Below are 72089 nucleotides of genomic sequence, written 5' to 3' on the forward strand. Positions count from 1 at the left end.
TGTTCAAAACGATTTTGTTTCAATTCTATCTGCCTTGGTGTCATCTTATCCCTCAGTCTCTCATCTCCAATCATGTGAAATGCAAAATCATAAGAATAAGAAAGGGCACGCCTTGATCCAAATAGCCTAATAGGATCAATTACTGAACAACCCAGATCAAATGCTCTATTGATTTGTGTTCATATTTTTCTCAATATGCCAAAACAGAACAACTCTTAATGACCTCCAATGTCTAAACTACTTCAAATCTTCAGAAACCCCACAAACTAAACTGTAATGAACCAACCTCAATCAAGGTCCACCTACATTTATTGGCATTAAGCAACGTGTGACCTAAAATCACATATGATTGAATTGGGTGCAGGCCTGAAGCACTAAACAACAATCCCAAAAGCTTCAAATTACTAAAAAACTGAATATTATGACTGAAATTACAGGAATGTCAAACGCATTTTTTTTTTTTACTGTATGTCTTAACGCTTCTTAGTGTGGCACCCCAAAGAGTTCTTTGCTTCTGTCCAGCCGAGCTATTCCAACCACACCAATTTCCCAGCTTTGTTCAACAACTCAACTGTGGAAGAATTCTATCATACCAATATCCCAAACCATATTTTAGAGATACTGATAGCCCAAGAGTGCTTGTCGAATGAAGTTACAAATGCCTTGAAGTTTGAAATCCAATAAGAGAGCTCAGTCTTACACTAGTAACAACTTCTATGGAAGAAACTGATGATGTCTCGCTATTCTCAAAATCAAACAAATTTTGGCAAGCAATCATTCTAAATTGAATATTAGTTGCAATGTGGAATATTTATTTCTATGTGAAATTACAACAATTTTCTTTGATTCTCATTGTTGATGCACACATATTTCTCGATCAAAGCCAAACTCGCAACAACTTAGAGCAGACAACCGATTGGACTGTGAAGAAATAATTGTTGTTGTAGATGGACTTTCAAACAAGACAATATCATACATATCTGCGAATGAATCCATTCCTTCTGCCACCAATTTCCATAATAAACCACCTCCTCCTGTTCTTCCATTGCATGCAATAGCATAAATGTTTTCATAAACCTTTGAGAAAAACCTGTTCCTTTGAGTTGTGCTATAACCTGGGTCTTTGTATGATATTCCAAATTTAGCAAATAATATTGGTTTCTTTAGTGTCAAACACTACTCCGATTACTTCAAATGAGGATTATCCTTATCATATATGGACATCTATGGGCTTGATAGACAATCTATCTCCCACCAATGATTTGCTAGTTGCCACCAAGAGGCGTTTTGGAAGTCGCCAAGATAAGATCTGACATATTAACAAAGAACAGTCTTCAACCACTACACAGAAAAAAGAGTATGTTGATTTTGAAGAGAAGCTGAAACACACAATTTATCTTGCCAACTTTTCACCATTGGTCACAATACCAATCCTAAAGATAGCACTTGGATTATCTAGATCCAAAGAACGCTTGTTGTGAGTGCCTTCGTGGAAATGCAAAATGAGCGTCAGGCTCAGGAAACAGTGAGAAAGATCAATTACAACGCATTCATGATTGTAGGTATGCCAAGACCAGTTACGGCCACAACACCAGTAGCTGAGATGTTTCCTGGCCATCCAGCACCCCCTAGGAGAAGAATACAGTGCTACTGGATAGAATCTAATGATCTAGATTGGAGAGTTTCTTTGAAGTTGAGAATTTCTCTGTGTAGAAGATTTTCTAAACTCAAATCATTCAACATTCATCACAGAAAAACAACACATACCACAAATCGCTCTTCAAGGTAGAATCCAAAATATAAATGGTCGTGGTAGCAATTTTGATGAGAAAACAAGGTATGACATCAATTTCAATGGGTGGAGGGTAGAACTGATACGTAGGTAAAGGCGACAGTAACACTTTTGAGATTTGAGGTCCGTACCAGCAAAACATTAAGTGTCAGCATTCGGACAAGGTAGCAGTCGAGCAGAGAAAAGTGTCATGGGAATAATGCTTGGCTGAGAGAGGTTTCAGTCTACAATAGATGCACAACAGAGGGACAAATCTGATAGGAATTACAGTACAAAAAATTAATTTGAGACCTACGCGCCTGGGTATGAGGGAAAGATGTCAGTTTTTCTATATCAGGAAAATGGGCAAAGCTGCAGAACAAGCATGCACAGAGGGGCCACAAAAACAAGTGGAACACAGTTGAGCAAGGTAGGAGATCACACGCTCTATTACTATGTGAAACACACACATGGCAACAACAGAATATTAAAGATAAGCAGGAGAGTACATCTATTATTTGACAATGATATACATTCATAGTACATTCATGTGACCATTGGGTTCCACATCCCAAGGTCTTTTGGACTTCCTTAGTCTATTCGGCTTCCACACCAACCCTTAGAGGATTAGGTGTCCAACAAATTATATGACTAAATTAATCAAAATTTCATTATTTGTAGATTGAATGAAACATACATTATATTTTTAATTTATTGTTTCATTGTAGATATTCTAAATAATAAAAATCATCATAATTAAAACATATAATCCAATAACATAAAAATGACTCATAGCTTTTGATTTAACACCATATGAAATCAAAATTTTTATTTCAAGATACAAAGAAAACATCAGTTATATAAATTGTCTTAGACAATTATTCAAAATCACTCATATTTTCTTGCATACCATCAAAATTCAAATCTTCAAATGAATGACTCGATGCAAATGAAGATGTTCCATATTTTTCTCTTTCATCAACCAGTGTCCGTTTTGAGTTCACATGCATGCCCACCATTTCAGGATTTAAAATTCTTCTGGATCTACGACTGGTTTCAGCACACTCCCGTCTCAACATTGTTCCTTCTGGTAACAACCTTTTCAGAATCTCTATTGTCTTGAAGTAAAGAGTTCCTCTCTTTGTTAAATTGAAGTCATAAACAAGTATGTCAACATCCTCTAATTTTAAGAGGTTTGTGCGACGACAATTTATATTTTTACCCTTTCTTTTTATCTTTCCACCAATTTTTTTATCATCTACCATCTATGGCTTATACATACCATTGAATGGGTGTGTATTTGTGGCATACCAATGTACATCAACACCTGTAACATCTTCATTTTCTGTAAATACCTTTATAACCTTAGCAACCCAAAATGGATAGCCATTAGGATCTCCATTTGCTAGCATTGCTATCATGCAACACTCCTTAACATCCTATACTAAACCCCTAAAAAGGTCTTCCATGGATTCATGTTGTGCACGAGATCTTCTGGAACCAATATACATCTCTCTTTCCTTTGTCTGTGAAGAATTAATAATACCTTGAGATTGTTGTTGTTCAATAATGTTTCTTTCCTCATGTTCATTTGACACATTTTGTGGCCAAATAAATGGATTTTTCAAAGGTATATCTTCATTTGTTTTTCTTGAAATGATATCACTTTGATTATTGAAAAATGACGCCCACTAAACTGAATCAAAAATGTCAAAGTACTCATATGTATATCTAATACATTTTTTAATTTCTTCTAGGCAATCAAAATAATTTATATCTCTATTTTTATGAGAGATTTTTTGGCATAAATCACATGATATTTCATGTGGAAGCATTTTGAACCAACCAGTGTAGTTCATCATCAAGATGATGAACCACACTGGTTGGTTCAAAATGCGTCAACATGAAATATCATGTGATTTACGCCGAAAAATCTCTCGTAAACTTAATATGGATCACAGAAGCCTCAATTCAACAATTGAATCTCTATTTTGTCTGCGTGGATTATGAACTTCACCAACTGATTGTAATAACAATATATTTGATGCAAATATTGGATGATCTGGGATGAAATTCAAAAATTCTAAACCTGATGACGATGCCCCATTCTGCAATAGCTGAATACTTCTTTCCCCATATTAATGTTTTCCCATCAATTTTTTTGATACGAAATTGATGTTGGAAGCTAATGTCATTAAGTTTCTCAATGTATTTCTCCTCACCATGCGATCCCAGAATAAACCTTCCCATGTCAACAATTTCTTCTAACACAGCAAAAGTAGGCTCTAGCATGTATGATTTATTAATACATGCAATTAATGATGGCAAGCTCCCAACTTCCTTCCTCCTTAATGTGACTGAAAAATGACTGAACATCTGATCAATATGGTCATGAGTGTGCCTAAAAAGAAGGAAACCAACCTTTACCTTCTGAAAAATTCTCAATTCAACAAGCATGTTTAGATATCCAAAAACAACCTGATTTTTGTTTTCATGGCAAGTTCTGTTCAATTGTAGATACAAAACTTCAGGAAGATTACTAGACCAATGAGAAAGAACATCATGAATTATGGTTATTGTCAGATTTGCATCATTGTGAATATTTGGAGCTGTGAAGTACGCCCTTAGCAACATTTTTCCATTGAATACTATACAACCGACCAAGTGATATTGAATAAAATTTTCCTTCTATAAATTTTTGTGTGTGTGAACAAAATGTGGTAAAAGTGTTTTCTTCTGGTCCATACCATCAATTATCAAACCCAAATATTTATTCAAATTATCATAACACTTCTTTCAATCGTTGAACAACATTTTCCTTTCACTTGTTTATTGTTCGTGATGCTCCTGAAGTTCTTTGATAATGGAATCTACACAACATAAAAGAAAGTCATTAATAAATATGTTTTCATAGTTGATGACTATACAATTTTAAAAGTTAAAGTTATGAATGCTTACCTCTTTCTAACCCTTCACATTTATCCCTTTTTTATTTAAGAGAAGCACATGTACTACAAATCCCCATCCTTGTCTTAAGAATATAGACATTGTTGAATTGTTTCTTCCATACCTTCACAAAATATTGATATTTAATAAATCGACCATGTCCTTCAGAACTTTCTGCATATTCTTTGTATAAGTTGTAGATTTCTCGTCTTGAAAAATTATCTGGAATATGTATTGTCTCTCTATTTGGCATACACTCTCCAAGCTTTGAAAAGAAATCTTTCATCCATGACATTGCGGTATTTGATAATGACCCAAACTGTCATTTATGACGTACTGTTGAATAAAATGTGGGAGGTGTTAACTATGCTACATACTTCAGCATTTGGAGGACCAGATACTAGCTTGGTCGTGTGTTTATGCAAAAAAGGAATTCACAGCAGTTTGTTTCCTTCTTCTCCTTCATTTTCTTTATACTCTCATAGCCCTCACTATCTTTGTTTTCCTCCAAAACCCTGGGTAAACCCACTTTACCTCAGGTCCCTGGGCACAAATTTTAAACCCATAAGACCATGATCGTGTGACCGTGCACTTTTCATAAGCCCTTTTCCATCACAACAATCATTTTCTCTTTTCCTTGCACCGCTCATTTTCCCTTCATCAGCCCTAAAAGCGGTTAATTGCTTTATCGGGTCCGGGTTTAATCGCTATCGCAAACCACATCCATGTGTGTATAATGTTACGCCCCTTGACTTCCACCGATGTGATATTGCGATGCGATCTGATCACAATCACACATCGCCCTACGTAAAGTCCTAAAATTTTCAAAAGAAAAACTCGATCCGACGACTCCCGTTGCGCTCGATTAAGAGACTCATCCGATCACTCCTTCGCCATCTGATCAATCTCGACAAGATCCAATGGCCCATGCTCATTTCACTCTCATATCTCCTGATATCTCCTGCAAACCAATCTCTGCCTTCCATCCATTTAATCCAACAGTATTCGCACCTCCTGCGCCCATAAGCTGCCTGCACATTAACTCACGATCGAAGTGGTTTTCATCATGTCCCATCTACCACGTGTCACCTGATGATTGTGATCTCTCACCCTTGTACGATTACCACTCACCCTCCAAAAGCAGTGCGATAAATACCGCCCACCGCCGAAACTGTTTTCCTCACGCGTTAACTCCCCATGCACCTTTTCTGCCCAATAGCCGTTGGATCTGCCTACCCCAGATCCAATGGTTCACATTCTTTGCTCCCACTTCTGCACGATTCTGCTCCTGCTTCCACTCAATTCTTCTCGCCAACAGATCTCTGTCCTCCCTTCACTTGATCCAACGGCTAATAGCTGTTTCGCCATACAGTCAGCTTGTCCATAGCCTGTCCTGTGCATTCGAATGAAGAAGGTGGCTAGTATCCAACACTCAACGTAATATATCCTCAACAATTGCATTTAACATGAAGAATGGTCGAGAAGGAAAGGACTAGCCTCAAGCAAATCGCAACATTTATTAGTTATGGAACTTCTTTCATACAACACTCCATCTGCTCAAGAAGGACAACGGAGTATCAAAAAAGATCAGATCCATTCATGGAAGCAAGCAGATTGCAGCAGAGACTCTTTTAGACAGTTAAAGTGGTTGGTGGCCAATTATGACCCCTCCATCCCTAGTAGCAGAGCATTTTTTTGTAAAGAAACTCTATATATACCCAGAAAAAAGATGTAATCATGGTTGATGGTTGTTGTTTGATGTAAGGTTCAACTTCTAGAGACTGTGACTGCTTTGATACTTGCAGTGTCTCGTCAACATTTTCAGCTAATACAAGCTTCTTTTGTTGTTAATTTCTCACTTTCCACTTCCATTCTGTTCTAGGCTATGCTTGTTATGCATTTGTTCATGTGCTCTGGATATTTAGCATTAGAAGAGCTGTCATCCTACCTCTGTGTTGAAGCCTAGTATGTATCACTGAATGTGTTATGTAGGTTTCTGTTTATTTAGTGCCAGAGAGCTATCATCCTGTTTGTGCATTAGGAAATAGATTTGAAAACCTTTTTACTGGTTGCAACTGACCATCACATGGTCTTGTGCATCTGCTAGTGTGGTCAGTATTCTCCATATTCACCTGATCTTTAAACTATGAGTAATTGGTGGTCTAAAGCCTTGTAGTCTGGGGGTGTTCACGCATGTCTGGAGTTAAGCATAGTAGAAGTGATTATCTAGATTGAACAAGCATCATTCCTTCCATTCATCCATTTCCAACATTAATTTGAGTTTGTAATGTTCCCAAGCATCTCCGAGATACAACCTAGGAGAGTTTCTTGGGATGATAACATTAATTGGCGTCGTTGTTAGGGAGAGAAGAATGAAGCTCAACTTCCCTGGGAGAACAACATAGTTCCAGATTTTGATTATAGACAAAGTCTGGGCACATTTCTGGTTGTAATCATCTATCGAGCGACTCCACTGGAGGAAGACCAACCTTTGGTGACTCCACATTTCAGTCCTGGCTCAGTTTGTGAGTCATACTCAAAGAAATCCTCAGAAATCACCCGTTGACCTAGTGCCTAACCCTGAGAAGATCGTTAAACAGAATAAAACTTTGCAGAAAGGAGCATCAGGATTAGGTAAGCCTAAAAAATCTCATGTATCTCTGTTAGCGAAGAAATACCTTCAGAGATTCATATAGCTCTTTTTTTAATACGTCCCCTATATAGTCCATCAATGCCCTCTTACTCTGTTGATCATTTCTCAACCTTCTATCATCCAAATGACCAGTACCCTTCCACCTTTCCTAGTCATGGCAGGCCAACAAGCACCCATAAAGATGGAAAGAATTATAGCTGCTACATATGGACCCTTGGTCTTGCATGTTTCTTTGAATGCCATGCCTGCAAGAGATTATCATAAATATATGCCTAAGTTTATTAGTACGGAGGGAGTATCAGCTGAAGAACATCTAGAGTCCTTTTATAGCTATGTTGATAATCTAGATATTAATGAAGATGATGTGTGGATGAGGGTTTTTGTCCAAAGCCTAGATGGAGAAGCTAGAAAATGGTTCAAAGAATTAACCCCTAGGTCTATAGCAGACATTGAGGCCTTAGATGATGTGTTCCTAAAGCACTGGGGGGATAAGAAAGATCTGCTCTACTATCATACTGAATTTGGGAACTTGCAGAGGGAGAATGGTGAGCTGTTGTCTGATTTCAACATCAGATTCAACCATATGTACAACAGAATACCAGCTGAAGTCAAACCTACCCCTACTTCTTTGGTTGATATGTAATATGCAGCCCTGGAAGTAGAATCAAACATCATGGCTGCAAAAAGACTCGAAGGAGATGCTGAAAGGAGAAGACAAAGGGGTGAGTCCTCATCATCCTCAGAGCTTAAGATTGATAATTTGGCCAGGATGATAGAATCATTAACCTCTGAAGTTTCCAAATTAAGAATGGAGCAGCATTCTTTGAAAGCAAGAGCTTCTAGTACCTTTGCTCTACCAAATCCAAATCCCTATAGAGGAGCAAAGGAGCAGTTGCAGATTTTGCAAGAAAAGAAAAATGCAAAACAATTCACCATGCTATAAAACAATTCCGTAATGTTCGCTTTATCATAATTTCCTATACCACCATAACAAAATTTACATGTTAAAATTTATAAAACAAATTAATCCCACATTAACCATACGGTAAAACAATTCTGTAATTTCCCCTACATAATAAATTTCATTATCACTATTCCTCACATCACATCAAGGTTTTCTGAGGTTCATTAAAAGACTTGGAGCGAATTTATGGAGCAACTACATTGCTATCCATATCATATTCAACGGAGGATTATCCCATTTGAAAGGTTAGTTAATTTTTCTGTTGTGCAAGTTTTAAAATTAAATAAGTTTATTGATTTTTCGTTTTTTAGAATTAGAATTTTTGTGGGACAAATTTACCCACTATGTCCACAGTGGGCGTGGTGGGCCCGATCATGTTCCCAATGGTCCAACTGGCATGTGGGTGAGTGGAGGGGAGACCAAATGCACAGCACCCTGCCCCACCCCGACAGCCCAACAGTTGACTGGGGCGGCGAGTCGTTGGGCCGTCGAGCTGGGGCAGGCGGGCTGGTGCCGAGCCCCTGCCTCACCCCGACGACCCAACAGCTTACTAGGGAGGTGGGCCATTGGGTTGTCGGGCTTGGGTGGGGGGTCGGGCGGGGCCGGGGATTGGTAGGGGGGCAGTTGTTGGGCCACCAGGTTGGGGTAGAGGGGCTGGGCCCAACTGCTGGCCCGGGTGGCTGATCGATTTCCGGGGTGGGGTGATAGGGCAGTGTAATTTTTAAATTTCTTATTTATTTTTATTTTTTAATTGTTATGTTTTACAAAAATGATTATCATTTATCATTTTGTTTCTTAATTTAAGCTATATTTTTTTTGTAATTTATTGATTTACATATCTGTCTTTTTTTCCAGGAAAATGGCATCAAAGAAGACTTTTGTGAATCTTTCTGGACCTAATACTATTAAAGGTGGATCTTCAAAAACACTATTGAACGAAACAAACCTAAGCTGATAGCTACAAATCTTTCAAGTGCCTCAAACGATAAGAAGATTTCATACTGGAAGAAATCAAAAGAAGTGAAACTTCCAACAAATGTCTAGTATGTGAAAGAAAGAGAAAGCTAAGATGTGTAGATATATCTATATGTTGATATACCTAATGATAATGGAATTTATGAGGTGCTAGGAAAGGTCAGAGACAGGTGTTCGATACTGGAAAATGAAGTTGTTTACATACTTACAAAACTACCCAAGTCACATGAAATGATTCAATATCAGTTATTATATTTAGTGTATGACACGAGAGAGGTATCTACAAGGTTGTGTAAACAAATCGTAAATGATATTACACAAAATATCGTAAGTATTGTCATTTATATTTGTGTTTTTCATTCTTGTAAATGTCTCATTATATTTTTATAACTTTGTTTTTATTGACATGTGATATTTTGTTTGGCATAATTTTGTTGAAACTGTTTCAATTATGTTGGGAGAAATTCATCACATAGAGCATGATACTATGAAAGTTTTCAACACTTTTTAATCAGTGTCAGAAGAAGATAGGCAAACAAGCAAAATGTAGTAATTCATGATGCTACAAAACTACATCCAAGGGATCAGAAAAAATGCCTCTAGTGGATAAATCTAGAAAATTTACACTAATTACTTTTGAAGATGCGGAAGTTGAAACTGACACTGAAAAATATGTTTTCATTACCGAGGATGACATTGAAACTGATGTTGGAAAGGAGAAGAGTCGTAAAAGACCACAAGTAACAATGCCCAAGAATAAATCTATTCTAGTTAATGATGAGAATGTTATGAGGAAGAACAGTAAAGTTGAACATTCTCAAGTAATCATTACCAAGAGTGAAGATCCTAGTGAAACTTCAAAAGAAAGCAAAGAAATAATTACACCAAGAGTTGATTTAGAGGATGGAATTATTAAAGCAAAACAAAATTCCATTCGACAAAACTTGACAAAGATAAACTTAATTGAGGGTGGTCGTACATTTCAACTTAATGTGAGACAAATCTATAAGGCAAGTGAAAGACAATGTAAATATCAAATCAGAAAGCCACACCACCTACATGTTCACAACTTGAAGACATTGATGAGGTACAATCCATATGCTCATGTGGTTAATTATGTGCTTCTTGTTGATCCAATTTAAGTTCCCAACAAAGAAGCATTTGATAAGTCAAAATTTTTGAATACACTTATTATGATCCTGGGGGAAACCATTCTGTAGAAGCTCAAAGACAATTGATGGAGGAATATCCCAATAACCCATGTTTTGAAATAATGAAATGTATCATTTATTTTGGTTTATCAGATACAGAAGTAAAGTTAGTGGCATGGGATCATAATTCAGATAATAAATATAGGATGTCTATGACTTTCATCCAAAGGGTTATATTTATTCATAGTGAATTTGAAGAAAAATGTGGCGGGGATAAGATAAATCTTACTATATATTTCCGAAATAAATGTTGTATGGAAATAGGCTATCAAATTAAGGAGAAAATCAGTTCAAAAGGCGACAGAGTAAATACTGATTTATTCAGAGGTATTGACAACATTTTCCAGTTGGCATTTAGAACTAGAGATATATGGGAATTGATTAATGAGATTTTTAGCATGTGGGAGAACAATGGCATTAAAAATAACAAGGTCAAAACGTCTAAACCATTGATATGTAGCAACAATAAATCAAGTCTTGAAATGAAGCAGCTTCCAGAAAATATGACTATCACACCTTGGAGAGCATTGCAAGGAGTGAAGGATGAAAAACTTGTCAAAGAAATATTATCTCGTGTGAGGTCAGGGGAATTATCATTGGAAGAAATGTTTGAGGAATTTCAAAGTAAGTTTGTTGAACTAATTTTACTTATTTCTAGATTACAATTTTCTTTTAAATATAACATATTGTTCTTGGTAGTATTTGTTATACATATCAATATATTGACTTTTTTTACTTTATCTATGTAGTCACAAAGTTTACATGAAAATACAAGAACAAATGGCTAAATTGTTGAATGAAGATGGTTGGGATGATGTTGTACGCAACTATCCAAATTCACGTTCTACATCAACATTAATTTTTTTTTTTATCTTGCATTTAAAAATGTATGTTGATTTATACATTCATTTTTATTCATTTGTATACTATTTTTATTTTATAAATTACACATATATTTGTTTATTTTAGTAAAGATGAGGAAAGATGCAAATGGAGCACCAGATAGTTTCAGAACCTTTATTAAAAAAATTAAGATCAAAATACTGAAGAAGCAATGCCTTAGGAATGTTGAACTTGATCCAACTCTCACTCATTTCATTTGGAATGGGATTGACACTATTCAATATCAAGTAATACAAGGCGACTGTGAAAACATTGTTAAACTCATATCTAAAAGGGATTATGCCCTAGTTATTGCAGATATTCCCCATGGTTTCAATATTCCAAACATTGAATATCATAGTGACCCTTATACTTATCAAGCTCTTAGTAAAGTTGTTGCGGGATTTCTAGAAGTCACATCATCACCATTATGGAGATTTGTGACATTTCATTCAAACACACAATTGGCAATGTTATTGTCAAGCTTCAAGGGGAAAACAAACTAAAGAATTCAGCTTACATGGTAAGACATTGAAAATGTATATTTGATTAATGTAAAAAAATTAATTTATGTACAAGTTAATTGAACTTTTACTATTTCATGTTACAGGAAAAAGTCAAATCTTCTTAACCATGAAGATCAACTATTTATAAATGATTGTGAGTTCATCCATATTGATAGTTGGGAAAAAAATGATAGCTATATGTCTATGATTTTTAATCGGTAGATGGAAAGAGTCATAGCCAAGTACTGACTTATGATGTTGTTGTGAGAAAACTAACATATGAAAACAACGAAGAAAAATGAGAGATAGTTAAAATTTATCAAAAACCATAGTTATTGATTAACTATCTTATAGACATATGTTCAAATGAAGGAGATTGGGTTTTGGATTTATTTTCTGGCTTAGGTAAGTTTTATTATATGGAATTGAATTTCAATATCTTCTTTCCTAATTTATATGTCATTGTACTAATTTACTTCATTATTTCTTTTGAGTTTGATAATTAGGTACAACACAAGCATGTTGCCTTAAAAAAGGAAGAAATTACATTGCCATTGAAAAAGATCAAATAAGTGCAATTTTATTCAACAAAGAATTAATGCTCTTCAATTTCTTCTAGATGTAATGCAAGAAATTCGGTTGAAGAAAGGGGACTTTAGTGAATCACGTGTGGCAAAAAAGGCAAAGAAACCCCAACCACCATTACATGGAATGATTGGAAAGGCATACATTGGGAGATTCACAGACATCAAAGATCCATTAGAACATGACAATGAGAAAAATGAAGCAGAAAATATTGTAGAAGAAGACAATGATGAAACTCTAGAGGATGAAGAGTTTGGATTACATGATATTGTTGATTAAATTTAAGTTATGTTTGGAAATCAAACTCCATTTTTGTAACTATTAATTAGTTATACTTGTAATGTTTTGACTTCGACATTTGATGAGAAGAATAAGCATTCAATTATTGTTGTTATGTGTTCAATATTTATATTATGTGAATTTTGCATTAATTTTTATGTTAATCATTATTTTTTGACAAAAACAGTAATTATTATTCTTTTTGACATGAAATCCATAATATATATATATATATATATATTAAACAAAATTCTATTATTTGACTATTTTTAGTTAAAATTTTCCTTAAAAATTTGTGATTTTGACATGTCATTTCTAGTAAAAAATTACAAAATATTATCAAAATATGCAATTTTTTAGTTATATTTATCTTGAAAATGGTTATTTTTATGTTAATTGTTAAAAATTATTGTTTTCTAGAGACAATTATTTCATGTGCATTGAAAAATTAATTAACGATATCTAAATATGTAGACTACCGAAACTTCAAAATATCGACCTTCTTCTTTAAATATGCAAAACAATAAAGACCTCACTTAAAAAAAAACAAGAAAATATGAAGAAGAAGACCACTTCAAAAATTGTTAAATTTAGAAAATAATTATTTACATTTCATACATTAGCAAATTTAAAGTCAAAAAATAGGTTTTTTAAAAAAAGGGCCTGATGCAGAATCACCACTTTTTAAAATCAACATGCAAATCACTAACATTCTAAAACGTAATGTACAAAGTGCCAAAAACTATGCTCTAAAAAAATATGTGTGTTCTGCATCGCCCCTTTTCAAAATTGGGTCACTTTTTTGCTATCTCTATGAAACGGGTAACAATATTAGTTCCTTTTGGATCAATGACCGGAGAATCCACAGTTTTAACATTTTTGTACCAACATTTCAAATCCAAAATGGGATCCATCTTAGTTCCTGTTTCAAAGTCTACATTGTTCAAATCTAAAAGAAATAGTGGGAACCAAGTTCTTACGAATCTTCCAACTATCATCTCTATTTCAGATTTCTCGAGTGTTTTTCAATCTTAGTGGATTCTATGAACTTCCTATGATAATAGTGCCCATTTTTTGATAGGATCATGTAGTGTTCAATGCGAATATGTTGTTTAGTTTTCTTAGCATGCTTAGCTAGAGTCGAGGAATGAGACCTACCATGTCTAATGTCTTCCACATGCTTTAGAATCCTTAGCTTAACATATCTTCATGTCTCGCCAACATAGGGAGCCCCTCAAGAGAACAACATTAAGTATACCCCTTTCATGTTTGAAGGGTCAACAAGATCCTTGATAGATTTCAAGATACCACTAATGTTGCTTAATGGCTTGAAAGAAGTAGGAACTTGATTCTTCCTTACTATGCGAGCAATTATATCTATGGTTCTGTGGATAAAGGAAAGTTGAACATTGGTGATAGGATCAACAAGGTCGCTCTTTTATCTAAAACACTAGCTAGATTTTTGGAATGACTTGGTGCCTTGGTTTTTCTTATAGAAACAAATCATTAAAACTATTAAAAATTCGTTTGTTTTATGAGGAAAACCCAAACCTTCACCCAAGCTCCCATCGTCTCACTACATCCATCCAAACAAGCTCCACCATCATGTACCTTGTAGGTCACCCCACCAAAGGTGGACACCTTCCATTGTTCCCATCCACACAGATTCCACCACCATGTTGTTGCTGAGGTGGCAGTGGCCCATGGCCAACTAGATAGTGGTTGCTTGGATAAACATGGCGGAAGGAATGGGAATGTAGGTGGGGGTGTCACGCAATGCCCATCCCCAAAATACATGAAATTTTTAATAGTTTTAATGTTTTCTTTCATTAATTTTTTTAATTTTAAATAGGTTATTATTATTATTATTATTATGTAATTTATATTTTTATGTATTTTTTAATGTTTGTTTTAATTTCTTTTAATTTTTAATTTAGTTTTAAAAAAATGTTTTGAATTTAGTTTTTAAAAGTGTTTTTTTGGTGTTTTTTATTTGTTTTATTTTGTTTTGTTTTTTAAAGTTATTTTTATGTCTCTTTTTTTTCCTTTTTTTTTTTAAATTTAATTGGAAATATGTTTTCATTTTTATATATAAAAATTTGGGATTTTTATTTTAATATAAAAATTTAGAAAATATTGATTATGGATTTTTGAAATTATTATTATTATTATTTCTGAGAAATTTAAAAACACATTTATGTATTAGATATCATTTTTGGGATTCAACTGCGTTAAGTAAGTCATTCAAACGTATGACCATTTCCATGAGAGGTAGTCGTAACTGACTAATTTCTCATGATTTTTGAATAGTTCACTTAGCACTCATTGCATCGGGTGATGCTCACAGGGGTGAAGAAGTGGGATTGAAACTAGTGAAATGTGGAAAACGAATCACATAGCATCAATCATCACTTCCGTGGCTTGCACCCGTAACCAGGACTTCCCAGGAGGTCACCCATCCCAGAACTCCTCTGGCTCAAGCGCGCTTAACTGTGGAGTTTTCCCCACAATCAAGCCCACTTAGCTTGCTACCCCATTTGCAAAACCTTAGCAAGTATTGTGCCTCATGAACCATTCAAGTAGAGATCCCTTGACTCTTTTTGAATTTAAGTATGTATTTTTTTCTTTTTATATCCATTTAATTTTTTAATGTAAATGCAACACCGTCCTCCCACATCTACCCAAGTAACCATGCTAACCGGGGTAAACATGAGATGAGAGACTACTATGATCAAATTCAACCTCATATGTGACCTTAAGGCAATGGAATCGATGGAATATCACACACATTCATCCAACATCATCAATAGAACCCTAAGGAGACAAGTCAGCCACGTAGATAGCCTGTCTCTAAGCCCCATTGTTATTCTAGACCTCTTAGGCCATAGTTGCTCTCTTGTTTTCGAAATGTATTCAACTGTCATTCTAATTTGATGATATTCTGAATGAAGATCCAACTTGGTGAAGTAAATTGCTCCATGTAATTCATCCAACAATTCATTAATAACAAGAACGGGAAATTTATCTTTAATAGTGAGCTTGTTGAGCTCCCTATAATCTGGACACATATGCCATGATCCATCCTTCTTGTGCACCAATACTATTGGAGCAGAGAAAGAACTTTGAGCAACAAGTGTCGCGCTTGTTGCTCACACCTGTCGGTCAGTCACAATGAGTGTATGTTGTCTTAATGGTTCGAGGTCTTTTCATCAAGTCATGTTGAGTGTGTGTTCGCAAGGTCAGGAATATAGGAAGTCATTCATTCACACGCTTATTCATTTTGTTGAAACTTTGTCGACTAGACCAACCTATAATGGACAGACCTCCACTGAGCTGCACTGCATAGTCTCAACTCTCATTGATCATGTATTGCTGCCCAAAATTGCATTGAGCTTGAGGCTACCTCCTAGGCAGTGTATACTGTGCAATCCTTGAGTCGACCCGACTAACTGTCGACCAAAACAACATAGGACTTTTTCAGCAAGCCATCTAAATTTGCATTTCCCACAAGAAAAACTATCAAGCCTCCAGGTGATCAACCAGAGGGTTTGACCAGGCAGTGACATCGAGCCTCACTCCTACAAAAAGTTGCGTAGAAGCTGGAAAGTAGCAATCTTATGCTGACTAAAGAAATTGCGTAGACATGAAAAAAAAAAACCCGCTTCCTATCACTACGTTGCCCTAAAATATTGCACAATTTTTTCAGCCAGTCACCTTGTCTATCGGCCTACTACTCCTCCTGAAATCTTCACAATTTTCATGGGTTATGTCCCATATTCCCAACATCCTGCTCAGCCCAGAAATTGCACAAGGATGTCCTACAAGACAGCCTCCCAGCTTTGCACAGTTTTTTCCAGTAGCCTCACACAGCATGCTACTAGCCTCCACAGAGAATATTCACAATTTTCAGTGCCTATGTCCCCTTGCTGCCTGCAATGTCTCAAAGAAAAAATTGCATAGATATTCCCTCAACCAAGCCAGATCCCATAGACAGTGACAGCTGACACGGGATGCCCATCTCGGCCTCCCAGTGACCTATGCACAATTTTCATTGATAGTGCCCGAAGCCTGCATCCCAGCCTGAAATGTGCTTTGCAGAGTTTTAGAGCCTTTTCCTCTCTCTCGGTTCTCCTACACCTAAAAACGAAATATGGTGCATCATGGTAGACTATGAGATTTATGGATTTGATGTCGTCTTGTCATGGGTGATTGCAAATACAAGTACATGGATGAGACATGGCGTGATGATGAATGGGATGCACAAGGAGCGCATGTTAGGAGACTTGTTCACAAATGGAAAAACACACGAAGCATACCAAGAAGCAAGCGAAGGAGACACCTGCACATGATGAACTATCAAGAGAGAACTGAGACTATCGAAGACTTCACACACCTTTCCATGTGGAGGTGAAACTATGATACACCAAGAGCACACACATCACTCAATAGTGCTACAGCTCAACATGGACACCACCATCAACATGAAAATACCAGCACTATCATGTTGAGTCATGTCATGAGTCATATCGATCACATCACTACTGTGGACCATAATATTATAATCAATGTAATGTAACGTGGAAGTCCAAGAGACCAGAATTAAGAGTCATGTAAATTTGAAAGGTCATGTAAGTCAGACAATCATGAGGGAAGTCGAACAGTCACAAGCGTCAGTTTCACCCTTTGCTATATATACCCCTCATTTGTACATGCCAAATAATTTTCACCTCAACTCCTCCCACATAGCCTAGTCTGTAATCTTTTATTTAAGTAGTGAGTAGTGGCTCCAACGCCCCACTATCGGGTTTAGTGATGTAATGGTGTATGGATGTGTCTCAGAACTTTAGCTTAATTTAGAAGCCTGTTAACAGGCCAACACGTTTTTACACATGTATTATATTCATTTGTAAGACTATTTTTTGGATGATTGTAATGCCTGTTGCTTTAACCTGTATTAAGACAGTTGAACTATTTATGTTGTTTTAATACATATTCTATTGGAAATGTGTTGTATCACTTGCTAACTTTGTCTCGCCCGTGTGGTCTATCTCGCCGGACACTCAATAGTTTCATTCTTGTAAACTTTTTATAATGCCCATTGCACTCGTGTGGACTATTCCGCTGGGTGTTGTATGTGGTATCTGTTCACCTTGTGTTTGTGACTGTCACATACGTGTGGACTACATCGCTAGAAGTTGTGCATGTCCTATTGTATTGTGTGTCTCTAGCAGAGTTGGGACTATTCCCTTTCAACCTGAGATTCACTTTCACCCTCTCCCTCTGCAGTGAAAGAACTTTGACACAAGTGGCACTAAGCACTCATTAGGCACAAGAACCTTGCTTTTCAAAGACTAAGCAAACCACTCTCACATTCTAACAAGCAAGAACTAAGGCATATCTTTAACATAATGGCAATTGTTCCATCATATCGGATGGAACTCCTACACTGAACGGCGTGAGGTCTTGTTGAGACTTCATATCGTGGATATCTCCTGAATGTTGGCAGGTCCAGCACCATCAACAAAAATATAAATAATTAATGTTATATTAAAAATATTTATTTTACACTATTTTATTCTAGTAAAACAAATTATAAACATTTTAATAAAAATAATTTGTAAGCAAGTAAGAAACTTTATATTAGCAAAAATATGTTACATAGAATACAATCATAGAGTCAATGTGAGGTCTGGAGCCAAGACCAAAATGAGTAGAGCTAGATGTGGACCATCTAGCCATGAAGGGGAAATCAGATGACCACTCAAAGAGAATAGAGGTCTTACAAATCTGTCTAGATTCCTACGCGAGTGACCATCAAAACTAGAGCCGTGTAGTGAACTAAGGAGGAACAAAAACAAATGAAACTAAATAGAAAACCTATTCAAGTTGATTGCTTTCCCTTGGAGCTAGATGGAACTTGTTGTGCTTTGTTGATTCCTCCTTTTTCAATGCTTGCATTTCCTAGAGACTAGCCATCCACCTTTTCCTCAATAATGAGGCATCCATAAAAAATTATCTCTCGCTGAGAGGGATTTTCAATGGAAATATGGGGGGCATTGATGGGGGGCTACTTGAAGTTGCACACCTTTTCTTTAGGCTGATGGTTTGGAGAATCTTTGACAAGAAGACATTTGTCTTGCAATTTTCTTGTTTGGGCATCAAGGAGAGGAGGGGAGTGAGGTTGGTGGGAAGAATTTCTATCCTCAGAACATTCCTAGGAACTGGAGGACACCGAGGATACAAGGATAGGTAGGAAGTTAATTATATCAATGGATCTGGAAATATTGCATAATGAGAGATGAGTTCTACTAAGTTGAGAATTTATTTTTTCCATCCTCCTTTCAACACCTTCTCTAGCTAATTCCATAGTCTAGAGATGTTGTGACAACAAGTTTTAAACAACCTATTGTCCATCACCCAATCTTCTTCATTCCTCGACCTTTAGGGAAGCCACCCTACAATGGATATGGACATGAACATCTTAGTCGAATAACTCCATGTCATCGTCAATCAAGGGAATGCAAGGTGGATACCTGTGACTTCTGCCCCCACCCCATATTGCTCTTTCGTTCTCTCTGTACATGATGGTAGACTGAGAATCGATGAACCCTGTGCATAGATATTTGGTGAGAATGACAAGGAGAGAAAAGGAATGGTTATGCTCATCATCTGCTAATATTTACATAAAGGAATATAGGTGGATACCACAAGGATGGGACATGAGTAGGGGCATTAGCATTAATTGGCACATTAGAGTACTTGTGAGGTAGATCACAAAGCAGACGTTGAAGGAATGAGTTACATAAGTTGTAATAACTCGTGCATCTATCACCTAGGGAGAGGTTATGGCACATGACCGCTAGTTGGAGGTCTTGATCATTTTAGGAATAAATTTTGTCCTGCTCATTCTAACAAGGCTCCACCATCAAGAAAACACCCAGATCCGTGAGAATTAATTTTCAATATAATATTTTTTGACAATTTTATTTCAATATAAAATTAATATAGGTTAAATTCATAACTTATTAGTTAAAAAATAAAAAAGTCATATCAAAATATCCATACCTTACCTATATATTATAGGATTGAACTAGACATGAAATCAAACAAGAATCATATATACAAAATGTTAAAACAAATGGAAAACAAAAATTTGACATAAAATTATTAGTTAATGAACCATTTCAAAACATACTAACATATTTCTTGCATTTCAAAATTTTATATACTATGGATATTTATTCAATACTAAATCAACTATTTAACAAATGTCTTATTTAACTCCTAGTGTTGGTGCTCATAACTGGGGGTACAAACAATGATTAAGTGAGGTAATAGTTGAGGGAGGTGGGGATCTATGATCAACCCACATGGAAATTGTATATGAAGATGGTTCATGCACATGTAGTAAGGTTTCTTTTTGCACTATGTTTTGTCTTGATGATGTGTTTGATGGCCTCTCCCATCATAAATTGTCATTATTCAAGGAAGTGACATAACATATCTCTCATGGCAAGGAAAAGGGTGTTAGTATGGATAGCTGGAATTATCCAAAGGATTTTGGTTAGGAAACTATTTGTATTTAGGCATAGTTTCTCTTTGAGCATTCACTTTTCCTAGGTTTTATGTACCTAGAGAATTTTAAATTCTTTGAAAACAAATCTCTTCCTAGCGGGAATATTTTTGGCATTGGGAGCTTGTATTACAGTGTTTGGTCTCATGGCAGATTGTTTTTTCTAGTGTTCATTAAGGAGGCTTGCGTTCCCTTGTGGTATTTGGTTACAATCTCAATTTTTGGTGACCAGCAATATGATTCAAGTGGAAAATTGGTCAAATAATTCCCTTTTTCTACACTTAGGTTCAACTCATAGGGGAGCACGTGGTGCACATTATTATTTTAATTTTATGAGTAGTAACTTTATTTTTCTAAAGGTTTACTCATTTTCTAGCATGTAACCCTATTATTGCCACTTTATGCCTTTGTTACAATGCTCAGGTTTGTTGGTGTATCATCTTTCATTAACAATTTTCCACAAGGTGTGGGACCTCTGGTAGCATTTGGCTTTTAGTTTGATTTCAAAAGGGAAGGTGTGGGTTTTACTGCATTTTTAGCAGAATTTCTGACCACCTTATCCCTTTGGCTTGGAGTTCAAGGTTGTCCTTAGTTCTCTCTCTTGGCTTGAAATATTCTCTAGTTGTCATTATGGTTCTATTGTGTTTCTCCCTATAGTGATACTGCCTTAGTCTTGTTAGGTTTCAGTCTCCCTAGCTCTTTCATATTTCGTGTCACTATGCCACTTACTATTGGTTTGGAGGGTCACCATGTGAGGAGTTCTAAGCACCCTTCAAGTTCAAGGGAAAAATAAATAGTTGAATGTTCTATAGCAATATTTGTGCAATCCACCCTCTTGATGTGAGAAGAGAAATTCAAAATGCGGAAAGAGAGGCAAGCATAGAAAGATGATTGATATTAGATGCCCAAGACAAGAAAAGGGTAGGAAGTTGGGTTCTAGAAACACCAAAACCTGGAAAATGAATTATATGTAGACTATTGACTTATATCAGTAGCTAAAAACAATAATAGAAAATGTGTTGGTTGGCTACTCAGAAACCTAGCAGGAAATTTTACTATGCATTGAAGAAAAGCAAAAGAAGATGAGGAAGCTCAATGATAGGGTATCAATATTTTATTTTTCATTGCTCAAGTTAACACTGAAATATTGACATTAGTAATGTATATATACCCATGTTATAAACAATTACAAAGACATCAATTTTGGGCTTTATGCCAAGTCAAATTTGGTATATCAATGTCAATTATGAGATCAGCATCTAATGTAATAATTTATTTTTTTATTAAGTTAGTGCTACCATCAATATAAAGAAGTTAGTAATATAAATATATATCTACATTATTGATGTGAAAATAACTAGAATAAAAACGTATTTTTGGTTTGAATGTACGGGTTATACATCAATATATTTACATTATTGCTATAAAAAATATTAGAATAATACTATATTTATGGCTTGAATGTATGGACTAATATTGGTACATAATGTAAGTCAAAATTGTAATTTTTATAAAGTTGAAAGATTGAAAAATAAGAACTAGCATATATTTGTTTTAACTTTCTATTTATCAAGTGTAAGGTGAGATCAAATTATTTGAGGTGCAAATATTTTTTCATGTTTAGCATTTTAAAACATGTTTAAATATCTAAAGTTTGATCTTTTTTGGACTCTTGATAAATCTGTAATTAAGATAGATGTATGAGGGTCTCTTATATATAAGTAAACTTCATAGTAAACATATAAAGAATTACACATCTCATTCCTTTTTAGCAACACTCCAATAAAATGTTTTATCCAAAAAAGACTTTTAATTTTCAATTTTTATATAATGCATACATAATTGACATGTAACATATTTTACTCAACATATGCATTGCAATATTTTATTTTTGTTTCATATTGTCTATAATTAAAATACCCTTAATTAGAAAGAAATTATCAATAGAATAAGAAATACCTATTTCTATATAGATCATTTAAATGATATATATTAACTATGCTTTAAGAATTGAATAAATTATACATGTTTTTCTAGCCAAAAAGTTGGAAGTATTTGAACATTGAAATATTTTATTTATGATTAAAATTAAAATATTTTTTAATGTTTTCTTCTCTTATATATATATATATATATATATATATATATATATATATATATATATATATATAGATATATATACATATACCTTGGAGATCGGTGACCGCTACTTCCATAGAATATTTTACGGGGCAAATCCACCTAAAGGGATCACTTCTTGTGGGCTCAACCACAAAGCATGACCCCTAGGGTTTTGAGAGAACTAAACTATTGAATTTAGGCTTCTATGATGCGTATCAAGTTATTGACAAGTTTTTTTCGGCGAAAATCACATGATAATTCATTTGTCGATGCATTTCGAACCAACAAGTGTGGTTCATCATCAGGACGAGTTCAATTTTTCCTGACAATCAACCGCACTTGTTGGATCGAAACATGTCGACAAATGAATTATGATGCGATTTTTGCCAATAACTCTTCTCAATAGAACTAAACTAGTAACCTCTCACTAGAAAAAGTGTTTTAACCGATAGGGACTCCACCAATTAAGCTAAACTCTCGAGCTATATATACTATTTAAAATTGGTATATATAATTGAAAATTAATATTAAAATATTTTTAAAAATAATAAAGGAAACATTATATAGATATATATAGATATATATATATATATATATATATATATATATATATATATATATATATATATATATATATATATATATATATATATATATATATATATACACATACACACACTTCATCTCTTAATATAAAATAAAATTACTTAATTAAACCTCAAAACAAATTATTTATGATTAACAATTAAATATTTTTTTGTTATTAATAAATATAGATAGAATATACCAAACAAATATTTTTATTTTTAGCTACAATCAATCTATATATATAAACCTTTTTATTCAATAAAGTTATTTTAATTAATGATATGTCAAATAAATTTAAAATTGACATTTATAAATATGATATTTATTATTATATTCATTTTAATTTACCACTGTATAAATGTTGTTAGCATTACAACCATATTATAGGTTTTGAAATTCCAATGAAATTTATATGCATTTTTTTTCCTTTTTAAAAAGTCATTGTTTAGGGTGGCCATAGATGTGATATATCTAAAAACCATGATAAACATTTAATAAGGAGTTTGTATGGGAGAGTTATAATTCTAAATAGTTCACATATTAATTTGGTTATTTTACATTCTTTCGCCATAGTCTAATGATTATACATTTTTCTTTGAAAGTTATAGAAATTTCAACAATATTTTGAAATCTTTCCACCAACTCTATGTCTAGGGTTAAAACTTTGAGCTTTAAATTTTTTGTTATTATATTATATCATGGAAATCAAAAATTTATCTTCATTTTAAAGTAATATTTTTTGATTTTGAGCTTTAAATTATCTTTATTTTAAAATAATATTTTTACCATCAATTTATTATAAAATTTAATTTTATTATTATAATTTATACTATAAATTCAATATTATAACTTTTAAATAAACTAATTAATTACTCATACTCAACAAAATTATTTTGATGTATATTTAACAAAACATCACTTTTAAAGAAAGTAAAAGTACATAATACTTATTTTATATTTGAAAATTGAAATTGATATTTGAATATCCTAACTATACATAAAATCCATTTGAAAACATAATATTAATATTTAATATATTATTCTTATTATGGTGATTGAAAAAGATCATAATAATTATTCTTATTTTATAATTATGGTACATTAACAATGTAAACTTTGAAACGGGAACTCTCGCCAAAAAATCCCGAAAAAAACATAAAAAACAGTGCTAAAAACAAAAAGTGTGTATACTGGAACTATGGTTTTTTTTAGGGTCAATTTTGAACAAGTTTTAAAAAAGGTAGTGAAAATAAAATTTTCGTGCAAAAAAAACCTTGAAAACGAAAAAGTATTACTACTAGAACGAAGATTTTTTTTTTAGGGTCAATTTTCAACATTTTTAAAAAATGCTAGTAAAACAAAACTTGTAAAAAACAAATTACATGACTAAATGAATGAAAATGTCATGATTTGTATATTGAATGAAACTTACATTATATGTCTAATTTAATGTTGCATTGTAGATATTCTAAACAATAAAAATCATCATAATTAAGACATATAATCCAACAACATAAAAATTACTCATAACCTCTGATTTAACATCATATGGAAATCAAAAATTTTATTTCAAGATACGATGCAAACATCAGTCATATAAACTATTCTAGACAACTATTCAAAATCACTAATATTTTCTTGCACACCATCAGAATTCACATCTTCAGATGAATGACTGGATGAAGATGAAGATGTTCCATATTCTTCTCTTTCATCAACTAGTGCCCCATCTGAGTCCACATGCATGCCCACCATTTCAGGTTTCAAAATTCTTCTAGCTCTATGACTAGTTTCAGCAGACTCCCATCTCAACACTGTTCCTTCTGGTAACAAACTTTTCAGAATCTATATCATCTTGAAGTGAAGAGTTTCTCCCTTTGTTAAATTGAAGTCATAAACAAGTATGCCAACATCCTCCAATTTTAAGATGTCTCTGCGGCAACGATTTATATTTTCACCCTTTCCTTTTCTCTTTCTGCCTTTTTTTTGTCGACTACCATCTCTAGCTTATACACACCATTGAATGGGTGTGTATTTGTTGCATACCAATGTACTTTAACACCTGTAACATCTTCATTTTCTATGAAGACCTTTATAACCTTAGCAACCCAGAATGGATAGCCATTGGGATCTCCATCTGCTAGCACTGCGATCATGCAACCCTCCTTAATATCTTGTACTGAACCCTTGTAAAGGTCTTCCATGGCTTCACATTGTGCATGAGATCTTCTGGAACCAATATACATCTCTCTTTCCTCTGCCTGTGAAGAATTAATAATACCTTGAGATTGTTGTTGTTCAACAATGTTTATTTCCTCATGTTCATTTAACACATTTTGTGGCCAAATAAATGGATTTTTCAAAAGTATATCTTCATTTGTTGTTGTTGAAATGATATCACTTTGATTATTGAAAAATGACTCCCACCAAACTGAATCAACAATGTCAAAGTAATCATATGTATATCTAATACATATTTTAATTTCTTCTAGGCAATTAGAATAATTTATATCTCTATTCTATCTATGTGCATTATGAACTTCACCAACTGGTTGTAATAACAATATTTTTGATGCAAATATTGGATGATCTGGAATGAACTTCAAAAATTCCAAACCTGATGACGGTGCCCATTTTACAATAGTTGAATATTTCTTGCCCCATATTAGTGTTTTCCCATCAATTTTTTTGATATGAAATTGATGTTGGAAGCTAATGCCATTAAGTTGTTCAATGCATTTCTCCTCACCATGCGATCCCCGAATAAACCTTCGCATGTCAGCAGTTTCTTCCAACACATCAAAAGTAGGCTCTGGTATGTATGATTTCTTAATACATTCAATTAATGATGGCAAGCTCCCAACTTCCTTCCTACTCAATGTGACTGAAAAATGACTGAACATATGATCAATATGGTCATGAGTGTTCCCAACAAGAAGGAAAACAACCTTTACCTTCTGAAAAATTCTCAATTCAACAAGCATGTTTAGATATCCAAAAACAACTTGATTTTTGTTTTCACGGCAAGTGTTGTCCAATTGTAGATACAAAACTTCAGGAAAATTACCAGACCAATGAGAAAGCACATCATGAGTTATGGTTATCGTTCGATTTGCATCATTATGAATATTTGGAGCTATTAAGTACACCCTTGGCAACATTTTCCCATTGAAGACCATACAACCAACCAAGTGATACTGAATAAAATTTTCCTCCAGTAAATTTTTCGGTGTGCGAACAAAATGTGGTAAAAGTGTTTTCTTCTAGTCCATACCATCAATTATCTAACCCAAATATATATTTGGATTATCCTAACACTTCTTTTGATGCTTGTACAACTTTTTCCCTTCACTTTTTTGTTGTTCGCAATGCTCCTGAAGTTCTTTGACAATTGAATCTACACAATATGAAAGAAAGTCATTAAGAAATATGTTTTCATAGTTGATGACTATACAATTTTAAAACTTAAAGTTATGAATGCTTACCTCTTTCTGACCCTTCACATTTGTCCCTTTTTTATTTAAGAGAAGCACATATACTACAAATCTCCATCCTTGTCTTCTTAGGAATACAGACATTGTTGAATTCTTTCTTCCATACCTTCACAAAATATTGATATGTAAAAAACCGAGCATGTCCCTAAACACGTTTTGCATATTCTTTGTATAAGTTGTAGATTTCTCGTCTTGAAAATTTATCTGGAATATGTATTGTCTCTCTATTTGGCATACACTCTCCATGATTTGAAAAGAAATCTTTCATCCATGAAATTGCATAATTTGATAAATGCCCAAACTGTCGTTTATGATGTACTTCTGAATAAAATATGGGATCGTTTTCCAAATTTTCTTAGATTCTCGAGAGATGAAATTCCAAATTGAATGAAACATTTCGAAAGCCTTTCTATAGATAAATAAAGAACCAATATCATAATCATAACCTGACAATGTAGATTGCATGCACCCAACTAAATATGAAATTTGCATGCTTTTATTCATTGACAAATATCTTTTCCTTTTCTCTAATGCAGATTTGAAATCCATGTGTTTCAAGCAATATTTTTGACAACATTCATTTGAAATGAGAGTGCTGATAGAGCTTATTCTCGTCATATATACTTCTCTACCCCTTGTATAACTAGAACATCTTGCATTGATACGAAAAGGTCTGCTCCTGCTCCTTGATACAATATTTATTGGCAACATCTCCATCATTGGACCATCATTTGTATAAGCATTTTCATCAGCATTAAGAGGAATGTTATCAACATTATGATCAGTTGTGATTTCCAAATACTGACTTGTAGGATATTCTTCATCTTCCCCTTCTTCAGTGCTACTATCATAGTCCTTATAATTGGGACTAAATAGAAAATTGCACTAGATGTTTATTGGATATTCTTCCTCATGTGAATTGTCAGTGTTGCTCTCATGGTCCATAGAATTAGGACTATGTCGAAAATGTGATTGTTTACTTGTTGAAAATGCTACATCCTATCCTTTGTCACTAATACCTTTATAGTGATTAGGATTATCACTAAGTGCTTCATCCTGTCCTTCATCACTACTTCTCTCATAGTCCATAGGATTAGGACTATGAGGACACCATGACACTCCATTCTTTTGAAACTTTTCATCACGCTATTCATTACTGTTGCTCTCATAGTCCATAGGATTAGGACTAAGTGGACACCATGACACTTCATTCTTTTGAAATTCTTCATCACTGCTGTGTAGGTTTTAACCCCATACAGAAATTATCTTCATACGAATTCTAAAACACAGAAAATAAAAAATACAAGATCATAACACATAAAACACATATACACAGAGATTTTCCCCTGGATCCCAAAACTGGGACTACCAGCTTGATTTTTCATTATGTTCCTTTCAATGTTACAATACATATTTATACATGCTAAAGCATCCAATACCATGGACCGAAAACCATCACATCCAAAAAACATGTGTGAAAATCATGCACAAAGCCATAGGTGGGTCCACCCAACCTAACATAGGGTCCAAAACCAAAATTTTCCAGGGCACTGCCCCGGAACCCATAAAGTGGGGTTACAGGTGCCCTTCAAACTCCCTATTAACTACGTGGAAAGAATATAACACAACCCAACATTCTCCCACTTGTTGTTTTCTTTCCACAAGGGGCCACAAGAGAGCTTAGTCATTTTCCCAGCCCTGAAATGCCCATTGTCTCTCTACACCAAGAGAACTTCTCAGAGCTCACAGATTTTGGGAATGCATCTGTAGTATTCTTCAAAATGTCCACCTTTACCAGCAACACCTTTTTGTCTTCTATCATATCCCACACAAAGTGATACTGAACATCAATGTGCTTCGTCTTTGAATGATATGCAGGCTTCTTTGCCAAGAAAATTGCACTTTGGCTGTCACAGTCTATCCTTATAGCTCCTTGTACTAACCCCATAATTGAACACAATCTCCACAACCAAACTGCTTTCTTTCTTGCATGAGTGGCTGCCATGTATTCCACCTTTGTAGTTGATAGTGCCACTACAAATTGTTTCTTACTCATCCAACTAACTGCACCTCCAAATAGGTTAAAGACATACCCACTTATAGATCCTCTCTGATCCAGATCTCCAACCCAGTCTACATCAACAAAGCCATGAATATCCAACACTCTGTCCAATCCTGGTCTTCCTTGGTAGCACAAACCATAATCACTAGTGCCACGCAAATACCTAAAAACCTGCTTCACTATTGTCCAATGCTCCTTTCCTGGTTTTGACATAAACCTACTCAATACTCCCACTGCATGTGCAATGTCTAGCCTAGTACAAACCATTGTATACATCAGGCTACCGACTGCACTTGCATATGGAACACGAGACATGTCCTCTTCCTCTTCTTGTGTCTTGGGACATTGTTTGGTAGATAACCTCACAGGTACAGGAATAGGAACCTTCACTGGTTTACTATCCTACATATTAAACCTCTGCAGTATTGTCTCGACATACTTCCTCTGGTTTAACCAGAGCTTCCTCTTTGCCTGATCTCTTTTAATTTCCATGCCCAAAATATAGTTTGCAGTGCCAAGATCTTTCAAGTCGAATTTGGAGGACAATTGGGTCTTCAAATACTGGATAATTTCTTTGTCATTTCCAACCAGCAACATATCATCCACATACAAGACCAGATAAATATCAGAGTCACCAATTAATTTAAAATACACACAGTGATCTGCTTTGCTTCTAGTGAAGCTAAGTCCCCGTATAAATGTATCAAATTTCTGGTACCACATCCTTGGTGACTATTTTAACCCATATAAAAACGTCTTTAACTTGCATACCAGTTCTTTCTTACCCTCCGTTGCAAAGCCTTCAGGTTGCTTCATGTAAATTTCCTCTTCCAGATCCCCATGAAGAAATGTTGTCTTCACATTCATCTGTTCTACCTCAAAATCAAAAGTAGCAGCAACATATAAAAGTAATCTAATAGAAGTTACCTTGGCAACAGGAGAAAAAATATCACCAAAATCAATTCTCGGCACTTGGGAATAACCTTTTGCTACCAACCGAGCTTTGTATTTCTCCACTTTTCCTTCTGCATTTGTATTCTTTTTGAACACCCATTTGCTGCTAATGGGTTTCCTTCCAACCGAAAACTCCACCAGATCCCAAGCCTAATTTTTGTGCAAAGATACCATTTCATCAACCATGGCCTCTTTCCAGAATTTTCCATCCTCTGAATCTACTGCTTCCTTCACAGTTATGGGATCATTGTCAGTAATAGATAAAGCAAAATTTGAACAGAAAGCAGATGGACTATACCTTTCAGGATTCCTTCTTTCTCGTACTAATCTTCTCAGAGCCAGAGTTTGTGGCTCTTCATCTTTTGATTCCTCATCTGCTATAGAGTCTAATTCTTCCTCCTTTAGCTCAAACTCTATCTTCTCAGGTTCCTTTTGTTGGACTTCATGTTTAATAACATCTTTCACCTCTCTGAACACCACATCTCAGTTGTACACAACCTTCCGTGTGACTAGGTTCCAAAGCTTATAACCCTTTAAACCATCCTTATACCCAATAAATATGCACTTTTCAGATTTACTATCCAACTTGGTTCGTTTCTCCTTTGGAACATGTACATATGCATCACATCCAAATACCCTCAGATGTGAAAGAGAGGGTTTCTTACCAGTCCATACCTCTTGTGGAGTCTTATCCTCCAACGTTGATGAAGGTGACCTGCTGACCATGCAACATGTAGTATCCACCGCCTCTACCCAGAATTCCTGTCCTAACTCGGCACCACTGAGCATGCTTCTTGCCCTTTCCATCAACGTCTTATTCATTCTTTCTACAACTCCATTTTACTGAGGTGTATATGGAGTATTCTTCTATCGTGCTATACCACACTTCTTACAGTATTCTTCAAATTAATTACTACAAAACTCTCCACCGTTATCTATTCTCAGCACCTTTATCTTCTTCTCTGTCTGATTTTCCACCAGAGCCTTAAATTCTTTAAACCTGTCAAATACTTCAGATTTCTTCTTAAGGAAATATATCCATGTATTCCTTGAGAATTCATCTATAAATGACACATAGTGCACAAACTTACCCAGTGATGGAACCTTCACATGTCCAAACACATCACTGTGCACAAGTTCTAATACCTGTTTCGCCCTCTTACTACCAGAGGGGAAAATCACCCGATTATGCTTCCCATATACACAATTTTCACAGAAATCAAAATCCAGAGAGCTATTACTCATACCTTCTACCATACCTTTACCATGAAGTATCCAAAGGCCCTTTTCTCCAATATGTCCTAGCCTTTGATGCCACAGCATGGTCTTCTTTCCAGAGAACACTAGATTTTCTACTCCACTTTCAAGAACCACAGAACTATTGCACCCATCAAAAACAGTTCTACCTTACAGCTTGTACAAAGTTCCAATCCAAACTCCCCGCATCAATACCAGTGCTCCCCAAACCATCTTGCAAGTATCCTTCTCGAACATTGTTTTTACACCTGCATCATCCAACTTACTTACAGAAATAAGATTTATGGCCAATGCAGGAATATGTAGAACACCCAGAAGTGTTCTAACCATTCCACCTTGCAACTTCAACTTTACTTTTCTGCAACTAATGATTCTAGCCTTCCTGTCATCTCCCAAGAAGACATCACCACCATCATATTTCTCATACTCGCAGAACCACTCTCTATTGGGAGTGAAGTGAAAGGATGCACCTGAGTCAATCAACCATGCCTTATGATCTACATGTGTACTTCAAGAAGCCAAGTACACATCCCCACCTTCATATGAGGTGATTTTCACCTCTGTAGAAGGAGCATCATCAGATCCCTTTCCTTTATCAGGAGCTTTATATTTACAGTCCCTTTTGAAGTTCCCTTCCTTACCACATTTCCAGCACACCACCTTTATAGGTTTTCCTGGAGATTTAGATGTCCCTCTACATTTAGATCTCCCACTCGATGACTTATTTTTGTTTATGTTCTGGGACCGTCCTCATAGAGAAAAGGCATCACCATTCTGGCTCTCCATATTTTTTCGTCTCATCTCCTCCGACAACAAGGATGAGACTATTTCATCAAAATGCAAGGTAGTTGCATTGCTACCTATTGCAATAACCAGACTATCCCACGAATCTGGTAGAGAACACAACAAACTGATGCACTTATCTTCATCTGAAATTTTAATATCAACAGATGCTAAATGACTTACCACAGTATTAAACACATTCAAATGCTCTATTACCGAGTCTGAACATGAATAGACACACAATAGATCTATCTTAATTCGAGATTTATCAAGCGTCCAAAAAGGATCAAATTTTTAGAGATTTAAACATGTTTTAAAATGCTAAACTTGAAAAAATATTTGCACCTCAAATAATTTGATCTCACCTTACACTTGATAAATAGAAAGTTAAAATAAATATTTGCAAGTTTGTATTTTTCAATCTTTCAACTTCATAAAAATTACAATTTTGACTTGCATTATGTACCAATATTAACCCATACATTCAATCCATAAATATAGGATTATTCTAAATATTTTTATAACAGTAATGTAGATATATTTATGTATAACCCGTACATTCAAACCACAAATATGTTCTTATTCTAGTTTAATCACATCAATAATATAGATATATATTTATATTACTAACTTCGTTATATTGACGTTAGCCCTAAATTTTAAAAAATAATTAAAAAAATACTACATTAGATGCTTATCTCATAATTGAGTCAAGTGTAGAAATACTAGCTCACTCAGCTTCAAATCCATCTCACAATCTAGCTCAACCAAAACATGAGAACCCCATCACAAGATGGCTATCCGGAAATGGAAAGGCTATGCTGAAAACACTGTCACACCTGGAAAAATCCATGCCATAACAACAAAAGAACCACATGAATACTTATTTCATTTAAGTTTAAGTTATCTTCTTATTTTATGCATTGAGAAATTAACATTAAATCCAAATCTCTAGTAAAGCACTACGTAGTAATAGATTGTAGAGATTTGTGAGATATGTAGTAATGAATTGTTATTGTGGAAAGACCATAACAATTTAGAGATCAAATTGCCTTGTATTTCTCTCTCTCTCTCTCTTTCTCTCTCTCTGATGGAGGAATTTGGTGCTAAGTGTCTTCCCACAGGTTTGTTGATTTCCCAACTCTTGTATCCAAGAAAATATACCTTTAGTCCAAGTATCTTCAACTCTCCATCAAATGTAGGAGAATTGGATTTCTTGAACTCATCTGACAAATATCCCCACTCACTCCTATTGTAAATATGATAGCAATGACGACCATGATACCTGTATAAACAAGAACTAGAATAGAACCCATAACTACTACCTCTATTGTCAAGTGTATCCAAGAACCTACCATCTTTGATTGTGTCATCCTTGTCCAACATGTTTCCTCCATGAGTCCTACTACCATATATTACATTAGTCCTTTCCTCCTGCTCATAACTGATCTGTGGTTGTCCCTATCTTTGCAAATATGATAATCTATGAAGGATAACTGCATTGACTTCTACTTGCCTTTCTTGTGCCTTGACAAGTCTTTCTTGTGACTAAATGATCCTGTCATTATCTGCCTTGCAAATTTTGATTTTTTCCTTTAGACTTCTCAAGGTATCTATTATTTCAAGAGAGTTCTCTTCCCCATGTTGCTCAACTGATCTATAAGGAGAGTCACGTGAACTGTAATCCACCGTTATACTTGTCATCTTTGATCTTCTTCCTACAAACATATCATATCAGATAACCAAATATAAGTATAATCAACATACCTTAGTGAAGTTCAGGGGAAGTTATCTCATCTGCAAAATCAATCCAAATTAGCATGATACATACATACATACATATGATCATATCAATATGTCTACATCATGCATGATGATACTAACTCCATACATTGACCTCATGCATGATAACCATAACCATGACAATGCAGGCATAACAGCATGCATCTAGCCCATCTAGTCCAAATATTTGAACCATGCTCTGATACCAATTTGTAACATCATCAGCCCACATTTACCCACTTTTGCAAACCCTCCAGGTAAATTTGAATTAGAGTACCATTATGACATGACCTGACCTCCAAGCTTTAGTTATGGAACTTAGGTCGACAACTCACAACTTTTAGACATCCCTCAAAGCTTACAAGACACTCTGGGACCAAAGAACCACACCAAGTGACCAAACCCTTATATGAAGCTATTTTTCTCTAACCTAACACCACAAATGCATGCATAAGCCTAAATGGGTGCAATTATGACCCTCCAACCGCATGCACAACATTGCCTCCATGTAGTTGCAACCCATATCCTCCAATTTAGAGGGTGTGGTCCCAAGATCTAAGCCAATTTTCCAGGCTAGGCTCCAAACCCTACTCAAAACTACCCATAACTTCTTAGAATGATAAATTACATAATTATGAAGCCATTCATACAAAACTTGAACAAGAACTAACTAAAAAAATGCCTAATTTTATCAAACACATGGCTGACATAGGAATTACAGGCCATGAATTCATATATGATTATAAGGTTTTGTAGTCCATCTGATAATCATTAGGAAGGTCTAATGCCCTCTCTTATTAGCCACAGTAACAATTGTTAGTACATGCATTCATCAACCATTCATATACTTATTAGATCCTGAACAAGTCATAGCTAGAGCACATTACAAATCCATGCTTATAACCAACATATAACCAGATTATTAACCATGAGAGAATAACCATAAAATCATAATAATAACAAGTACAAGTGCTCATTGATTACAATAGGAAAATATCACTGATTAACTTGTGCAAAAGCCAACAAAGTCAGGGACTTCCACGTACCACCCGACCATAGATTGAGCTGAAGCAAATATTTATTTCAACCAATCACCCATGTGCCATATTCTAAGCATGAATGTGGGATATCAAGACATAAAAAACCAGGGCTTCCCAGAGATTAAACAACCTCCACCCTCAGGCTACTGCGATCTCTCCAAAACCGGTCAAGAGATCACCAAGCCAAAACAAGCTTGGATACCTCATAATTTCTTCACCATTACCTTGAGGAATTTGTCTTTCTCCACCTACCTAACAAGGGCTTCCTAGAGAAAACCATCTCCACCCACAACCCTTGGAAATTTTCATGATACCACCTCACCCAGTTTCAAAACCTTTTAGCATTCCAAAGCTCAACCAATAAATGAATCCCATCACACCATGGTTATTTAGGAAATGGAAAGACAAGGCTGAAAACCACTATCAAACTAGGAAAAACCCATGTCAATGACAACAAATTAACCAAATGAACAAATGCATGTACCATGCATTCACACCTCAACCAAGAAACAACACATGCAACCTGTTACCTGCAAAATCCTCCTGCTGAAGCTGCTTGATCCAACCTTCCTTGCTTGTTTTTCATTTGCTTTCCTTTCTCCAATGCTAGAGTTCTCGAAGGATGCCCTATGTGTGCAAGAGTATGAGAGAATGAGAGAATAGAAGAGAGCTCCAAAATTGAATTGACAAAAGTTGTGAGCTAATCCTCATAAACCTTTTTATCATTGAGGCCTCTATTTTCTTCATTTTCCTTCAATTTTCTCTCATGCAAATATGTGACCCTTCATCTCCCTTTTATCCTAGTTTCTTTTATTTTCATAAATAAATGTCAATTAATGCCTCTTTGCCTTTTCTAATGCCTTTGCCAATTTCCTTTGTCAATGCCTTTCCCAATTTCCTTAGCCAATGCCTTTACCAATTTCCTTAGCCATAATAAACAACAAGTGATGCCCATTATAGATTTTTCCCAACATTCAGCTTGGAATACATGTCCCATGACCTTGGTCTTATTTTTCCTTTATTACATGAACTTTTAACCCATGCCTATTATAGAAAGTACTAGGTCTTACCTCTTTTCTTTACTTCTAGGTTAGCTCTTCATTAATCTAACCATGCATGCCTCTTCATCCCCACCCTACATTAGATCATGCTTATCTAGGTCACTTCTCTAGCCCTCTCCTCCACCTCCCTTCAACTTGGCTTTACCCTCCCTTGGCTGAGTTTTGACCCTAACATTCATCTACAAGTAATCATGCCTTGATAGCAAGCTAGGTCCCGTAGAGGAGAAACCTACTACTGCAAGATGGGCTCATGATCTCAACTGCATGTAGAGGCCTCAACAAGGTGCTATAGAGATCATACCCCACCTCAAATTTTGGGAGAAATTGTTGAAGTAGAAGTAGGAATAACAATGGAACATGAATGCTTATTAGATGTGGAAATTGCAGGTGACTTTTCCAACTATATTCTGGATGTTGGGCACAAAAGGAGGAGATTTAATCAATATTGTACACCATTGTTATCTATTGGCACCTAAAAATCTTATTTGGGAGAGTCCTCCTGAATAGAAACAAAGCTTGAGAGGAAGTATTCTTAAAGTTATACAAGTTGCAACTCATAGCTAAAGGACTAGATCGATGTCTACAAATAATTGAAGGCCACTTAGGGCTCCTTCTAGTTGAAGTTTCTCATCAAGAAGTAGAAAATAACCCATTGTTGTAGAAGAATCAGACTTTCCTAATGCCAGTTAATGAACTCTTCTCACTCTACTGTTGTTTATTTTTATCTTTGGTAAACTAGTAATTGTGTTATGTTATTTCAAGCAAGCAATGGGCCTTATAGTTCTATGTTGTAATTTTGAATTCAAAAACAAATTTTAATTTTTGGATGCTAAAAAATATTTGGTTCTACCATTGGTCTAGTTTTCCTAGTGGCCGACCAGGGAAAACCAATTTGTATTGCTCATTCTATTTGTAATGAAATGAACCTCTTTTACTTAAAGAAGAACAAAGATAAAATAAATTGAATTATACTTACATATTCACATTGAAATTGAATTCATACATAGACAAATCACAAAAGCACAATAGCACAATGCTTCGATATTAATAAAACATAGATTCCACTAAAAAATAATTGTAAAACATACATAGATTTTAGAAATCAAAGAAGTAAACCATTATACAAAGACATGGATATGATTAGTATTAAGGAAAATAAAACAATCTACATTCCCATGTCTCAACTTTTGTCCACTATTGTAAATTTACAAGAGGTGGAGGAAGAGATAAAGAATGTGAAGACAAATTGTTAATTGAACTACACCAACTTTCTCTATCGTCTCATCTTATCTTATGTGGTTATTGTAATGTCCAACTATAACTCAGTATTAAAATTGCGTGTCATGATCTACACTATTATGTGATTGAATGTCAGTGTCGCTAGGTCATAGTGCAATGATTGTGTGATCGAGTTGCTAGTGCAATTATATCACAATGTTTCTACCCACAATTTATGGATGTTAGTGTGAATAGATTGTAGTGTATCAATTAGGTGACTAAAGTATTTGTGTGACTATGTCATGATGTTTTTACCCACATGTCTATGACATTATGTAGAAGATTTTTGTTGTGGACCCTTGCTATGAAATTTACACAACATGTTGTTGTAGTCCTATTCTTTAGCTTTGTAAAAAATGCCATAGTTCTTTGTTATATGACCATTCTACAACCTTAGTGTCCTAAATCAGTGGGTTGTTCTCAACAATTAAATATTACTAGTGAATCTTAAACCAATTTAATCGTTTCATGAAAATTAGAACCAAAATTAGTAGCTTGTAATTTTCAAGAATGAGAAACTTGAAAGAGGGAATTATTATCCTTGTCGCATGCGGTAGGATATTGCATTGAGATTTTGGCCAAACTCATATTAGTTTGGGGTTCACCTAAAAAATTTGAAAAGTTTCCATAGTTTAACTTTACACATTCAAATTTAATTTTTTTGGATAATATTTTAATCAATTTTTTTGTAATATGATTGGCTATCAGATTGAACATATTATTGCTCATTGTATAGATGAACAAGCCAAAATTACATGGGTCACATCACGCTGGTGATTTAATTTTCATATTAAGTTACTTTTGAATAAGCTTTGGAATGACATTTGCAGGGAAAAAATATTACGACACGTACTTAGACGTCCATCAACTACATCTCATTAAATAGGTGACGACCCTATTTCGTACCTCGCATTCACATTGTGACTCAAGAGAAATAAGGGTCAGGTTAAATAGTGTGATATGTTGTCACACTATCATTGATGTAAATTAAGGTGATGGAATCACCTCCTGCTAGGGTTGTAAGCTTTTTTTCTTTACAACCTATCACACAATAACAACAAAGATATAGAGAACATGTTTGTTGAGAGCTACAAATTGATGGACATCACATAATAACTTCCTATCATCCTTACAAAATTAGCAATCCTTCGTAGACAATTCAAAGTTGTTTGAATGCTACTTGGATTCTCGTTGCTTTATGCGCCTCTTGTATATGAAGAAGACGTACTCAAAGTAGCACTTGGAATCGTCACTGTCTTCGTTCATGACCACACGCAATGGGTTCTCACGGTGAGGGTGGGACTTGATCTTTGTCACTTTTATATATCGAATATCAATATAGTCTTGAACAGACCCGTTGTTCCTTCTTTTGGAGAGGAGGCCACCATGGTCTTCGACTTGACAAGTGCATGGAGTTCCTTTTCTTTTTGCTGAGATTGAAAAAAATCTAGTACTATTCGATAAGCGGTCTTGTATCTCTTCTTCCACCACTTGAAGGCTATATTCTTGCATTGCAATCTCACTGTTGATAATGGTCATGTTGTCTACGTAGTTTTGGGCTACAAAATGAGCCACACTTGTAGTGTTGTCCACTACCTCCACTTGTAAACCAAGATTCGCAGGGCGCTACTGGAAATGATAGAGCGCATGCGATGGCTAACCACAGTCTTCAAAGCAGGCCTCTTAACCGGTCCTCTCACTGCCAACGGGCGATGGTTTATGGGCAATAGTAGCTCGCCCATGACATGAGACTGCTTACATTTGAAAAGGAAATTCTCATAAAAGAAATACATTTCTTGATCACTTATCAAAATAATAATAGATATAAGTTGGACAACTCTTAATAAGAACATTGAGTTGCTTTATTTTCTAATGAATGACAACAACTTCAAGAAATTCTACCACTGCAACAGTGGTATCGATTTTATTTTATGAATTTTAACCTCGATTTTATCATTGTGGATGGAATGATGTTAGTTGCAGAGCATACACAAATTTCCCATCTTTTTCTAGAAAATTACATAAAGTTTGGAGCACTACGTCAAACAATGCATCCTTTCCAATGCAGTATTGTTGTTGAAATGTAATATTCAATACAGCCTAATGTTTGAATTTTGTTCCTCAACTTTACCAAATTAATATATTTGCATCTATTAGAATCTTATTATAATAAGGTTAATAAAATTGTACTTGTAAAACATGCTGGTAGGAGAACAATGTTAGCTAGGTACTTAAGGCAAATGCAAAAACATAATCTAAAATAAGAAAACTTTTGCTTTAAAATAGTTCTTATTTCTTATATATTTTGGAAGGACAACTTTACTTTTATGGTGCAAAATTTGGTTGTGATCTTGTCTAGCAATAAAATAAAAATAGAGTAACATAATTGACAACCCTTTTTGATGTAATTGGCAATGCTCATAGCTTTTTATACATAAATGTTATTAAACAATTCAACAACAAAAGAAATCAACCAATACAAAATTTTAATTCAAAAATCATGGATAAGTTCAAGAGAGACTTAATGGCGAGGCTAAGCCATGAATAATACTATATCTACATCTATGATATAGTCCACTACATGACACATTATTTATCAAAATGGGCCAATTTCACACTACAATAATCAATCTACACCATTCACTAATACTCAATCAATAAATTAAATGGTATAGTGGACTACATGATAAATTTTCTGGGTTAAATGCTCCAATTTTGCACACAATAGTCAACTAATTTGTCCCATTATGTCTATATTGTTTCTAACTTTAATTCAACTATTTTGAGCTAAGTGGCAAAGACTAGCTATTAAGTAGCTCTTGTTATTATTATTGATAGCCTAGTCTCCTAAATGTTGAAATCCCAATTCCATTGTCAAAATAGTTTTCCAATAACTAATGTTATAATATGGTTATTTTCAAACATATAAGCATACAAATCCACATTTACCTCAAAGTTGCTAAATGAAAATGGCATTTGTTTTCTCTTAGTGGTGTATGAATTGATTTATTTTAACAAGAATACCAAAAAACATTGTTATTCGCTTCATGTTTTGAGCCAAAAGAAGTAGTAGTTGAAACTATAGGAGATCAAAATATTTCACTAAATGTTGCAACACATGCTACATTTAAATTCCCAAGGAAGTACAATAAAAAACTCATCATATCTATCGAAATAGGTAGAAACTTTTTGTTGTGGACCATTGCTATGAGATTTACATTTGTTGTTGTACTTATATTCTTCAACTTTGTAAAAGAGGCCATAGTTCTTTGTTAGTTTACCATTCTACAACTCCAACACCCTAAATCATTGGGTTCTTCTCAACAATTAAATAATAATAATGAAACTTCAAGGAATTTAACCATTTCACGAAAATTATATCTGAAATCAATAGCTTGTAAATTTCAAGAACGAGATAATTGAATGAGGGTATTATTATCATTATTGTTATTATTATTAACAACCTAGTCTCCAAAATGTTGAAAAATGAATTCCATTGTCAAAATAGTTTTCCAATAATTGATGTTATAATATGGTTATTTTCAAACATTTAAGGATACAAATCTACATTTATGTCAAAGTTGCCAAATGAAAATGGCATTTGTTGTCTCTTAGTGGTGTATGAATTGATTTTTTTAACAAAAATATCAAAACAACATTTTTATTGGCTTCATTTTTGGGCCGAAAGAAGAAGTAGTTGAAATTATAGGAGATCTAAATATCTCACAAAATGTTGCAACACATACTACACATAACTTCCCAAGAAAGTATAATAGAAACCTCCTCATTATCGTGGAGGGTGTGGTAAAAACACATTCAAGATACATCCTTCTAGTTGGTACAAATTTATTCAATGACCCATTAACGAGTAGATATGTGACGTTTATCAAGGGTGTTAGGAGTCTATGGGTTGGTGTGGCGGGGGGGGCGGCATTACTAGTGCACCTTAGAGGACAACAAGAATTATCCTACTCTTAGAGTCTCAGTAAGGAATTTAATAATTAGGTGGAGGCCTTGTGCTTTTCTTTAGGGCATGTTACAAGTTGTTCTCTCCAAATCCATAAATTGATCAATATAGGGGATTCTTTAGTCCTCATTCATCAACTTCATTTGAGCGCCTTTCCATCAGATTTGAAACCCAATGCACTTTTCAAAAGGATCTGCTCCAGTTTGGATCTCTAGTTGAATTTCGAGCAAAGCATGTCCTATGATAGGATAATGTTAAGGCAAATTCCTAGCTAATATGGTAACTAGTTATGAAGTTAGGCTCTTGAAGGTTGATGAAAAAATATCATATGGATTCATCCCTTAGCAACATGATAGGTGGAATTGTGGGATGTCATCAGTTGAAAGATACGAGGGTGTTTACTATACTTTCCCAGTAAATTGGCATGACAATGCCCTCTGCTTCAATCAAGAAACGTACAGAGTTGATTTCTCACCAAATGGAGGAAGATATGGAGCAGTATGTGGAGTAGCACGAAATTTATGGTCTTACACAATGGACTTGATGTAGGTGAGGATACACATGATGTCTCCCTTATGTTTGGCCCTCGAGGAGGAAACCACATTAGAGATAAGAAATAAGATATTCAAAGAGTAGAGATAAAATATTATAGAAATATGAGAACAAGATTGGTAGTCTTATAAGCCAAATTAAAGATATACAACATGTTGGTACTCTATGTACTTTATCTCCTACCTATTCTGTCAATTTAGTCAATCCTTTCATTTATATCATTCTTGATTTGAATTTATGCTCCAATTATGGAGCCTATTACCTCTCAACGCTTGGAGCATAATCCAATTTTGATCTAGATTAGCATGGAAGTAAACAAAAATTGGATACTAGGAGCTTTTAATCAAGTTTACACTACAAGTATCTTTGGTCTAGTAGTCTTTTTGTCAAAACCCTATTACGAGACAAATATTTTTGATTGAGTGGATGTTGTCAACCTACCATATGATTCTTTGTATCTTTGATGTATTATTGCACGACTAGGAGAAAACTTTGATCAAGATAATGTTATCCAGTTATGATTAAAAAAATGAAATGTGACATTTATACCATAAGAAAGGTTAATGATTTATAGAGTTCATAAACACTAGCAATCAGGGTAATTTGGAGATTTTTGGGTTATTCGATATGTTTATTGGAAAGACCTTGGGCTTAGTAGATATGATTATTCTCTCTCTATGTAGCCAAATCATACAATTGATATTGTGTCTAGCTAGTTTATCCAATGATGGTCTCCATGGATGCTTAATTTTGCGAGTTATTTAAATATATGTAATGGGCATCTCAATTATTCATCCATCCATGTCAATCCATGTTCAAATTTTTAATTTTGTGCTCAATGGGGTCCTTTATATACATGTAGTTTTAAGGCAAAAATTTTGAATGAATTATGAGTTCAATAATGATTAAATTTTACAATAAGACACAAAGAAAAACCTACTTTAACTCCATTTGTTGATTCTACAAGATTTCAATTGCTAAATATATGAGTTCTTATCATCAACATGTCTTTGATTCCACAATAATTGCTTGATCAACCATTGGATCGAGAAAACATGTTATCTATTTAGTATAGATGGTTAATAAATTCGTTTTTGTGTGATCACATTTTAGATTAACATTTCTAACCCATAGTACATGGTCCATCATCAAGACAAAAGAGAGAGTGAAAAATATAAAAGCCATAGACACAAAAATTAGATATTCCACTAATTGAAATTATTGGCATCTCTCACATTTGTGCTTCTACTTTTTATATCTTTCTCTCCCCCTTATATCCTAAAGATGGATTCCATGTCATAGATATGAAATGCCAATCTAAATATTGTCCCATAGTGTTCATCTAAAAACCATCTATAATAATATAACACGCCATGAAAGTCTAAACACCATCCTCTTTATTTGTTAACAAATCAATAAAACATGGAAAATATAATCACTATTTGATTCATTAGAATATAAAATATGCATGAGATAAATGTCCATGCAATATACCACTTGCATTTTTTGTAGTAGTACCACTCCATCACCTACATTGTTTCTATGTTTATCTCAACAAGAAGAGTAATAAAAAGCAAACATGAACATTCTAGTAGATTTAAATTCACAATTGAGATCCAATTTTGTTGATCATATTTAAACAAAATATGAATACATTTGATAAAATTCATACATATTATTTGTAATTTTAAACAAAAACATGAATATCTAAATATACAATTCCACTTTAATACTTTCTTGAACTTGCATTCAATACAAGTTTAAACGAACGATAAACAACTAATTCATTATTAAGGCTTTATAGAAGTATATTTTAAACCCAATAAAAAACATGATATTAAAGTATAAAATAGGTCTATCATAGTCAAAGTTAATTTGGACGATGGATTTTTACAAGTATCTCATTTATAGAGCTCTAAATGTTGTTTCACATTTTAGTAAGCATATCCTCTCATTTCCTGTCATGAAAGCTAGGGTTTTTTGAACTAATTAAACATAATAATAAGATGGAATTCACATATTTTTACATATACTTGTCTATCTTTGCATACACCAAATGGATTTACATATGTTAAGGTTTGAACTTGGATTGTCCATATGGTAGTGCTCCATGCCAAACATTAAATCAGAACCTAACATATACAACAATCTTATATTTTTTCATTATTATGATTACTATTATTTTTGGAGAAGTAATATCCTTGGAGAACATAAGGGATGCTTCCTCACATTTGTAGATGGCATCCCTAGTAAACATAATGTTGTAGACTGGTGCACTTAGGCCATAGGGATTTGAATTGGGCACCTATTAGCATATGTGTAACTAAGTGCCCAACGACATTGATGACAACCTATTCAAAGAAAAGGTATATAAGAAACAATAGAACTATCATTGTAAAAATATGTTAAAGCAATAATGACACCTTCCTTTATTGATGTTCTTTTGCATGTTGACACTTTGGCCATTGAGTTGTTGGTGAGTAGCTACACCACCTTGCATTTTGAATAGTTTTTTTATACCAACTTGTTCATGGCTTGTGGGACTAGCATGTGGTCTAAGAAGTCATGACTCAGGGGCATCTAAACCGTCAAAATCACTTAGGGGTCACACCTGGCCTAGGCCACACCAAAACTTAATTTGGCTGAATTTCTTTTGGTATCTCCTCTTGACCACCATGAATTTCGAACTTTGGCCATCTTCCAAAATAAGACCCTCGAAATATAGCCATGCAAGTGGAATTTGAATGAATAGTTGGAACCTTGTCTTCTCTTTGTTATGTAGTAACTTAGTCATATAATTATTTATCTTTCCCTCATACACTTGCATATTTCTCCTATGTGTTTTAATATTTTGTCATTTTCATTACCACTCTAGGTTTTGGATAATTGGTACTTTGACTCACTAAATTACTTAACAACTTAGTATATGTAGATCAATATTTCCCTTGTGAGATTGAAATTTCCAGGCATTGTGAACCTCCATGCTTGTAGTGTTTTTATTTCAAATATTCTAAAAAATCTTAGAGAATATGCACTTCATTAGCAATGTGAGTAAGCATTAATGTGTCTTTTAAGGACATGGGACGGTTTCTTAAATAAATATTTTATTTCTTATTTACTAGAACCATTATCCTCACACTAATAGAGGGATGACATAGGACAATGAAGTAATGCCTAATTCTTAGCCACAACTTCACATTTTAAGTGTCAAAGTGGCATATTTAACTACATCTTCTCATTCAAGTAACTACTCATGTGTATATGGGAGGGATATTACACTCGAATGGCGGTAAGATTTTCGATTCCCAATACTATCTCAATGATGTTTATCTCTAGCTTCTTCTCCTCTACATGGGGCATAAGTTATTGTGGTAATAACCTCTGTTTTTTTTGTGCACAAGCAATGTATTCATCCTCTTCTCTCACAAAGAGTCCACATAACGTTAATATCTCAAAAGTAGTTTCTACTCTAATTAATGCACATATTGGTTTATTCTGATATTTTTTATTGGTAATCCATCTCTTAGCATGCATATCTATATATATATATATATAATAGAAATTTTATTTTATTTTATCTTTACTAATATATTTTTTTTTTTTAAATTCAAAGTTACAAACTACTTTACAATGCATAGCATCAAACGAAGGAAATGATAATGTTGTGTATCTTATAACCCTAGATTGGTTAGATTTCATTCTTAGTTGCCAGTGTCCATGTCATAAAGAATTTGGTGCATAGTGTCCTCCTAATAATATTTAGATGCATAGAATTGGTAGACATTATGTGATTTGAGGTTATTAACCAATTTCTTTAGCTCAAATCGTGAGATAGGTTATGTACACCAAAATTATCATAATTATGAAATACTAAGCTAAAAACTAATATTTTCTCTTGGGAAGCTTTGTGGTGAACAAGCAAATGGAAGTCCTGTTATGTTGGAAGGACTCTTTATCCCAATGAAGGGCTCCCTAGATGTCTTGGGCATCCCTATAATCTATGAAAGTGGTAAAATAATGTATTGCATTATTTTGAGACATGGAGGTGCTAACATGGCGTTTTAGGAGGAATGAATTTATGTTCATTTGCACTAATACTTTATTAAAAGAAGTCTTTAAAAAAAACCAAAAAACAAGGAAGACAAATGCATTTTAGAAGCATTGATGAGTTTATGTTAATTTGGAGGCACGAAGGTGCTAACGTGGTGGCATTTTAGAAGCAGGGATGAATTTATGTTAATTTGGACTAATTTCGTATTAAAAGAAGGGATGATTTTATGTTATGTTAATCTCGTGTTAAAAAAAGCCAAAAGTCTAGGGAGACAAAAGCCTAGATTTTTAGAAGCAGGGATGAGTTTATATTAATTTGGATTAATCCCTTATTAAAAGAAGTGTTGAAAAAAGCCGGAAAACTAGGAAGAAAAAAGCCAAAAGGGCAGGAAGACACGTAATGAAAGACACATATACTATTTATTTAAAATTGAATTTGGATGGAGCGTGCGACCTGCAACAACAAGGGGAGCGAGCAGAGTTTGTGGTGTCGTGAGTTCAGTTAACTGAAAGGGTCTTTCACTTCGCCTGATAGAGAAGGCAGGAGCATGAGCAAACACAAGCGCATAGTTGGGGACAAGCCTAGTATAACAGAGCTAGTGATAGGAGCAGAGGCACCACCGGTGGCTACGGTAGCAAAGCAATAGTTGCATATTCTAATTGAAGCAACAAAAGCAAGGGTATAGACATGGGTATGGGCCATAGTCAGAGTAGCGCTTTAACTTGCTCCAAGACCATATATGGATGATGGTAGAACCACCCTCCGGATTGAGAGCCAACAAATTGAGTGTGATAGTGTCTATGGTTGGCCATGGATCCATAGATGCAGAACAGAGTTGGGTTGCCATGACGGAATGGAGTCTGGTTTTTTTGTAATGTTTTCTATTCTTTTTCCTAGAGCATAGATGGCTGAGCATGGACCGATAGATGCAGAGCAGAGTTGGTTGGCCATGGATGCTTTCTGGAGTATGATTTTTTTTTATTTTTTATTTTTTGGTTTAAATTTTGTTGTTACAATGTTTTGGGTGTTTTTCTTCCTCCATTTGAAGCATGGCCATGTGAACTGAGTTTGATATGCATCGTTTTTCTTTATTTTTTCATCTTTTCTTTTTCCGTTATTTTTTATTTTTATATTATTTTCCCCCTTTTGAATTTAATGAGATGGAAATAAGACATCCAAAATAGTATAGGGGATGCCGATTTCTCAGATATAAGCGAAGGCAACGGAAGGCATGTCTAGTTTCATTTATTTTATTTTTCGAAACAAATTATAATGTGATTTTTTGGAGAGAGGCTATTTAGTGTTTACACATTAGAATGTATGTTGATGCAGATTTCACAGATTCAATGGGTGCAGGATACGGCAATATTAGAATGTATGTTGATGCCGATTTCATAGATTCAATGGGCACAGGCTATGAAAACACAAGGTATGTGTGGTCATATTTGTATGTTTTTAAAATTTAGAGGAGCTATTTAGGGTTTAATTTTTTGATCCTTAGCTAAGATATGCCTTTATAGGGTTTATGTTTTTTTTGTCATTATAAAATATATTTACATCTGCCCAAGGTTTTTAGTCTCTATTTTCCCAAGCTTGTTTTGGTGTAATATTAGGCTTCTTGGAGGGCTTATTTCATCTCATGCTTGCAACAGAATCAGCCAAGAAAAGTTTCAGGAAAATTACAATGGTCATTTGCCTATTCTTGCCAATGATTTGGGGCGCGTTTTCTGCGAGCTTTTGATACTTCCGCTAGCCTTCCATATGCATGGATTAATCTTAAGGTACTCTTTTCTCATACTCACTAACGTTGTCCTAACTCATCTGTAGACCAATTCCAGTAACTTTTATTGTCTGGACAACTTAGATGGTGATAGAAATTCAATTTAAGTGAGTGTTTTGGAGCTTATTATGTTGATCACACTGAGCCTAAAGTGTGAAGGCAGTTGGAAATATGCTCCAGTGGTTAGATGTCATATCACTATTGGTAGAATGTTGTTGGTATCTTATGCCATAATAGCTAAAAACCAAGCTACATGGATGGCTTGGAAGATATTTATTTATTACTTGAACCATGTAAACAAAGCTTTTGTTGATATCTGTTTATGAAGAAACGATCATTAAAGAATGTGTATTAATTGTTTAGAATTCCCAATAGGTTTTTACTTTTTGAGTAGCAACAGATTGCCCCCATTTTTACTTTTTGAGTAGCAAAAGATTGTCCCCATTTACAATGCCACTTGTGCCTACTATAGCCCTTTTGATTTTTCCCCCATCTCTTTTTTGTAAGTTCTATGATCATCTCTCTAATCATGATGATTTTTTAAAAAAAATATGAGGGTTGGGCTCTCCATGGTTATATTTGAGCCTATAATCTTTATACTGACAAAAAAATGATATGTAATTGCCGGAAGAGAGGTGTCAAATAATTGTTCTGCCTTCTCCTCTAATTTAAACCCAACAGTAGGTTCTGGCACGTAGGTGATATTAATGTGCAATTTTTCCAATTTGTGCATTCCTTAGTGATCCTAATATTGTGGATAATTTTGTTGTTCAACCGTTAACAATGTATTCAAAATTATGACAAGGTTACAAACAATTAAATAGTAATTGTTAATGAACATTAGCTGAGTGATTAGTACATTAGCAGCTTTAACAGATAAGACAAAGGCAGAAATAAGGTTATGGCCTCTATGATACTGGATCTGCTTGGCAGATGAGCTGGTATCCATGTGGAAATAGACCCTGCATGCTCTAGGGCTGCAGGGTCTATTTCCACACGGATACCAACTCATCTACTAGGAAGATGCAGTATCATAGTGGCCATATACTTATTTCTGCCTTTGTCTTATCAGTTAAAGTTGCTACTGTTCTAATCGCTCAACTAGTGTTCATTAACAATTAACAACTAATTGTTTGTAATCTTTCCATAATTATGAATACATTGTCACTTAATGGTAAATTTCCAGCCTTAGCACTGTTATGAAAACAACAATGGAAAGTGAGGAATATTTCAATCTTCAACTACCCAATATTCTTGGAAATCCAAAGAGAGGAATTTGTTTTTCTTTCTGAAATACTCATTCAAAAAATTGTATCTAAGGGAAGTTAGGTTTTGCATAAGCTCAAGGCTTTGTCAACATGGGGGAGCCTTCTCATGTTGTCTAATGACACATATAAACAAGAAATATCCCAATTCTCCCTCATGTGGACATGTGGACCAAAATATCTTTCAAAGGTCACCATCCTAGCTCTAGACTTCTTCTCTGTAATGTCCTAGGCTAATTTTTTTGTCTTAGAGCTTCTTATTTAAACCATAGTTTTCCAATAGAAGTACAACAAAAGTTATTCCTTTAGTAGATATTTCTTATAACATATAAATCAACTGCAATAGATATGTACAATTAATATAATCATCAACGGTAGGAGCTTACTCAAATCCATAATAATAGGACTAACTGTCCAATAACCAAATTATCCACATGCCAATGATACCGTTTCCAAAACAAACCCGATCCAACTATAAAATCAAATTGAGCTAAGTCATGTAGCAACTAATTTGCCCAATTTCTGTAAACAAATCTTGGATTATTCCTTCCTCAGTTCGTTGGTCTCAAAAGGTAGACACATCAGACTAAACTGCCTGTCTCGGGTACTTGCAGCTTCAAAAGTGTAGCTCTCATCCTTAAGGATTCCCTTTCTAATAGCTAGTAGCTCCTTGGTGGTTTGTAACTTAGTTTGGAGCTTGGTAGTTCACTGAAACTCATGTTCATGTAACAGTTTGGTCTTCCAAACTGTATTTCAGGAGGACCTGAACTGTCTCAGAGAGACACCGAACTCTACCTCAGGAGGGCTGAACTGTTTCAAACATCTAACACTACCTTAGGAGAGCCAAACAACCTCAAAGAAATCCACTGGAATATGCCGGTAATATTTAATAAACTCTTCCTTAGGAAGACCAAACAACCTCAGAGAAATTCACTAAAATTTGCTCATAATATATTTTCATTTCTACCTTAAGAAGGCTAAACTGCCTTAGGGAATAGTTCACTGAAATATGCCTTCGAATACATCTACACAGCTTTAAAATAATTTAAGTTCTTGCCTCAAATTTCACACCAAACCTTGTTGCCTTCTAGATAGGTGAATCCCATGATTTCTAGACCAGAATCAGAAGATAAATGAGGAATTTACTAACTAGGGTGGAATCTTTCACCACTGAAACTAGTAGAGAAAAAGGGGTTTTAAAACCCATAGAGCCACAACTCAAGAGAACATAAGTATTTGATCCAATTTGATGATGCCAATTTGATTCCAACTCTCCTATCTCCTCTATTTATGGATTCCTTCATGGCCTCCCAGATATGAGGGTTGTGAATACAACCCCTAATTTTGGGCTGTTTTGCCGTAGCTGACTCAACTTTTACACAATGTTGCCCCAACATTGGAAAAAATGGGTTTTACCCCTTTATCAAGACTATAGCCCTATGGCGTTGGATAGGCTATTTTATCCTCACTTAGCCAATCAATTGGGAGAGTATATTACATTCTCCAAAGGGGCAGGGGGCCTTCCAAAGTGGACACACAAACCCCATCTATGAAACAATCAACTTCTCATGACCTTAAAGCATATCCATAGCGGCTTAAACTTGCCATATCTAAACTCCAAGGTTGACATTTTTGTTCTCCACAAGTTAGCAAGTGGATTCTTCAAACATCATCCAAGGTGGATATTTACGTTCTCCAAAAATTAGCAAGTGGATTCTTCAAACATCATCCAAGGTGGACAAGTGATTTTCTATTCTTCTTTACATGCATACATGTAGGCTATCCTAATCTACTTGGGGAAAGAAACTCTCCAATTTTCTCATATCTAATCAAAATTTAATCATACTGGAGTTGGCCTTGGGTCATATAGGTCAGCCTAAGATTTACGTGCACTTTAAACCTGCATTTTAAGGTCAACTTGTGCAAAGGTATTAATATAATTTGTTGATTTGGTCAACTATATAGATCAATCTTAATTATCTGTTTCTCTTTATCACTAGGTGCACTAGGCACTCTATTTTGCAATATCTATTTGAGTTTAGGTTGCACTTTTTTTTTTGTCTTCACCATGTTTCAGACTATGTTTCTCAACCCAATAAGAGATGTCACCAAACATAACAAAAAATATACCAGCATTATCAACCATTGTTGTCTGCTCTTGACTTTAGCAGTTGAAGGTCATAGCAGTAAAGAAACTACTTTGTTGCAGAATACACACAATACAATAATAGATCAGTTGCATTTTCCATTTTAAGATGAATGATAATGTTGTATATTGGATGAGCATTCACAGATTGGACATGGTTTCAGTGCAACCTCTTCATCCCACATATACATAGAGTGTTGTTTAGCAATTGATTTACAAAAGGGCAGGCAATACTTTCAATGCACCAAAACCATACAACATCTATCGCAATGACAACTATATCTTGAATGTCTATTTCAGAATTTGGATGAAGAACTTCTATTTTAGAATTAGTTAAAGGTGTTACATATGTGATTTTCCCTTAGCATTGGATCTATGTCTCCAATTGGTGCAGTTTTTTGACCTTCTGTTTCTCGCAAGTATGGTCAATTATCCTACAATTTTAGTAGAAGTGATTCATTTGTTTGATTGAACCCTACAATTTAATCATCAACTGAATGATTCTCCAATAAAGGTCATGATGTAGGCTCAGACTTGAAAACATAAACAGACAATCTCTAATTTATGAGTGATGCCCTAACATGTAAAACTAAGGTAAGGTAGACATTCTGTTTGGTGGATAGAATTAGAGCTTGCCTGGAATGCTGCTTCTTTGCCAACAAACCTAACAAAGTTTGTCCTTAGCAATGATTGTTGTCATTCCCTTCTAAACCAACCAGCATCACTGACTTCCTATTAATGTTAGGTAACAATGGCATGTTCTATGCTTAAGAGCAATTTTACTTCAATTTTCTTATTAGCCCATCATCATTATCCAGATTAGCAATCACATTAACATGATAGTAAAATGCAGATAGAACATAAAAATTAACAGTAGAAGACAAGCCAAGATAAGAAGACACAAGATGTGGCGCATGCCAGGGAAAAACCCCAATGTGGGGAAAGTTGAAACCCTTTGAATAATTCTTCTTATTATTTTTCAAAAGTTTAGCAGAGAAAGAGAGAGTACAATATGAAAAATTTGCCCAATAAAAGTCAAATCTGTCCTGTCAAACAACAGTCACGGGAATCCCAAACCAGAAAGTCAACGTTGGTCAAATAGGGAAAAATTCTTCCTCCAAATTAGCTCGATCAAACCCTGTCAACTCAGCCTCCAATAGTCCTCCGAATTAGCCCAAAACAGTCCCGAAAATCACAATCAAACTTGGTCAATGCAGAATTCAAACCTACGGTCAATTTTATGCCAAGTTACTAGAAACGTTGGGCTAACCTTGCCAAAACACTATTCGGAATTTCAGATTCAGAAACTAGTACGAAACACCTAAAAAACAGCATAAAAACATATTTGTAACATTTCAAAATATCAGAAACTGCGGATTGGAATCCAAAAATGTTTTTAGGGAGCTTTTGTAAAAAGCATCTATTTCCACTAATTTTTAATACCTATTAATATGTAATATGTTCACTGGGAGGCCATACACATTAATACATTTTTAGGGCAAGTTGGAGGTTGTGTGTGCACTATGAGTAATACAAAGTGTACACCACCTAGTAGACTATGGCCATCTTCAAGAGATTGTGCCACTGATGTTAGGCATTTGCATAATAGTTTGGACACCCGCTGACTGGTGAACTATGATAAAGATTGTCAAGTCTGACCCACAATACATGAATCTTTCCTTCCTCCCGTTTGTTGGCAATGTATGGTGAAAACCTTTGGTTCATATTTCTTTTAAGTTTTGGCATGTGGAGAATTATTTTACTTATATGCTTTACATGTTTTCCTTTGCTTATATGCTTTAGAAAATTGTCCTCTCATTTATGTTCAATTAATGAATGGTACATAAGCTAAATTGGAGCATGGTTGTATGCAAATGAGACTCCGAAGGTTGGGCATTTAAGGAGAGATACCATTCATGTGAATGCATTAGAACCATATGACATTTACCGTTAAGTAAATTGTAGAGTAAGGGTCGATCTAAAGGAGATAAATCTCTATAATTTTGTTGGCTAATTGCATAGAATACATAATTATTCCCTCATTGGAGTCACCAAAATGGAAGTGCTAAGAATGCATTAGACACAAAACATTTCTTTGAGTGATACATCAATGTCCTTTAGTAATGTTGAAGCTATCGACTCATCAATTTCTACAATTGCCAAGGTGTTTGATCATACTATAAAGCAACTGGATCCATGAATCCAAGTCTTTAAAAGAGTTGTTTTATATATGTGTGTGTGTTTGTATGCCATTTCCTGCTGTATCGTATCCAGATTTTTTGAAAATTTGTCGTATCCATTTCAAACCCCGTATTTGTATCTGTTCCCGTATCTGTTTCAGTGCAACTTAGATTTTTTGCAGTAAACATTGGTCAAATAGTATAGATTGACTTGATTTCTATACCTAGAAATACAGGGAGCTCAAACAAAATTTTCCTCACCAAAAATGCAGTCAAATAGTTCAACGCTGGTCAAAACCCTTCGTGAAATTGGGTCAACGCTGGTCAACGTCCAAAATAGAAAATGACTCTCTCCTTCTTCGCATGTTTGGAGAGGTTGCCCAGAAATCCATACCCAATCATGTGGGGAGAGAGATGTGCAAGAAGTGAAGTGAGAAAATGAGGAAGAGGCTCCTTCTATTTATATGCAACGTTGTGGGCTTGAGAGCCTAAATTAGATTGCTAGTCGACCTTGACAATTTGTCCATAATAAAAATATATTCGTAATTCCATTTGTACATGTTAGAATGAGATGATCTTTAGATCAATCCTACACCTCTTGGAAAGAGGAATCCAATAAAAATATCAGCTGTTTCATATGAGCTGTCCAAGGTGAAGTTTGGCCTTTGTTTCCAAATTTAACACTCCCTCTCAACTAGGGAGAACTTCCCCTGCCAAACCGTATGACAATTTGTACCATCCTTGTCATCTATGCTCTATTCTACTGAACCATGAAGAAATAATGAAGAGGAAATGATCGAGAATGTATCATACCGTTCTCCACTAATCTGAAGTTAGTATCCAATAATCGAGAGTGTATCATACCACTCTTCACTAACACGAAGTTAGTCTCCATTAATCTCAGATCAATATCAAACATCCTAGCATAGGGATTATGGTAGTACATGATGCGTCCATCAGTAGTACTATGGTCCCTATCCTCATTTCCCTACTCATTGGCCAGATGAGAGGTACTTCCCATGAGTCCCAGACTGCATGGGTAGGATGTGCCGGTAGGAAAATTTGAACCACTCATCTTTCTCATATGCTATTGGAGAAGGTGAACCATTCATCCTATGCATATATCAATATGGGGTATCACAGTGGAAGATGAACCACTCACCCTGTACACAAGGCACCACTAGGGGAAGGTGAACCACTCACCCTATGGTCACTCATTATTCTAAGAAGTACCTCAAGCCCCCCGGAGCTCCTAGAGCTCAATATCCACCTCATAAGAGGGTCTCTCCATGACTCCAAGCCGTTCACAAAAGGTTAAGATTTGACCTTCCCCAAGGGCTTCGTAAGAATGTCTGCGACTTTTTCATCAGTCCCAATATTATGGAGCTTTATTGCTCCTTGTTGTACCATATCCTGGATAAAGTGGTACTTGATATCAATACGCTTGAAGCGGTCATGAAACCCGAGACTCTCATAAAGATGAATCCCACTCTGATTGTCGCAGAAGATCATGGTGTTATCTAGCACATGTCCAAATTTCTCACTAAAGAGCTTCCTCAACCAAATAGCTTCACAAGAGACCAAACTAGCAACAATATATTCAGCCTCATCAATGCTTAAAGCAACCAACTTTTGCTTCCGGCTCATCCAGGATATTGAAACAGAACCTAGAGAGAAGCAACATCCAAATGTGCTTTTGTGATCCACCACACTGCCAGCCCAGCCTGCATTAGAGTAACCATGGAGCCTCATATTTCCGATAGTGTATCTTAGTCCATAAGTGATTGTGCCTCAGAGATATCTCAAGAGATTCTTGGCAACAATCCAATGTATATGATGAGGCTTGACCATAAACTGACTTAGTGTATTCACTACAAAACATTTGTCCAGATGGGAGTTCACCAAGAACATTAGGGTCCCCATGAGTTGACGATACTCACAAGTATTTCCCAAATCGGGCCCAGCAACACTTTCGCATAACTTCTTGAAGTTAAGTTCCATCGGAGTATTCACGAACTTGCAGTCCACCATCCCAAATCTTTCAAGTAGCTTCACAATGTATTTTCCTTGAGAAAGGAAAATCTCTCTTAGCTTTTTCCAGACCTCCAACCCTAGGAAATAATGCATCAGTCCTAGGTCCTTCATTTCAAATTTTGAAGCCAACTCCCTCTTACATTGATGAATAAGAGGGTCTGCACCTGTCAGAAAGAGATCATCCACATAGAGTACTAAGATGAGAGGTCTATCATTCTCAACATTAAAGTAAAGGTTCATATCAACTTCACTTCTTGTAAATCCCAGCGTCATCAAATAACTGTCGATATTCTCATACCAGGCCTGGGGTGCTTGCTTCAACCTATAGAGGGCTTTCTTCAACCTACATACATGTGTTTGACGATCTTGAACTTAAAACCCCTCAGGTTGTTCTACATAGACTTCCTCCTTAAGTGAACCACGCAAGAAGGCAATCTTGACATCCATCTAGTGTGGGTTCCATCCTTGTGAGGCAGCAGGGGTTATGATCGAACGGATGGTGGTGTAGCGGGCAACTGGGGCAAATATCTTATCATAGTCCACACCTTCCTTTTGAGAGAAGCCTCAAGCAACAAATCTGGCCTTGAAATTTTCAGCACTTCCATTAGCTCCATGCTTGATCTTGTAGATCCATTTAGAGGTAACAACAGATTTGTCCTAGGGTCTAGGGACCACATCCCAAACATCATTCTTCATAATTGATTCATATTCTTCATTCATATCATCCTTCTATACTTGGTGCTTCACAACTTCTTCAAATGAGCAAGGCTCAGATTGAATAATGGTGCTCATGGCAGTTAAATACCCTTGGTACCTATTCGGCTTCTTACTTTCACAAAATGTCTCCCTAGGTGCAACATGTGCAACTGGTGCAAATATCTCATCATAGTCCACACCTTCCTTTTGAGAGAAGCCTCGAGCAACAAATCTAGCCTTGAGCTTTTCAGCACTTCCATCAACTCCATGCTTGATCTTGTAGAGCCATTTAGAGGTGACAACAGATTTGTCTTGCGGTTTAAGGACCGCATCCCAGACATCACTCTTCATAATTGACTCATATTCTTCATTCATAGCATCCTTCCATACTTGGTGCTTCACCACTTCTTCAAATTAGCAAGGCTCAAATTGAATAATGGTCTAGGGACCACATCCCAGACATCGTTCTTCATAATCGACTCATATTATTCATTCATAGCATCCTTCCATACTTGGTGCTTCACAACTTATTCAAATTAGCAAGGCTCAAATTGAATAATGGTGCTCATGGCAGTCAAGTACCCATGGTACCTATTTGACTTCTTGCTTTCATGAAATGTCCCCTAGGTTCAACATGTTTCTCTGCATCTTCGAGAGCTTCCCTAAGCCATGAGGGTCTCCTTTTAGAGGAGGAGGGTTCGTGTGGAGGTGGATCAATGGGATCCATTTGTTCTTAACATCGGGCATCGACTCATCTTGTGTTTCTCCCTGTTTTCCTATATCCGCTTCTTTGTCCTTCACTAGAATAGGAAGGTTGCTAATCTTCCCAAGGGAAACATGTTCATTGAAGGTGACATCATGACTTATCTCCACTTATCTTTGACCAGGAACATAGATTCTATATGCCTTGGAAGTTTCACTGTAGCCCAAAAATGTTCCTTTCTTCCCAAATGCCTATAATTTGCTTCTCTTTTCTTTCAGCACATGAAAATATATGGGACTACAAAAAATTCTAAAATGAGAAACATCAGGTTTCTTACCAGTGAAAACTTCTTCGGGAGTTTTGGATTCCAATTCTTGATGAGGGAATCGATTTTGAACGTACATGATAGTGTTGGCAGCTTCACACCATAGGAACTTTGCAAGGCTCTGATCATGAAGCATGGCACGGGTGGCTTCTATAATGGAATGGTTCTTCCTTTCATCAACACCATTTTGCTTAGGAGTATATGCGATAGTAGTCTCCCTCTTAATGCCAACTTCTCTACAATAGTCATTGAACTCATTTGATTCATACTCGGCTCCATTATCGGTCCTCAATATCTTGATCTTCTTCCCTGTTTGATTTTTCAACCAAGACTTTGAAAGTACAAAACCATGTGAATACTTCGTCTTTCTTCTTCAAGAAATATATCCAAGTTTTGTGATAGAAGTCATCCACTAAGATAGCATAATATAAATATCCTCCCAAAGATGTCACAAGCAACATACTAGATAAATCAAAATGAATCAATTGCAAAATGCCAATGGTCTTTCTATCACTCGAGGGGAATGGACCCCTTGTATGTTTCCCTTCAGCACATCCATGACATACAACTTCATGTTCTATTCTGAATTCGGGCATACCGGTAACCATCTTCCTTGCATCGGGTAGAGCCTTATAATGAAGATAAGCAAATCTCTAGTGCCATAGTTCAAATTGAAGAGATGTGTAGCAAGACATATCTCCTAATGGACTTCCTCCAACTTGATATAAGCTGTCAACCTTGAATCCAAGAGTAAATGCTTCTTTGAAATTTCTTTTCTAGACACGAACCTTTCCATTGATGAATGACACCTTGAATCCTTTGTCTTCCATTGACGAGTTAGATCAAGTACATATAGCACTTCTTGTAGATGAATGGTGTTACCTTGATTCAATTGAAGGGTAACATTCCCAACTCCTTTCATGGGATAAGTGGCATTGTCTCCAAGGATAATTTCCAAATTTATATCCTTTTCTATCAGATTTTCTTAATTTTAGACAACAATGGTATGTTCTATGCTTTAGAGAAATTTTACTTCAATTTCTTTATTAGCCCAGTATCAATATTCAGATTAGAAATCACATCAACATGATAGTAAAATGCAAATAGAACATAAACATGAACAGTAGAACACAAGCCAAGACAAGAGAACACAAGATGTGGCACCAGCCAGGGAAAAACCCCAATGTGGGAAAACCCTTGATCAAATCTTCTTTTTGTCTTCAATAGTTCAACAGAGAGAGATAGTACAATTTAAAAATCTTTTAACAACCGCAAAAGAGCCGTAACTAGAAAAGACCACACTGGTCAATAGGGAAGATTTGACCGTCAGCGAATTGGTCAACTTCAGTCAACTTCGGCCTCCAAACAACAAGATAAAACAACCCTCAAAACAATCAAATTCAGCACAATCAAAGTCTGGTCAAATAGCCCACCTCTAGTCAACCTGAGCTACAGTCAACACTGGTCAACAGTCAACATTTAGCCTCGATTTTTGTGACCAAAAATGTGCCTTGCCCAAATAGATATAGTCCTCACAAAAACACAATCAAAAGAGGTCAATGCATGCTGGTCAGTGCTTGATTAAACTGTCCAGAATTTCATTCTCCTCAAATTTCGCTCCCCTCAAATTTTAGCCTCTTAACCTTCCCCAGGGGCTTTTTTGATGGCGGGGGTGCAGGCGTTAGAGACAATCTCCCTAATTGGCCAGCAAGCTCTTCTATATCTCGATCAACTTCTCTTTCTGGATTGAGCGCATCAGACATTAAAATGATGTTTCATTTCAAAAAAACCCCACCGTTGAGCCTTACTATCAAGCCGTGGCTCTCGAGGGAAATTAAAAGAGATACCTCACACAACATCTATATCCAGTTTATCTATATATATACTCATGGCATGATTACCAAAGACAAGGCTCGTATGGAGATATTACCTGGCCTTACCCTATCCAAGACTCGTTATATAAATATATAGCACTGTTGACGGTTGCATGCGCTGGCTTTTGCCATGGCAAAGTCTCTTATGTTATGCCCGACAGTTATATCTCTTCTTTTTCTGCGATTTAGGTCGATATATATATATATATATATATATATATATATATATATATATATGTCCGTCGGCTATATATACCTCTGCCCTTTTCGTTGTTACATCCGACGCATATATGCAAGCCAGCGACTGTTCAAACAAAGACTTTCATCAACGGACCCGATACAATTATATGTGGCCTTCTAATATATCGCTAGTTCCGTTATTCGCCAGTCCATTTAATTGACAACTTTTATACCCCCGAACTGACGGATTCAACGATAAGCATAAATCGCAATTTATATTGTTTCGCTCCCAATTGGAACTCGCCCCTGTTACGTTATCGCTCCCGAAAGGCTTTGTACTACGAGCATGCAACTAATCTTCCAAAGGACCTCCCTACTTTGATATAATCTCAGACTGATATAGTTGAAACTTTTAGTTATAAAGTCTCAGGCGACTACAGTTACTTAATGGAAAAGTCGCAAGAATTCTTTCTATACCCAGAGTATATGCGCAATTGAATTCCAAGACTATATAAACAATAAAACGAAAGGGAAATAAAGTCAATGATTGATACACATCAATTACAGCGTGTGGAAATGGAACCGTTCAACACCATCGCACCGTCCTTAAAGTGGTTAGTTCCTACGCAATTACTCTGCGCCAATATGGTTTGGATCCGCAGAATTCACAACAGCAATGTTCACGCCTACTATGGTGCCACTTAACTGCATGAATTTTGATTACAAACAGAAAGACGCGCGGCACTCATAAAATATAAACATATTAAACATGAAATCAAAGTATACTGTGATTTAATAGAAAAAGAAACGAATCCAATGTTTAGCATGGAAACAGTAAAATGCTTCCACCTCTCAATGCACAGGATAATAGACTACACAAGCGGATTATCAACAACAATTGAACTAGAATCGCCAGAGGAAATTTTCATAGTGATACTTCTGGCACCTCACCCTCTCTTCCTCTCTGTCTGATGAGAGCTTTGTTGCCATTTTATTTATAATTAAGGATAGGCCCTCTCATCCTTATCCAATACCAAGAAAAGCATGCTTTACAGATAATTTAAAGCTTGAAAAGCTTTACTACAGCTTAGCATAAATAGCATGTTTTATTTCCCTACTTTATCCTAATTTTAACTAAAAATCATGGAAATTGGAGGCTAAAGGACCCCACTCCCTTTCCTGTAGATTTTTTTGGATTTTTTTGGAATAATTTGGGAGATTTTCCCCTCTGAGTCCTATGATCCCGCATCAGACTCCCAAGGTAGAAAAATTTCATGATCTCATGATCATGTGTTCAGATCTATGTTTCCCTGGATCCCATATCTTGTGCTGCCATTTTCCACTTGTCACTGCTTCTATTTGTTGTTCTTCTCCAGGTCTACACACTTTATGCTGCATCGCCGCACTCACTAAGCCTTCATAATCTGCTGCTATCTTTCTTTTGCTGATTCTCCTTTGTCTTATTGTTGTTGACCTCTTCTGGGATACTGTCATCATTATTTTTCTGATGCTTTCAATCTCTTGGTCCAATAAATCTCCCAGCTGTTGATTTCTTGTTGCCTGCTGACTTCTTGCCTCTATGCTGGTCTCTGTTCTGACAGCCACCCGATCATCCACACCCTCTTGTCTTCTGGAACAGAGAACTTCTTTTCTGCTCAACTCAGTCAAATGTTCCTCAGCACCGGCAACAATACCTGCATTCATAGAACAATTTTTAAAATAAAAACCATAAGGCTTCAGTGCCTCTTCTGCTGCTGTCAATGTTGTCTCAACTGTCACCATAACTGCTCTAGCTGTCACTATAGATGTTGCTGCCATTGATGTCGCTGCCGCTGCTGCCATAGATGTTGCTGCCTCCCAAACTTCCTGACCCTCTGCAACATTCTTTGGCTCACCACCTTCTTTGACAATCTTTAGTAATTGTCCAACATCATCTTGATTGATTTTTCCAATCAAATCAAGTTCTTCAAACATTGTAGCCTCATCTTCTAACATTGTAGCAGCTCCAATATTCTGTCCCCCAGCTCTCTCTTGGCTATTTAAGCAAGCCAACTCTTTATTGTCACCCATGGAAACAAGTTTCTGCATATGAGACATGACTGTCTTATTTTCATTCTGCCACAGTTCTTCTTCCCTCGAGACAATTCCAAGTGATGGATTGTCTTCTTCATCACCTGCACTCACAAAACATTTGTTAAAATTAAAAACATAAGGCTGATGTGCCTTATCTTCTTTTGGCAATAATTCAAATGGTTGCTCTGTTTTCTCCTTCTCTTCTGTCAGCATATCAGCATGCGGATTCGAATTCTTAGTAAAATTCATAAGACTGTCCATTAGTCTTTCTTCCACACCATCTGTTCTAACGGTGCCTTCTTTCTTTTGTCCATTGTACTGAATTCTTTCATTTGCAATCTCTCTGTCATATTTTGGATTCTCCAGCAAGTATTCTAACAATGCAATTTCTCTATAGCATTGTTGCAGCATTTCATCATCACTTATAGTCCTTGCATTCACACACAAACTGTGAGTTTGAAAATCACATAATTCAACAGTTTCAACTGTTGCTTCACTTATCCATGCTACAGATTGATCTATTCCTTCTGCATCCATAAGAACTTCCTCTTGTGCTGTAACAACTTCGCAAGATTGCACATCCTCCTTAGCCCCTGTGACCACATCAAAACTATCAGCTACATTATCCAGCTGGTCTGGATTTATCCAATAACTCAAGAAATCATCAATGATCTCCTCTTCACGACTCAACGGTATACTTATCATTTGCTCCAGGTATTCCTTTTTCCCAAGTAACATAGTTTTTGAATTAGTCTTCTGTCCCGGCTCATCTTCTTCTTGCAGAGGCAACAATATATGATTGATACCATCCTTCCCAAACTTGTAGGTGTTTCTCTTCCCATCATGTATGGCTACTCTGTCATATTGCCAAGGTCTTCCAAGCAATATGTGACACACATCCTGTTGGAAATAATACTGAGAGGGGGGGTGAATCAGTATTATCAAGTACTTTTAACAAATCTTCCTTAATTATGCTTTAAATTATTTTTGCATATCAGTACCATAAAATAATGAGCATGAACAAGAAAAGCAGATAGTCACACCAAAGAACACCAGATATAAGGTGGAAACCCAATGTGGGTGAAAACCACCTGCTGCAATATGTCTCTATCTTCTTTCAAATTAGAAACTCCTTTTACAATGGTTTTGTACTGGTGCAGTCCTTTACCAGTACGCAGGCTGCAACCTGCAGAGAGCTACAACTCTCTCTCGTTTTCCAGTCTCTCCTGGAAGGGAGCTACAACCCCCTACTTCTTTTCTTACAAGGACCACTTTTCATAAATTTTCAAACTGGATCCATAAACATCAAATGATCATCAAGTATAAGAAAAACACCCAGTCAACTGTAGTAACCAGATCAACAATAATAGAACCAAACCCAGAACACCTTATCAACAGAAAAAGACAGCCAAACAAATTGTCTTAAGACAGATACATAGTTTTCCTTTCTCTGGTCTGCGTGTGTACGCACTTCACCTTCTGCTCCCCTGCGTATACCTGCAGAGACCCTTCTGCCACACTGCGTGTCCACGCACTGTTTCTTCAACCGCGCTGCGTACTGTTACTGCAGGTACGCACCCAGAGACACTATCGCGCCGCGTACTGTTACTGTGCGTACGCACCTGAACCTTCTTCTGCTCTGCGTACCTACGCAGCTCTCCTGTTTCTGCTCTGCGTACCCACGCAGATCTCCTGTTTCTGCTCTGCGTACCCACACACCTGTACCGTAAAAACACCTGCGTACTTCTGATTAGGGCCGAATTGGCAGTCTACCAGTGTGGCACAGTTAGTCAGATGCTCAGATCTGATCATGCGCTCGAGAGATCACCCTTCATAGATTCGCTTTCAACTTCTCTTACATATAGATCAAGCTTTTAAGACCATAACCCAATATTTCAGATCTTTAAGATATTCAATTGCAAAATATGCTTAGCCAAGTGATCTCCTTTGCTTTATATAGGCAAGCTCCTCCTAAAATCATGGATCAATACCACGAGCCAAAACCATAATAACACAAATACTGTCGGCTAAATACCAAGGGTTAAACATAAGAAACCCCTCGTGTGCTTTTCTCTGCCTTGAAGTGAGTGCACTGGGGGTACGCACCTCCTAAACGGCTGACCTGCGAGTCTGGCCGCGGTCCCTTCACGGTGTACCTGCAGGTACGCATCTTCTGATCTGTTTTCGTGTGTACTTCTTAATTTTCAAAAAATTGGGAGCCTTGCCACAGGTGTCTCCATCAAGTACAACATCTGTAACATATAGCCATACCAGAAACATTAATGCCAACAATCTCCCCCTTTGGACTTGATGGCAACCTCAAAAACTTCAGCGTCATTCTCCCCCTTTGACAGCAAGGGCAAAGGGTTATGCTCCCCCTAAGAACATGCTCCCCCTGAATATGAAACAGATCTGCAACGAAGAACCATAATCCACCATGAAAGAGATAGAGACATATTGCAGCTACTTCCATGATCTCCTTCTGTACATCCTCCATAATGCCAACAATGCATTATATGCTCCCCTGAACCTGTGCCATCAATTTTCAACCAATCAGCCACCCAACACATGTATACAATCAGAAGAGTTTCAACAATAAGATGATGCATCAACAACCCCCAGCTTTTGCCTGAGGTATTCAAAAGTGTCCCTGGGCAATGTTTGGTGAGTATATCATCAACTTGTTCCTTAGAAGGAACATACTCCAACTTGACCTTCTGTTCAAGCACTTGTTCCCGAAGAAAATGATACTTGATTGCTATGTGCTTGGTTTTTGAATGCATGACAGGATTCTTTGAGATGCTGATTGCACTTGTGTTATCACATAAGATGGGGATAGGTGGTGTACAAGTGATTTGAAAATCCTGCAAAGTTTGCATCATCCAAAGGAGTTGAGTGCAACAAGATGCAGCAGCAACATATTCTGCTTCAGCTGTAGACAAGGCAATCGAACTCTGTTTCTTGTTGAACCAAGATACCAGTCGGGAACCCATAAAGAACGCACCACCACTTGTGCTTTTCCTGTCATCCACGCTTCCGGCCCAATCTGCATCTGTATAAGCATGAAGTGTGAGATCTGTATCTCTGGGATACCATAAGCCATAATTTTGAGTCCCTTGAAGATATTTGAAAATTCTCTTCACTGCCTGAAGATGAGTCTCCCTCGGATTTGCCTGAAATATTCCAACTATTCCAACTGCATGCATGATGTTCGGTCGGGTACCTGTCAAATAAAGTAAACTTCCAATCATAGATCTGTAGTTTGGTTGATGTACTACTGCAGATTCATCATTTGCACTAAGGCTACATCCTGTGACCATGGGTGTACATACTGGTTTTGCATCTTCCATGCCATATTTCTTCAAAATCTGTTTGAGATACTTGGTTTGAGATAAAAAGATTCCTCCTTCTTTTTGTTGGATTTGCAAACCAAGGGAATATGTCAGTTCTCCCAGCAAGGACATTTCAAATTCTTTCTGCATGACCAAGGCAAAGCTTTGACTCATAGCTTCTTCATTGCTACCAAAAATAATGTCATCTACATACACAACAAGTATTAGCAATTTGTCATTTTCAACTTTTATATAAAGATTGCTATTTGCTGATCCTTTTGAAAAACCTTGTTGATGAATATATTTGTCCAAACGGTAGTACCAAGCCCTTGGAGCTTGTTTGAGACCATAGAGAGCCTTTTTCAATCTGCATACAAGATTTGGATCATTTCCAAGAATGAACCCATCTGGCTGCTCAATGTATACTTCTTCTTCCAAGTCTCCATTCAGAAAGGCTGATTTCAAGTCCATTTGAAATACTTTGAAGTTTTGAAAACTTGAGAGAGCAAGGAACATTCGGATGGCCTAAAGTCTTGCAACAGGAGCAAAGGTTTCTTCAAAGTCTATTCCTTCTTGCTGCGCATACCCTTTACAAACAAGTCTGGCCTTGTTTCTAATTACTTCTCCATTTTCATTCAATTTATTTTTGAAGACCCATTTTGTTCCGATAACATTCTTATCCTTTGGTCTAGGAACCAGCTCCCAAGTGTTGTTCTTTTCGATCTGCTCAAGTTCTTCATCCATTGCTTTCACCCAACATTCATCTTTACATGCCTCTTTCGCATTTTGTTGTTCAGTAGAGGACAGTAGTGCCAAATAGCTTGAAGCTTCTGCAACTGTTCTTCTTGTTTGTACACCTGCTTCTTTCTGCCCCATAATCTGAGATTCTGGATGATTCTTCTGAACATATTTGGATAGAGTCTTTTATTCTATTCTTTTCTGCTCCTCTGGTTCTTCTTGAGGTTCTTCTTGAGGTTCTTCTTCTTCATCATTCTGTCATTGAGGGTAGCATTCATCTTCTTCGATGTCTTCATGATGTACTTGCCTAGGAATGTATCCCTTCTCATGAACCACTACATCAATGCTGTCAACAATTCTGCCAAGTCTTTTATTGTAGCATTTGTATGCTTTGCTATGTGGAGAGTAACCAAGAAGAATGCCTTCATCTGCTCTAGGTTCAAGTTTGCCAAGCTTCTCATCAGTATTCTTGATATAGCATTTGCTCCCAAAGATTTTGAAGTGCTTTACCGAAGGAGTCTTACCACTCCAAAGCTCATGAGGAGTTTGAGTGCTTTTCACCCGAACATTTGTCTTGTTGAGAATAACAACTGCAGCATGTGCAGCTTCACCCCAGAAAGTTGCGGGAGTTCCTGACTCATAAAGCATAGCACGAGCCATTTGTTGGACTGTTCTGTTCATTCTTTCCACAACTCCATTTTGCTGAGGAGTTCTAGCTGTAGAGAATTCTCTTCTTATTCCATGTTCTTCACAGAAATTGAAAAATTCATTTGAGGTAAACTCCCCACCTCTGTCGGATCTGAGGCACTTAATTTTGTGACCTGATTCATTTTCAACCAAGGCTTTGAAAGATTTGAATTTTTCGAATGCTTCATCTTTTTGCTTCATAAGTCCTAACCAGACAAACCTAGAGAAATCGTCAATGAATAATATCAAGTATTCTTCTCCTCGAGGTGTTCTTTTCCTGAATGGACCACATGTATCTGTATGTACTAGCTCAAGAGGCATGCTAGCTGATCCTTCCTTCTCTGGAAAGTTAGTTCTGGTTTGTTTTCCAAACTGACATGATTTGCATATGGTGTTGTCAGGAATTTTGATATCTGGAAGATCGCGAACTGCCTAATATTTGCATGCTTTCCTTATTTGTGAAAATCTTAGATGCCCCAATCTCCGATGCCATAACCAGTGCTCATCATCCTTGCTCAGATAGCATTGTTGTTGTCCTTCTTCAAATATGTACAGATTATTTGGAGTTCTCTTACCTTTGATCACTATTTTACCTGTATCAAGATCACGAACAAGACATCCATTTGATCTGAATATCACCTCGGTTCTTTGATCACACATCTGGCTGACACTTAGAAGATTATGCTTCAATCCATATACATACAAAACATTTCCATCCTTGACCTTTTCTTTTAACTGAGCAATGCCTTTTCCTTTTATAGTTGCAGGAGTATCATTTCCAAAAGAAACTTTCTTTCCTTTTTCTAGAGCAGAATATGACTCCACTTTTTCTTTATCACCTGTCATATGCTTCGAACATCCACTGTCAATGTACCATAGATTTTCCTGTCCCTCTGCATAAAATGCTATCCCACATCTTTTTGTTTGTGGTTCCTTTATTCTCCATGTTTTCGTGCTTGAGGCTTGTTCCTTTTTCTGCTGAAACCTGCTCCTGCATTCAGAATCTTCATGACCAAAGTTATTGCAAATAGAACATTCAACTTCATTTTCAAGAACCAAAAAGTTGTTATATGTCCTTTTTGTAATCCCAGTCATACTTCTTTGTTTTTGAGCTTCTCTCGTCATGATCGTTTTATATGCAACACATTGTGCTACTTTGTGGCCAAAGTTATGGCAAGAAAAGCATTGTCCATTGAAGAAACTTCTGCGATTATCAAATCTACCAGCCAAATGATTGTAATTTCTATTGTCATCCATTCTTGAACCAAATTGAGAAGATTTTACCTGTGGCTGGTTGTAGCTTTTTTTCACCCTTAAGACGGATTGCCCCTGATAGTCTCTGTTTGCAATTCGTCCCTGCTTTACCTGATGGTCTTCATTGTGCTTTTGCTCATTTCTTCTTGCTACATCAAGATAACTTTTTGAGGTGGATGCTTGAGAAGTTTCTCCATTATATCCCAGACCTGTCTTGTTTAGTGGAGACCGCTGCACATTGATAATCTCATCCAAAGTTCCAGATCCTTTGACAAACTTAAGATTAATAGCTTTTGTTTTCTCAATCTCTTTTCTAAGACCAACAATTTCACCTTCTAATTTTTCAAGATGTTTTTCCTTTTCATCAATTTGAAATTGTAGAGTATCAATGATCATATTCTTTTCTTTTATACATCTCTTGAGTCTAGTAATTTCTTCATAAAGGTTATCCACATCTATAGCATCCATATAATCATCATCTTCAAATGCCATTAACAATTTATATTCATTACCTCGTTCATCTTCATCACTATTTGATAGACCATCACTATCTTCATGAGTGTAGTAGCTTTTCTTATTTGCACTATGTTTCTTGTTCCATCTAGCAGGTTCCTTTCCTTTATCCTTATAAGGACATTTTGCAGCATAATGACCTACTCTTCCACAAGCAAAGCATTTAAAAGGTAACTTACCTCTGAACCTTCCAGAACCCCTTTGAAGATTTCTGACAAAATTTGATTCTTCTTCTTCTTCTTCTGGGACGTGACTTGCTTCATAATAATCTCCTTTGCCTGAAGCCTTGAAAGCAGCTTCTCTTGTGTCTGAAGGACCTCCCTTTCTCATTTCATAAGCAGTAAGAATTCGTAGATTTTCCTTTTCTTCTATTGCAGATACTTTAGATTCAAACTTGGGGGACAATGATCTTAAAACTTTTTCTACCACAATAGCCTCTTTTATTTCTTCACCCAAATTTTTCATACAATTAACAATCTCATCTACCCAAAGAAAATAGTTAGCCACACTTTCATCATTATACATCTTGAGATTCTCATACTGAATCCTGAGGGTTTGAAGTTTAGCACGCTTTACCTGTTCATCTCCTTCGTAGCTCAAAACAATCTTGTCCCATATTTCTTTTGCGGATTTATATTGCATAACCTTTACGAATTCTGTTTGAGATAAGCATCCCAGCAAAGTATTGACTGCTTTAGCATTTGTTTCATATTTCTTCTTTCCGGCCAGATCTGTAGGAGTAGCTGAAGGATCTATGATATCCCAAACTTCCATACCAAGAGATTGAAGATAGGCAGTAACTCTTACCTTCCAATAATTGAAGTTTGTCCCATCAAAAATTGGTGGCCTGATTGATGCTTCCCTCTCGTAGTTGCTCATGATGAATGATCTTCCTTCAAGCGATCAAGCTTCTCCGAAGAACCTGGCTCTGATACCAATTGTTGGAAATAATACTGAGAGGGGGGGTGAATCAGTATTTTCAAGTACTTTTAACAAATCTTCCTTAATTATGCTTTAAATTATTTTTGCATATCAGTACCATAAAAGAATGAGCATGAACAAGAAAAGCAGATAGTCACACCAAAGAACACCAGATATAAGGTGGAAACCCAATGTGGGTGAAAACCACCTGCTGCAATATGTCTCTATCTTCTTTCAAATTAGAAACTCCTTTTACAATGGTTTTGTACTGGTGCAGTCCTTTACCAGTACGCAGGCTGCAACCTGTAGAGAGATACAACTCTCTCTCGTTTTCCAGTCTCTCCTGGAAGGGAGCTACAACCCCCTACTTCTTTTCTTACAAGGACCACTTTTCATAAATTTTCAAATTGGATCCATAAACATCAAATGATCATAAAGTATAAGAAAAACACCCAGTCAACTGTAGTAACCAGATCAACAATAATAGAACCAAACCCAGAACACCTTATCAACATAAAAATACAGCCAAACAAAATGTCTTAAGACAGATACGCAGTTTTCCTTTCTCTGGTCTGCATGCGTATGCACTTCACCTTCTACTCCCCTGCGTATACCTGCAGAGACCCTTCTGCCGCACTGCGTGTCCACGCACTGTTTCTTCAACCGCGTTGCGTACTGTTACTGCAGGTACGCACCCAGAGACATTATCGCGCCGCGTACTGTTACTGTGCGTACGCACTTGAACCTTCTTATGCTCTGCGTACCTACGCAGCTCTCCTGTTTCTGCTCTGCATACCCACGCAGATCTCCTGTTTCTGCTTTTCGTACCCACGCACCCGTACCGTAAAAACACCTGCGTACTTCTGATTAGAGTCGAATTGGCAGTCTACCAGTGTGGCACAGTTAGTCAGATGCTCAGATCTGATCATGCACTCGAGAGATCACCCTTCACAGATTCGCTTTCAACTTCTCTTACATATAGATCAAGATTTTAAGACCATAACCCAATATTTCAGATCTTAAGATATTCAATTGCAAAAGATGCTTAGCCAAGTGATCTCCTTTGCTTTATATAGGCAAGCTCCTCCTAAAATCATGGATCAATACCACGAGCCAAAACCATAATAACACAAATACCGTCGGCTAAATACCAAGGGTTAAACATAAGAAACCCCTCGTGTGCTTTTCTCTGCCTTGAAGTGAGTGCACTGGGGGTACGCACCTCCTGAACGGCTGACCTGCGAGTCTGGCCGCGGTCCCTTCACGGTGTACCTGCGGGTACGCATCTTCTGATCTGTTTTCCTGCGTACTTCTTAATTTTCAACAAATTGAGAGCCTTGCCACGGGTGTTGCCATCAAGTACAACATCTGTAACATATAGCCATACCAGAAACATTAATGCCAACACATCCATAGGCATCACATCACAAACAATTTTATCTTTGTACTTGCCCACTTGAAATTCCACTTCACACTGTTCACTTACCAACAGTTGATGTCCCTTCTATAACCATGACACCTTATAAGGTGTTGGATGCTTCATTGTCTTCAGCTTCAATTTCTCCACTACTTCTGTAGAGACCAAATTATCAGTGCTGCCACTATCATCGATCATCTGGCAACATTTCCCTTGGACTTTGCACACTGTCCCGAATAAAGTTTTCCTTTGTGGCAGTTCAGCAGCCACCTCTTTCACTGGCTTAAGTAGAACTTTATTTACCACCAGAGATTCTCCTCTTTCTGGTGTATTTTCTTCTTCTGCTACCGCTGCCACTGGCATCTCTCCCTCAGCTGGAGCAACAATTGCATTCCTCTGCTTTATGTCTGCATTCTCTGGGCACTCAAAAGCTCTGTGTCCCAGCTTGTTACATCTGTAACATCTTATTTCTCTGCCTCCTCTTCCTCTAGAAAAACTCCCTCTGCCTCTTGCATCACCTCCTGTGGGTGCATGCTGGGTTGAGCTACTGCTAGCTCCTTCTTTAGGTGCTGTAGATCCTCCTCTACCACCTTGACTTCCTTTTCCTTTGAAATTCTCTCTCCCTCTGGCAGACTGCTTCCTTGTGAGTTTTTCCTCAGCTTTCAGCGCTTTCTGATAAGCTTCTTCTACTGTTTTACGCAACAGCAGACTTATCTCATCCTGAATGTCCATCATAAGGCCATTCATATATCTAGCCACCTTCTCATCTGTGTCTTGGGCTTCTCCAGCTCTTATACTCACTTTATAAAAATCTTTTGTATACTCTTTTACTGTTAAAGCTCTCTGTCTAAGATTTTTCATTTTTCTAAATAATGTTTGCTGATAATTACTTAGCAAGAACTTACCTCTTAACTTTGCGACCATTCGGCTCCAGTTCTTGATTGGTTGTTTACCAAGTCTCTTCCTTTCCGCCTGCACACCATCCCATCAGAGTGCTGCATGGCCTTTTAACTTGGTGATAGCAAACTTGACTTTCTTCTCATCTTCTCTTTCTTCGTAATCAAAGAATTTCTCCATGCTGTTAATCCAGTCGATCAATTCTTCTGGATTCAATCCTCCTTGGTATACTGGTACTAACTAGTTCCATGGCCTGGCTGTGGACTTCAACACTAACAGAAAGAATATCATCTCAGGAGTAACCTGTACAGTTTCCTCCTCTTCAGTAGCTTCAATTTCGGGCTCACTGACATCTCCATCATCTATATGTCTATCTGCAGTTAATGCATCCACTCTAGCTCGCAGCTCTTCTACTGTTTCCATTAGTTCAGCATTTGTAGCAGGTCGTCCTTTTCCACCACGTCCTCGTCCTCTTCCAACTCTAAAATCCATCCTTCTTCTGCTACTGAGTTTCAATTCAATGTCAGTTGATGGCTCTGATACCACTAATGATGGCGGGGGTGTAGGCGTTAGAGACAATCTCCCTAATTAGCCAGCAAGCTCTTCTATATCTCGATCAACTTCTCTTTCTAGATTGAGCGCATCAGACATTCAAATGATGTTTCATTTCAAAAAAACCCCACCGTTGAGCCTTACTATCAAGCCGTGGCTCTCGAGGGAAATTAAAAGAGATACCTCACACAACATCTATATCCACTTTATCTATATATATACTCACGGCATGATTACCAAAGACAAGGCTCGTATGGAGATATTACCCGGCCTTACCATATGCAAGACTCGTTATATATACAACTGTTGACGGTTGCATGCGCTGGCTTTTGCCATAGCAAAGTCTCTTATGTTATGACCGACAGTTATATCTCTTCTTTTTCTGCGATTTAGGTCGATATATATATATATATATATATATATATATATATATATATATATATATATATATATATATATATATATATATATATATATATGTCCGTCGGCTATATATACCTCCGCCCTTTTCGTTGTTACATCCGACGCATATATGCAAGCCGGCGACTGTTCAACCAAAAACTTTCATCAACGGACCCGATACAATTATATGTGGCCTTCTAATATATCGCTAGTTCCGTTATTCGCCAGTCCATTTAATTGACAACTTTTATATCCCTGAACTGACGGATTCAGCGATAAGCATAAATCGCAATTTATAATGTTTCGCTCCCAATTGGAACTCGCCCCTGTTACGCTATCGCTCCCGAAAGGCTTTGTACGCTGAGCATGCAGCTAATCTTCCAAAGGACCTCCCTACGCTGATATAATCTCGGACCGATATGGTTGAAACTTTTAGTTATAAAGTCTCAGGCGGCTACAGTTACTTAATGGAAAAGTCACAAGAATTCTTGCTATACCCAGAGTATATGCGCAATTGAATTCCAAGACTATATAAACAATAAAATGAAAGGGAAATAAAGTCAATGATTGATACACATCAATTACAGCGTGTGGAAATGGAACCGTTCAACACCATCGCACCGTCCTTAAAGTGGTTAGTTCCTACGCAATTACTCTGCGCCAATATGGTTTGGATCCGCGGAATTCACAACAACAATGTTTACGCCTGCTATGGTGCCACTTAAATGCATGAATTTTGATTACAAACAGAAAGACGTGCGGCACTCATAAAATATAAACATATT

Source organism: Pinus tabuliformis, chromosome 4_1 (assembly GCF_031772625.1).
Source record: "Pinus tabuliformis cultivar Carrire ecotype Pingquan chromosome 4_1, CPIR1, whole genome shotgun sequence".
Taxonomy (NCBI): Eukaryota; Viridiplantae; Streptophyta; class Pinopsida; order Pinales; family Pinaceae; genus Pinus; species Pinus tabuliformis.